Source organism: Danio aesculapii, chromosome 6, assembly GCF_903798145.1.
Source record: "Danio aesculapii chromosome 6, fDanAes4.1, whole genome shotgun sequence".
NCBI lineage: Eukaryota > Metazoa > Chordata > Actinopteri > Cypriniformes > Danionidae > Danio > Danio aesculapii.
In genome coordinates this window covers 5021987-5094075 of record NC_079440.1, presented here as the reverse complement: position 1 = coordinate 5094075, position 72089 = coordinate 5021987, and the positions used below count along the sequence as shown (strand labels likewise).

Genomic DNA, 72089 nt, shown 5'->3' with positions numbered 1-72089 from the left:
AAATATCCTGCAATACTATATACCATGTGTTCACAAAAACAAAACAAAACCTAATTTCACTGCCACTGAGGTGGTTTTCAGATAAGATGAAAGACTCAGACAAATCACAATTATTAAGTATAATTTTTAAAGATGCAGCAGAGATTAAGGGGTCGCTGCTTGGTGCAGGTTTAGTGGTATACGCAGATCTAGATGAGCTCAGATTAAGGACAGGTTTAGTGGTATTGGCATTTACAGTGGTATTTACAGGTTAGTATGCAAGCAAGTTCATTTATATAGCACATCTGACTGCAATCAGATGTCAACAATGGTTTTTCAGATGATGAATGGTCAAATGTTTTTTTGTTGTGTACATACTACTATCTGTGCTCGTCATTCGCTGATACAGTTTAAACTACTACACAGAATTTATTGGACAAAAGTTAAATTGGGCTTAGCCGATAAACGATATTATATTGAATCATGTTAAAATTGATGTTAATAACTATGATAAGCTCTGGACTTTTTTACTCTATATTGACCTAAAAGCCAATCACACAGCAGAAATGTGCAACAATGGGAATCAAAAATTGTGTTGATATTAGAGATGTGCCGAATTTTCAGTCACAGAAAATTCATCAGCTGAAAATATGTTATGCCATTTAGGGTTGGGCAATGTCGATCAATTTGGCATCGTACGATGTCTAATTAGAAACATCGCGATGGATGATAGCATCCTCGTCGTAGGTGGCTTATGAATAATTAATTAATTTATTATGAATTAACTATTTGTAGTCTGCCGTTTCAACTACCTGACCAGCACAGTCTTTGTTTAACCCAAAACCAAATCATAAACAAATAAAGATAAGTTATGGGTAGGCCCACACAGGATCTGCGCGCGCAGAATTCCGCAGATTTTTAGCCCATCGTTAATTCTGTTTATTTACTTGAGTAAATGTGTGTAATATCTATAATTATTAAGTTTAATTTATTTCAGTAATATTATTGACTAATATGAAAATGTTCATCTGATTTATTTACAGTACAGTTTGTACAGTAATATTTTCGGTCTTTTAGTAGAGATATTATATGAGAGACTTGCTTTGGTTACCAAATAATGTGAATCTAATTGGATTTGCATTTTAAACATTAAATAAAAGTTAAAAAGATATTATTTTTATTTTATATATTAAGGTTTTAGTTATGATACTCCCAGAATAATTCCGCAGAAATCCACAGATTTTTACCAAAATTCTGCTCAGAAATAGCAAAAAATGTCCACAGATTCCGTCTGGCCCTAGTTATGGGCAGAATGATCTGTGTCGTTATAATGGCGTCGACAAACTTGCCAGATAAAAATAGGTGCACAACCAACAGGAAGCAACCAACAATATCTGAGGTTATTATGAAGTACAAGTGTGAAAGCGAAAGATTAAAGCAGCGTACTGACACTGTGACACGTTATCTGATAGATTCAAAAGGACAGAATAGTTGTTAGATAGAGAGAAGATTCATTAAATATCACCTTTAACAACTATAGTGAGATGAAATCAAGTGGTACATCCTTGATAAACTGTCCAACGTGCACTGCCCTGGGGGGGTTTGTGCTCAAAGAATAGTAATGGTTTACTTGGGTGTCATTTGTTAATTTATTATTTCCTCATTTTCCTCTGAATATGGTTCAGAGGAAGATGATGATCTATTTGAATATCTAAAATCTGAGTTGCCTTTAAAGTTGTCTATCTGAAGTGATTAACAATGCTAGGAAAACACTAGGAAATTTACTAAACGTTTTCTAAATATGCAGTAGAGCTTAAGCGGTTGATGTTTGGAACAGGTTTAGTGATATGCACAGATTTAGATTCCTTCAGATTAAGGACAGGTTTGGTGGTATTGGTACAGGTTAGTATGCAAGCAAGGTTACTAATATAGCACATTTGTGACCTTAGACCACAAAACCAGCATCAACTGATGGAAAATTACATTTAAGAAGCGCACAAAAGCTTTCTAAAGAAGCTTTCCATGTGTAAATGTATATTTTGTTAAAACAATATTTAGTCGAGATGAATATCTTGTTAAATATCTACTGTATTATCCGAGTTGCCTTTAAAGTTGTCGAACTGAAGTGCAACAATGCTACATGAAACATTATCGTTTATTAATATTCTAATGATTTTCGGCATAAAAGCAAAATCACTAATTTTGACCCGTTGAGTGTATTTTTAGATAAAGCCAAAATATACCAGTGCAGCATAAGAGATTTTGTGGGTCACATTTATCAGAGAAAAGATGGCCAAAGTGCTGTGATATGAGCACTTTAAAATTTAGCTAAGGTTAGGGAGAGGTTTATCCATATGGATGTGTAATAATTTGATTAGTGAGAGGTTAAGTGTTAACTGTTGGTTAGGGATATTATCAAGATTAGATGTATGGATAGGGGCAAGGCTGAGTTAATTATGTAGAATAGTTAAATATTAACTCAGGGTTTCTGCAGGTTAAATTTAAGACTTTTCAAGACATTTTAGGACCATTATGAATTAAATTTTAGACTTATACAGGGATAAATGCTAAGGATTTGTTTTGAATATCCTAGTTGGAAAAGATTTTCACTTGCCCTATTAAAATGATTAAAATGTAATACAATAATAATTTAGTTTGAATTTTTTTTTTTTTTATATAATTTTTTTTATATAAATCCATTACCAAGAATAGAACAAAACATAGCAGTAAATTTATATATATATATATATATATATATATATATATATATATATATATATATATATATATATATATATATATATATATATATATATATATATATATATATATATTTATATATACATATATATATATATATATATATGTGTGTGTGTGTGTGTGTAAGAGGAAATGTTACTATAAGTAAAGTATTTAAATGCTATTTTAAATAAAAAGTAAGTTTTATTGACATTAGGATTGTTGGTGATTGTATGGGTATTAATGGCCAGATTGGGTAGCTATACATGAACAAAGGAAAATTAAGACCTGCTAATAAAGATTTAGGACCTACAACTCAACATTTCAGTGAATTTAAGACTTTTTAAGGCCTAAAATTTAGCTTTTGAGATTTAACACTTTTTAAAGACCCTGTAACACCCTGGAATTTAACGAAAATGATTACATTTTAACAATGCAAAAAATATATTATTATACACAACCAAAAAAGAATAAATTTAACAAAAACTACATGTGTTATAGATTATAATGCAACGCATGCAATTTTAATAACAATGATACACCAATATATCATTAATTTACTTTTCAGCACAATTTAATAACATAAAACCACGAGAAAATAAGACACCTAGTACTAACAGAATAAAATATATTTACAATATAATTATTTATTTTTATGCCTTTTTATATCTTTTCTGCGACATTCTGAGTCAAATTCGACTGTAAACCACGACACACACATTGAACTAGTGTTCATATTCGCACATTCGTTCAGTGACAACTTGCGACACTCACAATATTGTTTACCACGTTACCTTGAATATTCAGTCTGAAATCAAATGCAAGTATGACTTGAAAACAACATTAGCACTATTTTTTGACTGTGAACAATGTACTTTGATAGTCTTTTTTATACTGAGGTAAAGTTATAAGTAATATTCGCACATTTGTTCATTTAACAGTCCCTATATTGTTCACCATGCTACTTTGAATATTCAGTCTTAACTAGCATGAAATTGTGACTTCGAAACAACATCACTACTATTTATTTAACTGTAAACAATGTTGTACTTAGATAATCATTGGCTGCTACTATGATTTCCCCATTTAGAATTCGCAAACAAAGCTTTTCTGAAACTACATTATTAAGGAGAAAGTGCCTATGTGTGAATATAAAACCAACTTAACCTCAATCCATTTTATTATTGCTTTTATTTTTTTATTGATTAAACAGTGGATTACAGGATTATACATAAAACAGTACACAAGGAATTAAAAGCAAAAATAAATTTGTAATATAATATACATTAAGTATTTTTCTCAGCAGTTGGGATGTCTTAAGCGCTTTGGGATTACTCTGTATAGGAATCAGGAAATCATAAAACATTTTTAGATCAATGAAAACTAGTTTACAAATTTGGTACAGTTAGCATATATTGTACTTTGTCATTTGTAGCTAATATGATTTCACTAATTAGATTTTGCCAATAATATTTCCTGAAATTACATTATTAAGGAAAAAGTCTGCATATAAAAGCAACCTTACCTTGATGACACACACCAGGTGATCATTCACAAACACATGTGGTCTGTTATCATACATTTCTAAATATATTGGTTACTACGAACCTAAATGTCTTTAAAAAAGCATTAACATATCCCGTTTTTACAGATTACTTTGTCAATGTTTCAAAGAACTCCCTAAAAACTTCTTTAATACCTAGTTGTGAAAATACAACACCGTTTTAACAATTCAGTAACCAAAGGTCGACCCTTCGCTCTTGTGCCCGTCCGCTGTAACGGTAACAGACACATCCGGTTAGCGATGTAGCGTTTCAGCTAACATTAACCACCAACCCAATATAGCCCCTGTTAAACACAAGTGAATTACAAAGTCACACGGTGCAAATGAGACACACCCGACCCGACAGCCGTGAGATGAAACAAAATGTCAACACACAGATTTAGGGAGCGCGCGCGTGTGCGTGTGAATGTGCGTGTGAATGTGTGTGTGTCTGTGAGAGAGAGAGACTGGCTACCTGTCTTACCTCACAGAAACGCAGCCATAATGATAATAAATCCATAAATACACGACGGACTCACTCGTCGGTTTCTACAGCCCCTCTAGGGAACGGGTAAAAACATTACTGTTATCTCCGCGCTCCGCTTATCGGCTGTTTCCAGCTCAGTCAACTGAAGTGTTAGGAGTTCATGCTGTAAAGGGTGAGCGGGAGGGGGAGGGGCAAGAGAAGGAAGGGGGAGGGGCTTTGCGACCTGAACTGCTATTTATTTTTTAACATATAGTCATTTTTATTTATTACAGGCCCGTTGCCAGCCTGGTTAAAGGGGTTCTTCTTTTTTTCTCAAGAAGTGGACATTTTTCATGTTATTCGCCTAATTTTCTATTTATTTATGAGATTTAAAAACTGCATTTTTGTGACATTTTAAGCACTACTCATAGCTGGATTAGCTTGTCTTGATAAACCAAAAACATTTCCTAAAGATTTAGAACGAAGAAATATGAATACTTAATTTTAAAATAAAATTTATATTATATCATTAGACAAAAATAGGAATCTGTTAAAGTTCTGAATAAAAACTGTGGCCTATTGTCATTTGTTAGGCAAATAACAAACTGGCCAGAACATTCAACTTTCTTCTGTCAGAATTTGGCTATCTAAATATTAAAAATCAAAACATAATAATAGTAATAGTAATAATAATGTAGAGCTTCACGATTTTTCTAACCTCTCTTGAAATAAAAAGTATATTTGAATATTCACGGATAACAGCATTAGCCAAAATAGTATTTAAATTAATTTTAATATGGGCCGCTTTTAGTGCGTCACATCTTTTTATTGGTCCTTTTTGTTTCAGGAATTAGGTCCAAGACTTAAAATTAAAGTTACTTGTGAAATGTTCTCTCTATTTAAAACAACACAGCAGCGAAAGACGATGTCACTTATGTCAGATTGTGTTTTCTAACACAGCTGGATGTTGGAAATATTGTTTGCATTGATCAAAACTGATTAGCTGAAGCCACACCGAAGCGACAGCCAACAGAGGACTTTTCGAAGGGCTATTTTCACAATTAATGATGGCATTGCAGCCAAAATAAGACAAATGAGCTCATGTATGGTGCAAATTTTGGACCTTTGTCAGTGAGGGGTGGGTCTTTCGTCTTTTGATATATATATATATATATAGCCTGTGTGAATTGTAGCCTCAGTTTCCTGTTCTTAGCTGACAGAAGCGGCACCCGCTGTGGTCTTCTGCTACTGTAGCCCATCCGCCTCAAGGTTGGACGTGTTGTGTGTTCAGAGATGCTCTTCTGCAGACCTTGGTTGTAATGAGTGCTTATTTGAGTTACTGTTGCCTTTCTATCAGCTGGAACTGTCAGGCCATTCTCCTCTGACCTCTGGCATCAACAAGGCATTTGCACCCACATAACTGGGTGGGTTTCCTCCGGGTGCTCCGGTTTCCCCCACAGTCCAAACACATGCGCTATAGATGAATTGGATGAACTAAATTGGCAGTAGTGTATGAGTGTGTGTTTGAATGCAAGAGTGTATGGGTGTTTCCCAGTACTGTGTTACGGCTGGAAGGGCATCCGCTGTGTAAAACATATGCTGGAATAGTTGGCAGTTCATTCCGCTGTTTCGGTGGACTAAAGACATCTTGTTTTGCCTAAAATAATATGTATGCATCAGTGGGTAGCATGTTCACCTCACAGCAAGAAGGTCACTGGTTCAAGCCTCGGCTGGGTCAGTTGGCGTTTCTGTGTGGAGTTTGCATGTTCTCCCTGTGTTCGCGTGGGTTTTCCTCCGGGTGCTCCGGTTTCCACCACAAGTCCAAAAACATGCAGTATAGGGGAATTGGGAGGGCTAAATTGTCCGTAGTGTATGAGTGTGAATGAGTGTGTATAGATGTTTTCCAGTGATGGGTTGCAGCTGGAAGGGCATCCGCTGCGTAAAACATATGCTGGATAAGTTGGCGGTTCATTCCGCTGTGGTGACCCCAGATTAATAGAGGGACTAAGCCGAAAAAAAAAATGAATGAATGAATATGTATGCATAATGATTACTGTAGACAGTCAAAAACAATAACAGATGAGACTAGTATCACCTAGAAGGTAGATACCATGGTAAATCTGTGGTAATCTTTAAAATATCTCCTTTGTATCACTATGACATACAGTATAGGGTAATAATCCTTCATTATAAGAGTATTCATTTAAAAGCATATGATTTTGTTGGAGCGAATCGTTTGTCTTATCAGTCTTGTTGTGCGTCTGTCATGTTGTCATCTGTGTTTGCTTTCTCCATTGTGTGAACACAATGCTGGATAAACAAAGAATCAATCATTTAATGCTTTGATTTTTCCTATGTCCATGTCTAAAAATGAAACTAAATCTATTAATCCTAAGCTCAAATACTGGGTTGAAACAAATCGTTTAAAAAAAAAAGATTTGATTTTAAAATGATATTTTATTATTATTATTTATTTATTTTATTTATTATTTAATGTTATGTTTAATGTTTTTTTGAATGTCATTTTTATTTTATTTCATTTTATTTTATAATCATTTAATCCTTTGATTTTTCATATGTCCATGTCTAAAAATGAAACTAAATCTATTTATCCTTAACTAACTATTTATCCTTTATCCTTACAAATCGTTTAAATAAAAACATTTAATTTTATTTTTAATTTTATTTAATTTTTATTTTATTTTGAAATAATTTTTTATTGCATTTTATTTCATAAATAATCAATCATTAAATCTTATGATTTTTATGATGTCCATGTCTAAAAATGAAGCTAAATCTCTTTAACCTTAACTCCAAATACTTGCTTAAAACAAATCACTTGATAAAAAAACAATATTTTATTTATTTTAGTTAAATTTAAATATTGTTTTTAATTTAATTTATTTACATTTTTATTTTATTATGTTTTTTATTTAATTTTGTTTTTAATTAAAATGTTTTTATTTAATTTGATATATTTTTAATTATATTTTATCAATCATTTAATTCTTAGTTTCCCATGTCCATGTCTAAAAAATTTCATTATTTATAATTTTTTATATTATTTTATCATTATATTATTTTCTATTTATGCTTAGCTCCAAGAAACAAATCACTTGATTAAAAACAATGTTTTATAATTTAAATATAATTTTTCATAAAAATTTTAAAAATATTTTGTTTAATATTTTATTTTTAATTTAATAAAAAAAAATGTAATGTAATATATACATACATACACACACACACACATATATACATACACACTTTTGTAAGGTAAAAAATAATTTATAGGGGGGCCCTTGGATTTGCTATAGATGTGCTCTTAATCCAACCCTGTATATGTATATTTATGTATATGTACATATATATATATATATATATATATATATATATATAAAAAAAAAAAAAAAAAAAAATATATATATATATATATATATATATATATATATATATATATATATATATATATATATATATAAATATATACGTATCCATAGCTTGGTTAGCCTACCTTTTGACTGGTCGGTTCTCGCGGTAGTGCCAAAATAAGTGACTGTCCTGGGAAAATTGGGACATCTGATCATCGATGTTCTGATTGGGCTACAGCCACTCGAGCCCCAGTTTAGGGCATTACTGTTTTTAAACAGCAGCGAAAGGAAACCTGTATATATATAAATATCTCTACATATATAAATATCTATCTATATCTATATATATATATATATATATATATATATATATATATATATATATATATATATATATATATATATATATATATATAAATAAATATAAATATATGTAAATATAAATATAAATAAATAATATATATATATACACACATTTGAGGTCAGAATTATTAGCCCCCTTGTTTATTTTTCTAATAACTGATTTATTTTATCTTTGCCATGATGACAGTAGATAATATTAGACTAGATATTCTTCAGGACACTTCTATACAGCTTAAAGTGACATATAAAGGCTTAACTAGGTTAATTAGGTTAACTAGGTAGGTTAGGGTAATTAGGCAAGTTATTGTATAACAGTGGTTTGTTCTGTAGACAGTCGAAAAAAATTAGCTTAAAGGGGCTAATAACATTGACCTTAAAATGGTTCATAAAAAAATAAAAACTGCTTTTATTTTAGCCGAAATAAAACAAATAAGACTTTCTCCAGAAAAAATATTATCAGACATACTGTGAAAATTTCCTTGCTTTGCTAAACATCATATGGTAAATATTTAAAAAAGAAAAAAAAATCAAAGAGGCGTTAATAATTCAACTGTATATATATATATATACAATCTATTTATCCTTGGCTCAAAATACTTGTTTAAGACAAATCATTTGATAAAAAACTATTTTATTTTATTACATTTTTTTATTATTTTGTATTTTCAATATTTTTAAATATATTTAATTTTTTATTTAATACTTTTTTATTTTTGTCATTTAATTTAACCAAATTTGATTTGATTTAATTTGGGATGAGACACTATGAGTAGTCTCACACGTGCACCACCATCTTTGCTGGATCATTATTGTTGACTTTAATTCTTCTCTAAGGAAAGTTTTGAAAAAGAGCACAGGGAAATTACCACGGTTAAAAATACCTTCACAATGACTCACATACAAGTGGAGAACAAAACTGGAACAGTTGAAGACAAAACTATTACTCAGAAATATTTCTCAAATATTTTCTAAATGATGTTTAACAGAGCAAGGAATTCCTATAATGTTTTCCTTCTGAAGAAAGTCTTAATTCTTTAAGTCTGGCTGGAATAAAAAATATAATCCAGAGATATTATAGAATTTTAGTATATAATTATTCATTTATTCATTTTACTTCGGCTTAGTCTCTGATTTATCAGGAGTCGCCACAGTGGAATGAACCACCAACTACTTCAATATGTTTTTACGCAGCGGATGCCCTTCCAGCCACAACCCAGTACTGAGAAACATTCATACACACACATTCACACACACACGCACACACACACGCACACACACACAGACACACTACGTCTAATTTAGTTTCCCCTATCGCACATGTCTTTGGACTGTGGCGGAAACCGGAGCACTCGGAGGAAACCCATGCCAACAAGGGGAGAACATGCAAACTCCACACAGAAATGGTAGAGCCGGAACTCGAACCAGCGACCTTCTTGCTGTGAGATGACAGTGCTACCCACTGAGCCACCACGCATATAATTATTTACTCACTATTTATTAATTATACAGTACCTAAATAAATTCACATGCATAACTGAGATGCTTTGTTGCTTTCCAGAGAAATATATTATTATATTATTATTAATTATTGCTCTATTATTGCTCTGACAACAATTATGTGTTGCACTGCATGTGATGACTTTGTCAAGTACGATGCGATCCTGGTTTAACATCTGCGTTGATCCTGGAACATCATTTTTATTGGAAAATGTAATCCATACCTATTCCCTGTAATCCATACCCCTAAACCCAACAATAACTGTACATTATTCCTAAAATCAGAGGGGAATAATAGCTGGATAACAATCATGTAGACGTGTGTAAACATAACCGTAATCCTAAACTTAACAAACTGTAAACATATCCCTTAATTCTGATTGGCTGATTGGAATGTTGTTCCAGGATCAACATAGATGTTAATCCATCTCCTACTTGGTGAAATCAGGTTGGTGGTCTTGCACTACATGTGCACGCCTCTATTAAATGCATGTTTTCAAGTGTTTGATGCTGCAAAGTGTAGGGTTTCAGTCAGCATCATCTAGAAAGACTGGATGAGCTTGTAGTCTGCTGCAGGCTTCACTGTAAACCTGGAATTACAGTAAACTTCTAGTCTTATCTCAAGGAAATCAATTCATGTCTGTTCGGCTCACCTGAAAAGCTTTTTTTAGATTTTTCATGAGTGGATCGCTTTCATTTTAGTTTCATATTACAGGCTTTTGTTCCTTTGTATCACAGAAACGTGTCATCTAAACAAAAGGACAGAGTCTGCGTTTATAACTGTTTAGAGAGTCATTTTACAACAGAAACAACAGCATTTATCTTAAAATGGACCTGTTATGCCTTTTTGAGAAGATGTAAAATAAATCTTTGATGTCTCTAGAGTGTGTGTGTGAAGTTTCAGCTCAAAATAACACACAGATAATGCTTTACAACTCCTTGAAACTGACCCTTTTAGGCTTTGATCCTAATTGTGTCGTTTTGGTGACTGTCGCTTTAAATTCAAATGAGATAGTGCTCTTTTTAAAAGAGGGCGGAGCTACAAACACCTGTGTGTCAGCATAGCGGCAGATTCAAAAACAAGACTATTGTCCTATGCTAATGAGGGAGAGATCTTCACTAGTGGGCGGGGCTTTCCCCCTCTGATGACACGTACAAAGAGAGAATGCCAATCAAAGTGTTTCTGCAGACTGGTTTAATCAAGTGTGATTATAATAAATAGCATTAATTAATTTGACCGTTATAAGCTGGTTATATTCACACACTGTTGCCACACAACTGTGTTTAAACCTCTTATAAAAGTAGTTTCTGCATAATAGGTCCGCTTTAAGACAGCATTGACAAGCTTCCTCTTTCCCAATAATTCATGTTTCATAATCATAACTATAAATATGAATAACTGATTACCACAACATTGTTGGTAACACTTTACAATAAGGTTGTATTAGTTCATGTACTTATTAACATGATCAAACAATGAACAACACATTTATTACAGTGTTTAATCATGTTAGTTAATGAAAATAACGTCATTCATTGTCTGTTCATGTTAACTCACACTCTCAGAAAAAAGGTACACAGTGGTACAAATGTTTCTTGAGGAACAGTTTTGTACCTTTGTAAAAGTTGTACCTTATATAGTACAAAAAAAGACCTCTAATGATACTGTTCTGTACCTTTTATGGTACAACTGTAAAAAAATGGCTGTGATTTCAACCGTAAAAAACCTGTAAAAATGGTACGGTAAAAATCTGTAACCTGGTTAACGGTATGTTTCCCTAATATATATGGCGAATAACTGTAAATTGACTTTCCCAGAATTCCCTGTTTGGCACATCAGTTTTTATGCTTTTTGTTGACATTACTATGGATCTATTTAGTTGTTTCTCCATCAGTGATGTACATTAGAGATTTATGTTACATTTAATGTTGATAAACAATGTTTTTTTTATGACTTTAATGTTATGCGTGTTACCATACTGGTGTTTAGTAGCTTCTATGAGCGCCTTCTATACACTGGTACCCTTTTCTGCTAGTGGGAAAAGTTGTTTGTGATGAGCATTGGTTTAATATGTAGCTTACTCATCACCACCTGCATATGGTTGTGTTAATGTGTCTAACTGTGTAACAAAAGATGTGTAGATGTTGGTAATTTAAAATACAGACTTATTACATCTATAAATTAATGAAATACGGTAGTTTACTGTAAAAATGAAAAATTACTTTAACGGTTTTTACTGTATTTTTAACGGTGAAATACTGACAACCACAGCTGCTGTTTTTTTAACGTAAATTTTACGGATTTATTTTTTACAGTGTACACAATTCATAAAAAGGTACATAAGTGTTGGACAACTTCTATATTACAATATCTATGAAAATAAATATGACTGGAAAGGCAAAGTGATTTTATGGATAATTTCCATATTAAAACATGAATTTAAAAGCATACGGTTAAAGAAACTCATAAACATTCATTATTAAGTTCTATAATACAAAACAACTGGTAAAACAAATCTATCAGTATTGTAAACTAATCATTTAAAGCATTTTAATAAACATTTGATAAGCTTTTTCTGATGAATACAGTTTCATTATTGATATCTGCACCTTTTGGCGTTTGCTTTCCACTACACACGTGAGCTGGCAAAAGTGTTCATGCAGACATTTTACTATTGTAAAACTAATCAAACATTGCACATATCTCGTTTCAATACTTTTGCATAATTCTGTTTTAAATAATGAAGTAAATTAAATGAACTTTTAAGTGATTACAAAAGTATTGTGTGAAAACTAGAGAAAACAAATGTTTTATATTGTACATAGGGGATTGTATTGGTGTAACATTTCTGTGGAAAAAAAAAGTGTTGTGAAATGTTTAGCAAAAATAGATCTTTTGATTTATATTAAAGTATTTTCTATTCTTTATTGATAAGGTGCATTTATAAAACATTGTTTAGAAATTAATTTGATGTTTTATATTTACTGGAAATATATCGCATGTTGGATAAAGCAAGATGCCTTTAAATAGTTCTTGAAGGAACACATGACACTGTTAAGGTACAAAGTGTCTTGTCACTGTAGTGGCTCCTTCATGGATCAGGTTTGCACCTTTGCTGAAGCTACAATATTATACTGCAGGTTTTAAAAACCAAAGGGACATTTTGATTTCCCATGGTACAAATCATGTCCTTAAAGTTACAAACTTGGTACAAATTTGCTTCTTTGTCTTAAGGTACAATTCTGTTCTATAAAAAGGTACTGCCCCAGTGACAAGGGTTTGCACCTTCTTTGGTACAACATTGTACCATTTTTTTCTGAGAGTGCACAGTGCATTGGCTAATGTTAACAAGCATTGATTTGTATTTTAATAACGCATTATTGAATATTAAACTATGACTAATAAAGGCTGTACATGTTTTGTTGATTATTAGTTGATGTTAGGGAACTTGTGTTAATTTAAAGGTGCAGTATGTAAGTTTGACACCCAGTGGTTGATCTAGGTATAGCATTCATGGTTTAAAACACACGCAAGCGCAGGTTGCTAGATTGACTAAATCAACAGGAGTGTGCCTGACTATCGAGCCTAAAGGTTGATTTAAATTGTGCTCTAAATAAAAGCAATGGCACGCGATAGAAGTAATATTTCCCATATTAAATGGAGTTTTTGTTCTAACCGACACCTCAAATTGATATATTAGAAACGGCTTCTGTTTCTTGCAGCTAAACATCAGGATAAACGGACAATGATCACCTCAGGTAAACCTTATGTGGTTTATTCAGTGTTAAATGCTAACAATGTGAGTTTGAATTCCATTTTACATGACATTTATTGCCATATACTGAAAGCAGCAGCAGATAGTTCAGCTCAGATCTGGAAAATAAAATAAACTATCAGAAATTGAACTTTAGAACTGTTAAATAATGAAAACCAACACATATCTGTGATTCAACATTTACATTTAATAATGTTAAAGAGGTTTAATTTGCATTACTAGATTATAAATCTTACCATTTTGTTGGAGTGCAGCGAGTGCACGTATATTCTGTGCTTCTAATTGGCTGTATTTAAATTTCGGTCGTGTTTTGTCTGGTACAAACAACCAAATTGCAAATCTCGTAACGTAGCGTGTAGTCAGGACACTGGGTTACAATGTAACCTGCTCAGCTAATGTTTACATTCATAATACTTATATTTTTGGCTAATTAATAACCTCATGTGGAACTCTGAATCTGTGTCTAATTTAGTCTAAATTAGTCTGCTACTGTCAACCGGAGGTTGCATTTGAATGCTTTGCATTTGATGTCACAGATGAATGCTTTGAGAGCCTTTCTGAATGAATGAATGGATGAAATAGATGGTTTTCCAGCAAGGCAACTCGGGGTGCTGAAATTTAATTCGCTAAACTTGCAGTGGGTGAGTTAAAAGAACCAAAACAAAGACAGCACGTAACGCACATTTTCAAAGCAGAATATCTGACTTCAGCTTTGTTTTTCAGATAAACAAGTATGTGCACTTAGCATGTTTCTGAAATATCTGCAAACATATTTTAGCATTTTTATGCTTTAGAAGAGTCAAAAACGTCCATACAGCACCTTTAACAGCTAAAAGTGGTAGTAGAGTAATTTAAAGTGTGCTAAAGAGTAGTAGTAGAGTTGTAAATGAAAGGTCATTTTATGAGGATTCTACACAAATCAGTGGCTACAACTCATCTGTTTATGTGTCGCTTTTATGAAGGTCACAGCTCCAGTTTTGAGTTTCAGAAATGAGCTTGAGACGTGAAATCCATGAAACAGAAGTGTGTTGTGGAAACTTACAGAGAACACTAAACATGCTGACAGTGTTCTTGTGGTAAAAAGCAAACAGTATTTCCTATGATATTTTTTCTTCTGGAGAAAGTCTTATTTGATTTATTTCAGCTAGAATAAAAGCAGTTTTAAATTTTTTAAAACCATTTTAAGGTCAATATTATTAGCCCCCTTAAGGGTCAATATTAGGGCCCCCTTAAGCAATATTTGTTTTCAGTTGTCTACAGAACAAACCACTGTTATACAATGACTAGCCTAATTACCCTAACTTTAGATGCCTTTAAATGTCACTTTAAGCTGAATACTAGTGTCTTGAATAATATCTAGTCATGTGCTGTCATCATGGCAAATATAAAAGAAATCAGTTATAAGGAATAAGTTATTAAAACTATTATGCTTAATAAATTTACAGGGAGGCTAATAATTTAGGAGGGCTAATAATTCTGACTTCCACAGTTTATGTCAATAAACAAGTAGGCTATATAGACTAAATATACCAAAACCTTTCTGTCAGTGTAAGTTGAGTATACTTAAGTGCAATATCAAGTATAATTCTGAGAAGTACAGCAAAAGCCAGCTGAAAATGACTAATAGTGAAAGTCTACCAAACTTTTTTTCTTAAAGGATTAGTGAAGCCGAATCAAAGAAAGCAGTTAAATCTTCTGTTTGTAATGCAACACTGTGGGGTTTTCCCTCTTGGTGGGTGTTTGGAGATTCCCTAAGAGAGCTTCCTCTGGCCTGACCAGTTTTACTACTGATCATCACACAACCACGCTTCACACGATCTGATTGACATTCGCAGCTTTTGATTAGTCATGATTGTGCTTTCTTTTTGATAAATCATCCAAGTAATAATTACATTATTTAGGCAAATGCAACATTCTTGTAAAAAATCAAATCAAATAATTTGTTTTAACCAAGTATTTGGAGCTAAATAAATACACTCACTGGCCACTTTATTAGGTACACCTGTCTAGCAAATTTCTAATCAGCCTAACACATGGCAGCAACTCAATGCATTTAGGCATGTAGACATGGTCAAGACGATCTGCTGCAGTAGAAACCGAGCATCAGAATGGGAAAGAAAGGTGACATGGTTGTTGGTGCCAGGCGGGCTGGTCTGAGTATTTCAGAAACTGCTGATCTACTGGGATTTTCACGCACAATCATCTCTAGGTTTTACAGAGAATGGTCAGAGAAAGAGGAAATATCCAGCGAGCGGCAGTTTTGTGGGCACAAATGCTTTGTTGATGCCAGAGGTCACAGGAGAATGGCCAGACTGGTTCCAGCTGATAGAAAGGCAACAGTAACTCAAATAAGCACTCATTACAACCGAGAAGAGCATCTCTGAACACACAACACGTCCAACCTTGAGGCGGATGGGCTACAGCAGCAGAAGACCACACCGCGTGCCACTCCTATCAGCTAAGAACAGGAAACTGAGGCTACAGTTACTGACCATGTCCATCCCTTTAAGCTCACAGTGTACCCATCTTCTGATGGCTACTTCCAGCAGGATAAAGCTCCATGTCATAAAGCGTTAATCATCTCAGACTGGTTTCTTGAATATGACAATGAGTTCACTGTACTCAAATGGCCTCCACAGTCACCAGATCTCAATCTAATAGAGCACCTTTGGGATGAGGTGGAACAGGAGATTCGCATCATGGATGTGCAGCCGACAAATCTGCAGCAACTGCGTGATGCTATCATGTCAATATGGAGCAAAATCTCTGAGGAATATTTACAGTACCTTGTTGAATCTATGCCAAGAATGATTAAGGCAATTCTCAAGGCAAAAGGGGGTCCAAACCGGTACTAATAAGGTGCACCTAATAAAGTGGCCGGTAAGTGTAGCTGTGCTTAGACTCTGCTATTCTTCTAAATATATTTTTTATCATAACACCTATCATTTATGTGTGTTTAGAAAACGGCGTGTTTTGCAATGCAAGTAAAAATGAGCCATTGATAAAAGAAAAAAAAAGAGAAGAGAATTAGAAACAAGTAAACTCACATCTTTTACTGATGCACATTAATGGTTTTTACAAAAGACATGTATGGAAGTCTTAGAGCCTCAGCATTCAGAAGTGCGGTAAGAACGAGACTCGTGTTTGAAAGCAAAATAACAAGAGGCAGAAGAAACGTGCCAGATTTCTTAAATTAACTACATACAACTATATCTCACAGTATATGAACATTAAACGTATTATAAAACAAAGCAATAAAATAGGCTTCTTGATAGAAAAACATCTTTTATACTTTTCTTTTTTTTGTAATATATATATATATATATTTATAGTGAAGATTAGCCCTGTCTATTGAACAACAGACAAACTGCAACAACCTTACTTTCTCCAAATGCTGTCGGCTAGAAAAGTCCAAAACAGGCAAAACGACGGCCTCCTCAGCTTTCAGAAGAGCATTTCTGTCTCTAGAGCTCAGCTACTGCAAGGACAAAGATGACAGTTCATAAAAGAACAGCTGAGAAGTGCAAAAATAGCTTATTAAAACCACGGGGCTTTTGATCAAATATGGACAGCAGTGAGAGCTACATTAATGGAAACCTGGAAATGAGATTGTGTGGATCCAGAGTAAGCAAGGCAGGGTTCTGAACAAGCTGTGAAAACCCAGATTCTTGGCATTTTGCTGTGAACTCTTTCCAGGAAACAGAACACACCCATGAACTCCCTCATTATGAACCATAACTCCGACAGCACTGGAACTCATATTGCAGAAGGTATTTAGAAAGCACCAGGTAATAAATAGGCTTGTAAAAAATGACACGCTGAATTCATTATGTTCCAAATAATGTACAATATTCGAGATCTGAAGGTATAGAATGCAATGGCACGTCCTTTCGGTAAAATGCGGGTAGAAACAGCACCCTCAATTAAAGGGGTAGTTCACACAAAAATTTTAATTCATTTACACACCCTCTGCTTAATCCAAACCTGAGTTTCTTTCTTCCATTGAACACAAAGCTAGATAGTTTAAAGAATATCAGAAACCTGTAACCATTGACTTCCATACAATATCAGAAATAAAGGTACGGGAAGCTGTCACTGGTACAAAAGGTCCATAATAGTACATCAAATGTACATTTTGGGCACATCAGGGTACTAAAATGCACCTTTGAGGTACCAATATGGACTGTTTGTATGGAAGTCAATGGTTACAGGTTTCTGATATTCTTTAGCCACTTTTAGAAATAAAGGTACGGGAAAGCTGTCACTGGTACATAAGGTCCATAGGGGTATATCACATGCACATTTTGGGCACATCAGGGTAGAAAAAAAAACACCTTTGAGGTACCGATATGGACTGTTTGGCTAAAGAATTTCAGAAACCTGTAACCATCGACTCCCATACACTCTCAAAAATAAAGGTACTGGAAGATGTCACTGGTACTATAGGTCAATAATGATACATCAAATGCACATTTTGGGTACATCAGGGTGCTAAAATGGACATTTGAGGTACCGATATGGACTGCTTGGCTGAAGAATGTCAGAAACCTGTAACCATTGACTTCCTGACAATCTGAGAAATAAAGATACGGGAAGCCGTCACTGGTACAAAAGGTCAATAATGGTACATCAAATGTACATTTTGGGCACATCAGGGTGCTAACATGCACGTTTGGGGTGCCATTATGGACTGTAAGGCTAAAGAATATCAGAAAAAAGTAACCATTGACTCCCATACACTCCCAGAAATAAAGGTACTGGAAGATGTCACTGGTACTAAAGGTCCATAATGGTACAACAAATGTACATTTTGGGCACATCAGGGTGCTAAAATGGACATTTGAGGTACCGATATGGACTGCTTGGCTAAAGAATATCAGAAACCTGTAACCATCGACTCCCATACACTCTCAAAAATAAAGGTACTGGAAGATGTCACTGGTACTATAGGTCAATAATGATACATCAAATGCACATTTTGGGTAGATCAGGGTGCTAAAATGGACATTTGAGGTACCGATATGGACTGCTTGGCTAAAGAATATCAGAAACAAGTAACCATTGACTCCCATCCACTCCCAGAAATAAAGGTACTGGAAGATGTCACTGGTACTAAAGGTCCGTAATGGTACATCAAATGTACATTTTGGGTACATCAGGGTGCTAAAATGGACCTTTGAGGTACCAATATAGACTGTTTGGCTAAAGAATATAAGAAACCTGTAACCATTGACTTCCATACACTTCAGAAATAAAGGTACAGGAAGCTGTCACTGGTACAAAAAAGGGGCATAATGATACATAAGATTTGTATGGAAGTCAATGGTTACAGGTTTCTGATATTCGATAGCCACTCTCAGAAATAAAAGTATGGGAAGCTGACACTGGTACGAAAGGTCCAGAATGGTTTATCAAATGTGCATTTTGAGTACATCAGGGTACTAAAAACACCTTTGACGTACCAATATGGACTGTTTGGTTAAAGAATATCAGAAACCTGTAACCATTGATTGCCATACACTCTCAGAAATAAGGGTATGGGAAGCTTTGACTGGTACAAAAGGTCCATAATGGTACATCAAATGTACATTGAGTACTACAGGGTACTATTTGGTTCCAAATGTGTACCTTTTGAAAAGGTACCACCCCACTGACAGCTCCCATACCTTTAATTCTGAGAGTGCAGTGTTTGTTTCCTACTATGAAAGACAATGGTTGAATCGTTTTCCAACATTCTACAAAATATCCTATTTTGTGAATTCAGCAGAAAAAAGAACTCATAAAGGATTAAAACAACTTGATGATGAGCAAATACTGATCATATATTAAATTTCTGAGTGAACTATCCCTCTAAGTCGAATAAATTAACGTGTAAAGTGATGAAACTATATTACAAATATTTTGTATTAAACGCTCAGCTGTGTTTCCTCGAGTGTGTGTGGGACAGTTTCACAGCACTGAGGTTAAAGGGTGTCAAACACACCCCTAGAAAAAGCTGCATTGTGTGTAAAAGCCGCTGTGAAACGCCCTGCCTCGCCTGAAGACTCAGATCAGATCAGACAAGAGGTCAAACCCATCCAGACGTCTGCCTCCTGCCAGATGAACGCTACTGACGCTGGCAGGGGCTGCTGGAAGAGTGCTGGTGGTTTCGGGTGAAGGCCGTGTCTGTCGCTGCTGGTTACTCCATGATGGCTCTGTAGATGACGGGCTCGATGTAGTCTCCTCTGTACCTGGAGTTGATCACTCTCTGCCGCTTGCTCTCCTGGACCTTCTTCTCTCCAAACATCCCGTCAAAGCGCATGTCTGAGGCCTTAGACTGAATAGCACACACACACAAATCAATAGAGTGCATTAGAATGCATTAGTGCCTACTTATGTTCAGCAGCACTTATTTATTTTCAGCAGCAACTACTTATTTAAAATGAGCTGAATCAACACAATTCTTGTGATTTTTTTGGGGCAACTTAATTGTTTTACATTCATTCCACTTAAATTTGTAAAAACTAACTTAATTCCTTTATGTTGTCCAAAGATAAATCGATTGTGTGGATCACAGGATTTTTTACAGTGCTGAAGACATTCTTCCATTCATTTTATCCATATACTTTCTGTTTATTAAAAATTATTCAATAATAAAGCACTGTAGGGATGCATCGAAATGACAATTCTGGGCAGAAACCGAAAATTATGTTCACAAATAATACAGCCAAAATAAAATATAACATTAATCTAATTAAATATAATAAATAAAATAATAATATAATAAAATATATAAATATAAATAATTTTGTAAGACTTTTAAAATTTTACTTGATAACTATCAATAAAGCTATCACAATAAAAATAAATAAATAAATAAATAAATAAATAAATAAATAAATAAATAAAATAAGCACATTTTATTGATAGTAAAATCTGAATGAGTTGAGAGGTGCCATTTAGCCTAGTGCTATTATAAGCAGCAGGAATACAAGTATACTTCGTAGAAATGTCCTTTTGAGCAGACTTTGCATTTCTGGTGAACGTGCGCTTCACGCACACACAGCATGCACACAAACTAGTTGACGGTGCACTTTGCTGTTTTTTCTATTTGATAGGTACAGCAACAAATCGCCATTGTATGTCGCAAGCCATTGATTAATACATTTCATAACTCATTTATTCATTTTCCTTCGATTTAGTCCCTGATGATTAGGGGTCACCACAGTGGAATGAACCGCCAACTGTTCCAGCATATGTTTTATACAGCGGATGCTTTTCCAGCCGCAACCCAGTACTGGGAAACACCCATACACTCTCACATTCACACACACTTTATTCAATTCACCTATAGTGCATGTGTTTGGACTGTGGGGGAAACACTAGCACCCGGAGGACACCCACGCCAACACGGGGAGAACATGCAAACTACACACAGAAATGCCAACTGGCACAGCCGGGACTCGAACCAGCGACCTTCTTGCTGTGAGGTGATATTGCGAACCACTGAGCCACTTTGCCACCCCTGAGTTTTATAATGCAGCAGTTTATTTTTTGTATCTTTGATAAACTAGGAAGAATGAGAAATAAATCCATATGAAACAGTCCCTTAAAAGTGACATTATAAATTCAGTTTTGGCAACTGGCCAATCGAATGTCAAATGAATATGGATATGGGGGTCAAAAGCCCACAGGCACGGTTTGAATATCCTAGTGTGATTACATCCTTAGTATGGACAGAAACAACCATTGAAATGTGGTCAAATCTGCACAAGGAACGTTTTCATTTTAAAATGCTGTTTTAAAACACACAAGTGTAAACTATACACTATGGTGTACTGTCAGCATTTTTAAACATTATTTTATTAGTATAACTTGCAATATCTCTACTTTATAGATCTCACCAGACGTGATTTGACCCTTTTGGGGAGCTCTTCATCAAGTGTGTAGACGTCATCTCTCTTAGCAGTCAGCTGCGATCCGTCCTCAAACTCCACCTGAAGAACAGCAGAGGTTTACTAATCAGCTCAACTCAGACAGAGAATGGTTCACTCTTTCTCTTTGATATTTACCTGATACATCTGAATAACATGAGCTGCCACGAATTTGGCTCCATAAACGAGACCGTCTGTCCACCTGACCTGAACCACTTCACCCTGGGGTGGCGGACCCAGCTGAGCACAGTCCCGGTTCTACACGAAAACATGACAATGCACATATATTGACCTGATTCTGCGATGTGGAGGTGCGCTCGTTTAGAACTTCAGATTCAGTCGCCTATGGGGGAAATTACTAGGAATAACAAACAGCAGAAAATAGTTAAACTACTTACTCTACAAACAAGAGTGTTCATGACTAAACATAAAAGGAAGGTATATAATAGGAAAATGTCACTTTGCAACATCAAGCACCAGAACGAGCTGTTTTTAGCGCCTAAAAACAATGGAAGTGAAAGAGATCAGAAGTCTTGAGGCAGAAAGATTTCAATGGTTGCGCCCGCTCATACGTGTAGAATAAGGTAAATATTCACAATGTATACAATGTATAACAGCTTAAAATAATAATAATAAAAAACAAAACTACCATTCAAAAGTTCAGGTTCAGGAAGATTCATTCATTAATTTTCCTTCGGCTTAGTCCCTTTACTGCACTTCATTGCATTGTACTTGTACATGTGTAATGACAATAAAGTTGAATCTAATCTAATTAAAAGAAAAATCTTTCAATTTAGTCCCTGATTATTAAGGGTCACCACTGCGGAATGAATCGCCAACTTATCCAGCATATGTTTTACACAATGGATGGCCTTCCAGCTGCAACCCAGTACTGGGAAACATCTATACACTCTCACATTCACACTCATACATTGTGGCCGATTTAGTTTATTCAATTCACCTACAGTGCATGTGTTTGGACTGTGGGGGAAACCGGAAAACCCGGAGGAAGCCCACGCCAACACGGGGAGAACATGCAAACTCCACACAGAAACACCAACTGACACAGCTGGGACTCAAACCAGAGACCTTCTTGCTGTGAGGTGACAGTGCTAACCATTTAGCCACCGTTTCGCCCGGCTCAGGAAGATGTTCGAAATGTATCACCACTTCCATCAAAATATTCGGCAGCAATTATTTTAATGTTTAAAATAATAAGAGACCTTTCTTGATGATCAAATCTGTCTAATAACATAATTTCTGAACGATTGTGTGACACTGAAGTCTGGAGAAATAATTCTAACAATTCAGCTTTGCATTTTGGATTTTTCATTTACATATTCAGATCTAAAACTGTTAATTTTAATGCTAATTTGATAGTATTTTGGAACAAAATGATTTAGACTATAGTCGTAGTGAGTATAAGAGATTTGTTTTAAAACCATAAAAAATGTACTGACCTTTAAGCACTAGTGTGTTCTCATTACAGACATTTGAAAGATTGTTTTCTAAGAATTGTTGATTTCTTCATTTTTCACTTAATTCCTAATGAGTAAATCTGCTGTTAAATGCACATTTTATATCATAAACGGCTGTAGAGAACATACAAAATGCACCATGACATCATAACTTAATACCTTACCACAATATCCTCTGGGAAAAGGTTATCGCTGAAGGAGCCATCATCAAAGTTGACCTCATAAAAAGTCTCTTTTGTCAGCTGTATGACTTCACACTGGTAGTAGCGTCCGTTTTTGTGCTTGCAGATGACCCTCTGGCCCACGCTGAGCTCTCTCATGGCGGATTTATTACGCTGCACAGGAAAAACACACCGATCACAATTAAAGCTCTATAAAGTCTGTTTTATTCTGAAAACGTACCTCCACGGATGTTTCTGGAGACTGCGAAATATGGCCCCGTGGCACGTTTTTCTGCAGTTTTTGTTTTCACGAATCCGCCAGAGGTCGCCGTGTATGATTTTCGAGATCTCAAATTTCCCTCGCGAGTGCCATTCGCGCCTGCTGTTCTCGCGTAAACCCACCAGAGGCCGCTGTCGACTCACTTTTTGACAGTCACTTTTATGACTGACTCAGCGAACAATCAGCTGACCCACCCTCCCCCTCCCCTAAACCCAACCAATTTTATCGATTGACCCGCCCACACACTTCCCTAAACCCAACCAACACGTTTCAAAAGCGATCCAAAAAAATAAAAGCCCTCATCTGATTTTTGTTTTTTTACCACGTTTTCAGATTCGACCACATCCTCACCCTGCTATTCACTTGTTTGTTTTATATTTTGGATTCTGTTTTTGTCTTACCCGCTTTCTGGAACCGCTCTTCACCAGACTTGAACCCCGGTCTTCGTGGTCAACTCCTCTCTGCATCTCAAATCCACCGACGGACGTGGCGCGCTAACGGGACAAACTGGTTGCAGCCAGAATGCCGTCCCTACGGAGGAAAGCGGCAGCGCCCCATAGCGTTCGTTTTCACCATTCATACCTCTGCCTACGTAATTCGCTGTCTCCAGAAACGTCCGCGGAGGTACGTTTTCACAATGAGCCTGTGTTGGTTTTATACATGAGATTTTATATTTCCCATCTGAAGTTTTTGAAATCTCTTTTACTGATTATAAATGATGGTCACTGAATGGAAAAAAAGATAGATGCTTCTTCAGTTAAAGTCATGCACCTATAATAATATATTTTTAACAGAGGACAATTTTCACTATTTGTTTGTACTTTATATTATGCAAATACACATAGTGAAGACGCAGCAGAATCTGGTCATAAAATTGTGGATGAATAATTCAAAAGTAGTGCTATACACCTTACTAAATGGGGATATGGACTGCTGTGAATATTAAACAGCAAGAGACTATTTAAATGTGAGATTTGCACGTTCTGCTTGTGAAAGAATGATGCAGTTTGGTTTACTACAAGCAATCTGACGTGCATGTGATGGTTTCTGAAAAAACAAACTCATGAACGTTATTCCCAGAGCTGATCTGAGAGTCAAGGTCAAGGTCAACTTTGTTTGTATAGCACTTTAAAACAACATGAATGTTGACCAAAGTGCTTCACAAACATGGCGAAAATAATAAGAGAGACAGGACAATATATGCTACAATAAAATTTTAAAACTAAAATAAATTTGATAACAGAGGAAGAAGTTGATGAATAATTTTTTGATGGACAATGCAGTTCCAGCTTTATAGTTCAGTATTGATACATTCTTCAATATATGTTTGCTGTACTTAGTACTCAGTATGATTATAATTGTCATGTTTGAATAGATTACCATTAACAACAAAAGAGGAGCAGTTTTACATTTATTTATTTATTTTTTGTTTGTTTGTTTGCTTTGTCTTAAATATAAATATATATATATACTTATTTTTTGTATAATTTGTAAATGCAACACGGTTATTGTTGGAAAAAATGTTTGAAAAATGTTGTATATCAATGTGTTCAAACTGAAAACGAAAAATAAAAATATTATGGACGAAAAAAAATAAAAATAAAATAAATTTGAAAACATCTGGACAATCATGAGTCCCTTAAAAATAAAACTATATCAGTAGGCTAAAGAGAAGAGGTAGGTTTTGGCTGATTTCTAAAAAACACTTAATGTAGAGTCACGTTTTCATTACTAAAATTAGTGAAACACTTTCGCTTGGGTCACGATTCATGGTATTAAACCATTGACTAGCAGTAGTAGCTTAATAAACTAGTAATTAGCTGTTTACTAATAGTTAGTATGGTAAAAGTTGGGTTTAGGTAATGGGTAGAATTAGGGATGCAGAATAAGATCATACTCAAGATCAACTACTAATGAACAGTTAATATCTTAATAATAGGCAAGTAAAAAGCCAGTTTTTAATAGCATAAATTGTGACCTAAACTAAAGTGTTACCAAATTAGTTTTAACTATTGAAATGGAGTCAAGAAATATTTAAAATATAAATTTTAAATTAAAACAAAACTGAATTTAATGTATTTTTTTCTTACTGAAAAAAATTCTAGATTTATTCTGCTCAATACCAGCCCTAAAATGATTTGAACACTACTGGGCAATAGGGATGTGCACATCGATGCTTGAATATCGATATATCGATATTTTGTTTAAGTATCGGTATTTTAACTATATTTTTAACTATAATTTCTGCATAACTTAATGTTTTAGCGTTGTGTACAGGATTGTCAGTGATGCTTTGTATACAAGACAGTACACCAATCAATCTGCGGTGGAATGTGATGTGAGCGATCATGTGCCTTTCAGATGACTTACGTACTCAACACATGCAATACAAGCAGCCTTTATAAACACTACAGACAACACACCCTGAAACTTATAAAGAAGTGGAACAAAAACAAGCTGCCCAGTGTTCCTCTGCTCAGTCTCCCTCTGTCCGACAAAAGACATATAAGAGTTTAAAAGGAGGAAACCCTCTCTCTCTCTCTCTCTCTCTCTCTCTCTCTCTCTCTCTCTCGCTCTCTCTTAAATTCTTGCTTTATTGGCATGACAAATGTTACAAATGTATTGCCAAAGCATTTATAGTTTACATAAAAAGTAACATACATATATAATAAAAAATAACAGTACACACAATAGATAGTAGTATAATATATATTTATATTATAATTTTTTTACTACTATCTATTGTGTGTACTGTTTTTTATTATATATGTATTTTACTTTTAATGTAAACATGTATATATAAATATATATTATAATTAAATAAAAATATAAATAGTGCATCATATTATACAATTTATCATTTTTATGGAGGCTTGAGAAAATCAGAACTTTCCGCAGGACTGTCATACAGACTTAAGGTTACGCTCATTTAACTCAGACTACCAATCTGCCAATCACTATAAGTGATATATAATATACTTACATGTAATGATTTTTTTTAATTAACATTATTTTGAAAAATTACATTAACATTTTAAATAATAAGTGGTATTGGTATTGCGATCGGTATCTTAAAAATTAACAAAAAGTATCGGTATCGTATCGCATTAAAAAATTGGCAAACTGCTTGGCAAACTGCTGAATTTAATGTAGTTTTTAACTTACGGAAGGAGCAAAAAAAAAATCTAAATTTATTCTGCTCTACACTGGCTACTGAACAATTTGAACACTTGTGCCAAATGTTTAAAAAGGAAACAGGAAACAGGATAAAGGAAGAGACTGCTGGGCAAACTTCGACTACCACCTGTTTCAGTCCCATCCCATTATATACAGTTAAAGCCAGAATTATTAGCCCTCCTGAATTATTAGCCCCCCTGAATTTTTTCCCCCAGTTTCTGTTTAACGAAGGGGATATTTTTTTGCAACACATTTCTAAAAATAATAGTTTTAATAACTCATTTCTAATAACTGATTTCATTTATCTTTGCCATGATGACAGTAAATAATATTTGACTAGATATTTTTTAAGACACTAGGAGAGTTAGGGTAATTAGGCAAGCCATTGTATAATGATGGTTTGTTCTGTAGACAATCAAAAAATATAGCTTAAAGGGGCTAATAATATTGACCTTAAAATGGTTTTAAAAAATTAAAACTGCTTTTATTCTAGCTGAAATAAAGCAAATAAGACTTTCTCCAGAAGATATAATATAATAGGAAATACTGTGAAAAATTCTGCTCTGTTAAATATCATTTGGGAAATAATATTTAAAAAATAAAAAATAAAAAAAAAAAATCACAGGAGGGCTCATAATTTTGGCTTCAACTATAACAGTCAGATGTACCTCAGACTGTACTGGTCCTTTGTGGCGGCAGCAGGTGACGTAGACGACGAAAGGCCAGTCGTCTGGGTGCATGATGACGCCGGCGGCCTGCGCGCAGGTCGGGTGATATGAGGTGGGACAGCGGCCGTGAGAACACTGCACACAACACCCCAGCGTTTTCTTCATTCGCCGCTTGCAGTAGTAGCATTTCTAAAAGCACATACAGCAGATAAGATCAGAGGAAGTCATTGCACAGGAACCGAGACTCAACGGCAGTGCTGATATAAATAACAGCAAAGCACTTCCAGTAAATGTCAACACCCTGAAGGAAGTTACAAACTGTGCCACAATATGTCATTGACTTGTGGATTTATTTCATAAGAACAATGTTAGAAGTCAATGGCATGTTTTGGCACAGTTTGTATATAATTATAGAATATACACACAATATAGCATTTAATTTTTGATATTAGAATTATATATTAAAAATTAATTCATAAACAATCTCACAAAAATGGAACAGTAAAAGGTGTAATATTCACTGTTTGAAATAAATACAGGTCTGGAAACATTATCTCCAGACTGGCCACCAAGAGGTACATGTTTTAATGAACTACTCTGGTCTGTTTTATTGAAAAATTCATAGAAGTCTTCCTAAAATGTATTTATTAATGATTGTGGCTGGCGATGTGGTGGCGCAGTGGGTAGCACATTCGCCTCACAGCAAGAAGGTCGCTGGTTCAAGCTGGGTCAGTTGGCATTTCTGTGTGGAGTTTGCATGTTCTCCACGTGTTCGTGTGGGTTTCCACCGGGTGCTCCGGTTTCCCCCACAGTCCAAAGACATGCGGTACAGGTGAACTGGGCAAACTAAAACGGACCGTAGTGTATGAGTGTGTATGGATGTTTCCCAGTGATGTGTTGCGGCTGGATAGGTATCTGCTACGTAAAACATATGCTGGATAAGTTGGCGGTTCATTCTGCTGTGGAGACCCCAGATTAATAAAGGGACTAAGCCAAAAAGAAAATGAATGAATGATTGTGGCTTATATAACGATTTAAAAATGCACCTATTATGCCCCCTTTTGATGTAAAATAAGTCTTTGATGTCCCTAGAGTGTGTATGGGAAGTTTCAGCTCAAAATACCACACAAATAATGTTCTAAACTGAGGTTTTGATCCAAATTGTGTTGTTTTGGTGACTGTCGCTTTAAATTCAAATGAGATTGTGCTCTTTTCAAAAGGGGGCGGAGCTACAAATGCCTGTGTGTCAGCATAGTGGCAGATTCAAAAACAAGACTGAAGTCCTATGCTAATGAGGAAGAGATGGTCACCAATGGGCGGGGCTTTCCACCTCTGATGACACGTACAAAGGGAGAATGTCAATCAAAGTGTTTCTATTGTTTTTAATCTCTGCACAAAACGTTTGGCCAGTGGAGAAATGGTCGTGCCCATCTGAGCCTAGTTCTCTCTAGGTTTTTTTTCTTCACTTTCGCCAATTGGTAAAGTTTTTACCTCGCCGCTGTCGCCACTAGCTTGCATGGTTCGGGATCGGTAGAGCTGTGCATCGATGAATTTACTCTTCAGTGTCTGGACTCTCAGTAGTGATTATTAAACCACACTGAACTGAGCTAAACTTTAAAAAATGAACTACACTGTTTCAATTTACTATGACCTTTTATGTGAAGCTGCTTTGACACAATCTACATTGTAAAAGCGCAATACAAATAATGGTGAATTGAATTGAATAATTAAGTGTGATCATAAAAAATAACGGTCATAAAAGTTTATCATTATAAGCTGGCTATATTGACACTGTTGCCACACAACTGTTTGAACCACTTATAAAAGTGATTTTTGCATAATAGATGCCCATTAAAGTGGTTCAATTAAGTCAATATTTAAGTTAAATATGTTTACTTAGAGTTTACTTACAGCTGATCACAATCTCCAGACTCCGTTTGTTTTTTATAGATCACAATTTTTGAGTGGGAAATGGCATGCGCACATTTATTTAGTGTTGTGAAAAGGAATGGTAACAATACAAAGTGGTAAATGCTTTACTGTTCCAACTGATCATTCTGATACTGATAATAACACTGATGATGAAATTTAAACCTCAATATTATGGGGGCTTCTTTTCCGATAAAGGTCCTGTGAAATTAGAATAAAGTTTTTTTTAGATGTTAGAATTAGTATGTTAGTTTTAAGGATATCTATAATCTAGTGTGCTCCGAAACAGTGACAAAATTGCCATTTAGAAGATATAAAACTGATATAAACATCCAAAGCTGTTTGTCACTTGCTAAATCAGGAATGGGTAAACTCAGTCCTGGAGAGCTGCTGTACTGCAGAGTTTAGCTACAACCCTTATCAAACACACCTTCCTATAGCTTCCATGTTATCTTGAAGACACCGATTAGCATGTTCAGGTGTGTTTGACTAGTGTTGGAGCAAAACTCAGCAGGGACACCGGCCCTCCAAGACCGAGTTTGCCCATATCTGGCCTAAATAAGTCAATGATTTCTTTGATACTTCAGTTTCTCATCAAATCCTCTGACCCCCTTCAAGACATTTGTCATTTACAAGTCAAAATAAATTTAGAAATCACGACTTTCTTTTTTATTTGCGTTTTCCATACTGTTTTTTCTGATTTGTGGCTGTATATATACACAACTGGCCCATCCGGGACTTGAACCAGCGAACTTCTTGCTGAGAGGCAACAGTGCTAACCACTAAGCCACCGTGGCACTCATTCGCATAGCAGTAAAAAACTTGACATATCCAGTTGTAGATTAATGTAATATAGGAACAGAAAGTCACCAGTTTGAATCTCTGTAAGGGAATGCCGCTGAGATCCACTGGTGATCGTTCGGTGATGTTCACAAAGCGAGCCTCCTGCACCGCCACTGCACACAGCACATGAACCCATCTGCACACAGAAACAGCATTTACAGATCCTGAAGAAAACCCTTCACAAAATTTCATTTCACTGCAAAAGCATGCATGTAAATTCATGGTTTCAAACTATGAAGTCAAATTTTCAAGCATAGTAGGACTGCACGATATTGGAAAAGTCGAACATTGAGATATTTAGTCTTTCTGTGATATATATTTCATGATATGAATACAAATTCATCAGATGACTTGACTATATCTATTTGGAAAGAATTGAATATTTTAGATTGATTGGGATGATTCTGTAAGGGAGTGCGTCTGCATAAAATCTAATAAACAATCTGCAAGCACAGATAAATACAATAAGGAAAAAGGATACACTGGAAATGAAAGTGTTTTATTTTTTGAATCTTACAGTATTCAGGTACAGTAATTGAATAACACAAATAATACAATAAAATTCATTGTTTTTAAAGTCACAAATGGTATGATTTCTTATGCATGAATGCTTTTAAATCATCATACAGTCACTGGCCTCAAAAACACATGCAAATGCTAAAATATTATTTAGATTCCACATTGCGTATCCCACCATGGGACTATTGATCACATTGATTGTGCAGCCCTAATGCATAGTACTTAAAAACCATACTATAAAATGGATCTAAATCATGTTTAAATGAAATGTTGTACACAAAACATATGTATATACTGACATATTAATACTCCAACACTTGCATTAGCATTGCCAATCAGATTCTGATAAATGAATAAGTAATGACATATGACATATGAATAACATATGACATATGAATAAATAAAAAATAAAACAGGAAGCATAACAACACTAACAATAGCTTCTGAGATCAGATTAAACCGGGCATTCTTTGAGGGTTCTGTGAAAATAACTTGGCACAACACAAGGAGTCTCAGAATTGTGCAATAGGTGAGACTACATGTAAACAAAAGATTCTTTGTCTAAAATCTGAGGTAATAGCTAGGCCAGGGTTCACTGCTGTGTTTTATGATACATTAAGTCATGCCTTCCTGCAGACTTTCATTTGTCTTTACTTACTTGCCGTTATTGGCTCTGTGCAACGCTCCGCCTCTCAACGAACATAAACAGCAACTCTGTTGAGAATCAGATTCAAACATCATTGACTTTCAATACATCCAACTGTGTCAGAGAAAGAAGGGATTAAAGATCATTATGTGCTCTATGCAAGTTTATAGACGCCCCAAAACTACTTGGGACACTTAAAAATAATACAGTTGAAGTCAGAACTTTTAGCCCCCCTGTATATTTTTCCCCAATAGACTGATTTCACGTGGCCGCCATTTTAAACAGCGAAATCGAGGCTGCGGTGGGAAGAAACTTGGAAGTATCGCCTGAGTCACACAGGAATCTTGTGTATCTAGCTGTATATCTTATCAGCGAAGAGAAAGTGACACAAACTTATACTTTCATCGCCTTCTGAGTGACCCGAAAGTCCGTTCTGAATGAATAGTGAAAATGAAAAGGGATATCAGACATCCTTTTTTAAGTTAAGGGAAATGGCACTAGTTAGCTAACGTTTTCTTTCCCCAACACACATTTTAGATGCCATTTATCAAACTCAAGTTAATGAACTGATTCTTTCACTGTATTATACTTATCACAATACAAAATATCTGTACTGAAATTTTAAAAATGTCCATTTCCCGTTTACATTTAAGGCACTGTTGATGGCGTTCTTAAACACCGATGATTTGCCTTTGTGTTCACATGCTCATCAGAAATGATTGTGATTGGCCGTGAAGGTCATCAGTTCACCGCACTTCACTGATGTTTACAGAGTGCAAACACAGACGAGCGATCCGCTTGATAAATCGACTGATCTTCATGGCTTTAAAATGCTCCAATGTCCATGTACCTGTGTTTGTAATCTGTGAAGAGCAGTGAACTGATGACCTTCACGGCCAATCACAGTCATTTCTGTGGAGAACTGGTAAATACTATGGCAAATCAGTTGTTTAAGAACGTGCTCAGCGGTGCTTAAATGTTGAACGGATGCTTTTAAAATTGAGACAACATTATTACAGACAACACGAGGGTTGTTTTATTGCTCACTGGGTTACATAGGCTGAAGCAGAGAAGAGTCCTCACAGTGTTTACCTGGTGCCAAGAACTGAAGCCTAGGAGGACACTTAAGCGTATTACTCTTAAAGAGATTGTGATTTTGCTTGTTTGACGTCTAATATGATTTTAATTGTTTAAATTAAACTGAACTGAATGTATTAAAGTGATGTTTACACCATATCTGCATTTTGAAATCGCAGCAACAGCTGGAGGTTTGTAGTCCACAGCATGTTGTTGCAATGTTTACAGTGCTGATCCTATACTTTTGGGTTTCTTCCCACCGTGGCCTTGCTTTTCTTCTTTAAAATGGCGGCCACATGAAATAAGCGGGTTTTGGTTTAACGGAAAGAAGATTTCTAAACATAACAGTTTTAGTAACCAATTTCTTTAGTTATTTTTTATCCTTGCCGTGATGACAGCACATAATATTTGACTAGATATTATTCAAGATACTAGTATTCAGCTTAAAGTGACATTTAAAGGCTTAACTAGGTAAATTAGGCAAGTTAGGGTAATTAGGCAAGTCAGTGTATAACAGTGGATTGTTCTTTAGACTATCAAAAAAATAGCTTAAAGGGGCTAATAATATTGACCTTAAAATGGTTTTAAAAAAATTAAAAACTGCTTTCATTCTAGCCGAAATAAAACAAACGGGACTAAAAATATTATAGGAAATACTGTGAAAAATCCCTCGCTTTTTATTTTTTTGTAATATTTAAAAAGGAAAAAAAGACTAATTTAAGTAGGCATAATGAGTTTAGTCTATTTTTGTCTATTTTCTCACTTACAGGAAAAAAAAATTACAGTTACACAGGCTTTAAATGACAACGAGAACAGCATTTTGGAGTGACCGAATTTTTCTTTGGTTCCCTATATAAGAAGAGGTTTTTGCGTACCTCAGCAAAGGCGTTGGCTTTACAGCGGGCACATTTCCAGTCTTTAGAGACTCGTCCTGAGGCCACACCGTAACAACCTAAAACAAACACAGCAGGTTAAACACACCATTCCCTGATGAGGGCACTGAATTCAGAAAGTCGTTTTCTCCTCTGAGTGCTCAAAGATATTATATTATAATCAGTGGTAATCTATAATTAAGTAAATACTTTCACATAAACAAACTACCCTACTACTAGGGGTGCACGACACTGATAATGATCATTCTGATACTGATAATAACACTGATGATGAAATTTAATCCTCAATATTTTGGGGGCTTCCTTTCAGATAAAGGTCCTGTGAAATTAGAATTAAGTTTTTTTTAGATGTTAGTATCAGTATGTTAGTTTTAAGGATATCTATAATCTAGTGTGCTCCGAAACAGTGACAAAATTGGCATTTAGAAGATATAAAACTGATATAAACATCCAAAGCTGTTTGTCACTTGCTAAATCAGGAATGGGTAAACTCAGTCCTGGACAGCTGCTGTACTGCAGAGTTTAGCTACAACCCTTATCAAACACACCTTCCTATAGCTTCCATGTTATCTTGAAGACACCGATTAGCATGTTCAGGTGTGTTTGACTAGTGTTGGAGCAAAACTCAGCAGGGACACCGGCCCTCCAGGACCGAGTTTGCCCATATTTGGCCTAAATAAAGCTGCGGTCACACTGGGCGTTTCCTCCCATAGACTTTCATTCATACGCACGCGAATGTGTCAGACCGGAAACACAAGGTCATGCGTCAAGTTTCGCATGTTGCTGCGGTGCAAAGTTCAAGCTTAGTGAACTCTGACCTGCAAAATCGCATCACTTGACTGCGTGAGACCAATCGAGGATCAAAACAGGACCTCACTGGACAGAAATTTAAAACATGGACCGATCGCTTGCTTTTTTTTATTGTCTAATAATCTTGTTTAATCCCGCCCCTTTTCGCAGCGACGCACAACAGAATTTCGCACACACAAAGCCTGGTGTGACCGTAGCTTAAGTCAATGATTTTTTTGATACTTCAGTTTCTCATCAAATCCTCTGACCAATCAAATGCTCTCTAGTATCTGACATGCCCCGCCCCCTTCAAGACATTTCTCATTTGCTATTTATTTGGTGCACATGAGCTCAACCACTCTCACTGGCAGAGGTGTGATTAAAAAAACTAAATGCTATTGGCTATGTTTATTAAGGAAAGGAGCTACTATATGTCATGCCCTGTTCTCGTGTTTGAGTTGAGATTACATCAAATTTCGAATAAAAAATGCACATTTCAATGCACTTCATTGGACATATAATGATCCATATTTTGAATTGCTTTTACTGAGTGTGTTTTTGTAGTACCATGGCCACTTTAGATCTATCATGATACATATATATACCACAAAAACTGATAGCAAGTCCCTGTTTTGATGAATGATTCAGTAAAACCTTCCTTTAATGATCTGTTTAAAACAGCTGATAGTAAGTCACTGAATTTGGACACCCTTGATTAAAGGCATACTTGAGAAAAATAATAGTCCAAACTACACTAACAATTTTAGTTCCTACTCTATCCTGATGAGCACAGGAACTAACCAGCACTGTGATGAATATGGACATGTCGATACTAGGAATGCCGATACTCAATATAATACATAGATATATACACTAGATATCGCATACGGGCCCTGAGCATGCGTCAATACCGCCACCATATTTGTACAGTGCTCCCAGGACAGAGGCCATTCAACCGCACTAGTCAAGACTAAAGGCAATCTGACGATGCTGTACTTTTGTGCTGCATATGGCTATAGCAATGAACAAACAAAGAAAACAAAGTATAAAGGCATAACATTAGGTTTTAAGTTTTTGTATGTTATGAACTTTTGTGCTAAACAAGTAATGTTATTGATGATAATACAGTCACCTCTGCACTGACCACAAGGCAAAGTAGCAGCAACTCGCACTTAAGTCTAGGCTTATGCTAGTTTTGTTGAATAAAATCAGCAAACAATGTAAATAAAATATGACAACGAGATGCTGTGGTTTCAGAAACTTGTATTATTGTCGGCTAAGTGAGGTAATGGCTAGTTTTTGAAGTGATTTATAAGAGTGCCTGATAACATAACACTACCTGTGCCTCAACGTGCAGCATACTGAGCTCCGCCAGCTGAAATCATGTGACACGCACCCAAAGTGAACGTCCGCAAACACAGCGATGACATCACATTCGCCGCGTGCACTGAGTTCAATAACAGAAAGCTGATTGGCTATTGCATGTTGGCCTCACTTGTAGTTGTAATACCGCAAATTACATTTGGACTAATGAAATCAAGAACTACAACACCACGAAAACCAAGCAACAACAACAAAAAAAGAATTTAAATGAGCATTAGATGTAGCGTTACATTGACATCGGAAAAATAAGACCTGTGCAAAAAATATTTAAGACTTAGAACAGCGAATTTAAGACTTTTTAAGGCCTAAAATTTCCATTTAAAAATTTGAGACTTTTTAAGACCCCGCAGAAACACTGTTTAAGTGCTCTCTGAATTGGCTCTGTGCATGTTAGAATGCATGTCCATGCGCTGAAACACAGCTCCCCATGAGTAAATGGCCTGTCAGTGAAATTAGGGATGCTTTTCCATGTGAAAAATAAAAATGTCATGTGCCGCATGTCACCGTGACCCAAAATTCGAACCAAACCGTGAGAATCTGGATTGTTGCACCCCTAGTGTATACTCACTGGTGTGCACTCGGACACTGCAGAGGGAGCAGCTGATGAGCAGACTGGTCCCGTCCTCCTCCAGGTGAGCTGTGGATGGCTGGACGTCTGCGCTCTCCTCAGTGGTGATGGTGAAGCATCTCTCAGGAATCAGAGGTTTGGTTCTCATCTGACCTCCACGCAGCACTACAGCCGGCTCGCTCTCGGCTCCTTCAGACTAAATACAAATACAGGAAATTACACAGGAAAGCACAGAAATAAAACACTAATCAGTGTTTCCCACAGACCTAGGCTGGTGTCACTGTGTAAGCACGAGTGGCATGTGGGCAGCGCATGTTTTTTTTCCTGTGTGGATTTTAACTACTTAGAGCAGGGGTGTCCAAACTCGGACCTGGAGGGCCGGTGTCCTGCAGATTTTAGCTCCAACTTGCCTCAACACACCTGCACGGATGTTTCTAGAAAGCCTAGTAAGTGCTTGATTAGCTAGCCCAGGTGTGTCTGATTGGGGTTGGAACTAAACTTTGCAGGACACCGGCCCTCCAGGACCGAGCTAGGACATGCCTGACTTAGAGCATTTATACCGAGAGCAAGCGTGGGCAACGCTGAGGCGATGGTTTTGACTCTGATTTTTGTTGCATTGCTGACACTCAATTAAAGTGGCAGCACACTTTTGATGGCCAAAATAAATATGATTTCACATAAAACTTCTACAAATGTGCAAAGCAAGCACAAAATGCACGCATGCCTACTGTGTTTAATAGGAAAATTGATCATTCAAAATATGTAGGCTACAGAAGGTATAAACGTGTTTTTAATTATTCACTTTGAGTGCAAGGTGGCTAGGTGGAGCAGTGGTTAGCACTGTCGCCTCACAGCAAGAAGGTCGCTGGTTCAAGTCCCAACTGGGTCAGCATGTTCTCGCCGTGTTGGCGTGGGTTTCCTCCGGGTGCTCCGGTTTCCCCCACAAAATCAGCATAAACTAAATTATCTTTAGTATATGTGTGTGAATGAGTGTGTATGGGTGTTTTCCAGTGATGGGTTGCAGCTGGAAGGCCATCCGCTGCGTAAAACACATGCTGGATAAGTTGGTGGTTCATTCCTCTGTGTCGACCACTGATTAATAAATGGACTATATGAAAATTAATGAATAAATCAGTTTTTAAGAGTTCACACTTAGCTGATGAGCCCTGAGCTTATGAGATCTTCGAGCCCTGGGCTCCCTCCCGTTTGCAGAGTGAGAGGGGAGTTTGAGGTCAGGTAGATATCGATGAACTCCCCCCTGCTTATTTTTAGCTAAATGACAGATATGGATGACTGAGGAGAGGTAAGAGCTTGACTATGGTATCAATTTTGTGTGTTCAATTCACTTAGGTTGTGTGTTTTTGGACAGTGGGAGGAAACTGGAGATCCCAGGGAAAACCCATGCGAGCACGGGGAGAACAAGCAAACTCCACACAGAAATGTCATCTGCTTTAGTAGGGACTTTAAGCAGAGACATTCTTGCTGTGAGGCAACAGTGCTAATTACCGGGCCTCCGTGTCGGCCATCTGGAAAGGTGGGGGAACAGGGATGGGTAGGGGGTCCTTCAAGACGAAGATATTGAAATAAGAAGAACTCTGGATATTTATAGTGAGTTAGGAATCATCTGATAGGAGAATCAATCATGAGCTGAGAACAATCATAAGCACGTGATCCTCTAGAAATAAGTTTATAAATAAACTTCACTGAGTGCAAACATGGTGCATTAAAAAGATTATGAGGCATAAATTGCTTCACGGCAAAATTTTATGAAGCCACTAAAAATATGTGGTGGCGAAAAACAATACAGGAGGGGGAAGAAAAATATTTTTCTAGAGCTGTGGGCCAATCAGAAGAGCTTTAAAGCAGGGCAAGCACTGCAGGCTTTGTTTACTGTAGCAAGTTGACATGAAAACTTTTCCTGAGAGCTGCGTTTGAGGTGCAAAGATGCATTCTGTGTGAATGTCTCCTAAAACATTTTGCGGTAAAAACCAGTCAACAATATCATGCACTCGCACAAATGCTCCCAAGTATATTTTGAGGTTGCATACATACGATAATGGCTGCATTTTCTAGCCCTGACATAGTAAGTCCTCAAGTTGACGTCAACAGAAGGACCACCACTCCAAATGCGGAAGCAAATGAAAAGACTTTGATTGAACATTAACAAAACACAAAAGAAATCAGTGGACTAACTTGCACTGATTAACTGTTCACCTTAAGAATATCAATGTGTGCTAGCAAAATAAACATTGTACGTTCTTATTTTCCACAAACTTTAAAAAAAAATTCGAACATATCCCAAACTCTTGACCGGTGGTGTAAATGTAGTGTAAGATCTGTGAAAGCGTCTGTACCCTGTGATGTGCCTGGAAGAGCATGCAGATGGAGCAGTATGGAGGCCGCAGACCCATCTCTCGGTTGTACTCTCTCTCTCGATCTGGATTGTATGGTCTGTTCTGCCACAGCTGGGTCAGAGGTCGAGCCCAGGCTTCTCCGTCCAGCCCGTCCTCCTCTGATGCCGCCTGATCCTGCAGCTCTGCACATTTACAGAACATCATTTAATGATACAAGACTTAATGTACATTAGTAACTTTATCCCTTGTTAAAACACTTCCATGGTGACTATTTGAAAAGCCCACAGTGACTTGTATTTTTCACTTATAATGAACTTTTCAATATTGCTGTTGAGGCACAAGCATAACTCAACCAGTAGCCTGAATTTAGTGAAGAGGGATTTTGTTCTTGAATTTAGTGGTGTTAGTGCACAGAAATGACATCTTTCTGAGGTATTTCAGATGAAAAGGATGTTCAGTGGTGTGCAACAAATTCTGCTTTAAACCACAGTGGTGATTACTTCATCATTACACCACCACCACCAGCCTGAACCGTTGATACATGGCAGGATGCCAAATTTTGACCCTACCATCCAAATGTTGCAGGAGAAATGGAGACTCATCAGACCAGGCAACTTTTCTCCAATCTTCTATTGTCCAATTTTGGTGAGCCTGTGTGAATTGTAGCCTCAGTTTCCTGTTCTTAGCTGACAGGAGTGGCACCTGGTGTGGTCTTCTGCTGCTGTAGCCCATCTGCTTCAAGGTTGGACGTGTTGTGTGTTCAGAGTTGCTCTTCTGCAGACCTCGGTTGTAACAAGTGGTTATTTGAGTTACTGTTGCCTTTCTATCAACTGGAACCAGTCTGGCCATTCTCCTCTGACCTCTGGCATCAGCAATGCATTTGCGCCCACAAAACTGCAGCTCGCTATTTTCCCTTTTTTTTTCTCGAACCATTCTCTGTAAACCCTAGAGATGGTTGTGCGTGAAAATCCCAGTAGATCAGTACTTTCTGAAATTCTCAGACCAGCCCGTCTGGCACCAATAACCATGTTTAAAGTCACTTAAATCACCTTTCTTCCCCATTCTGATGCTCAGTTTAAACTGCAGCAGATTGTCTTGACCATCGTCTTGAGTTGCTGCCATGTGATTGGCCGATTAGAAATCTGCGTTAATGAGCAGTTGGACAGGTGTACCTAATAAAGTGTTCAGTGAGTGTATTAGGCTGCACAATGTATAGTTTCAGACATCGCAATGTGATCATTCTCAATATGGGAGTCTGGATTGTAGTTTCTCATTTGCATGTTTTTAAAGCCTGTGACTGTATGATGAAGATAAAAGCATTCAGGTATAAGAAATTGTAAAATTTGTATCCTTAATAACAATTAATTTTATAGAACTATTTATACACTGAGGACTGCGCAGTATTATTTAACATTTGATTATTCAGTTACTGAATACTAAGTGTTTATTTCATCTGTGTGTTTTTCTTTCTTTACTTGAGCTTGTAGATTTGATTTTTATTACTGTATTTTATGCAGATGCACTCCCCTACAGAATCATGCCAATTGATCTAAATTCTTTCCAAATGGAGATATTACTGTTATATAGTGAAATTGTATTTACAATCGCAATATATATATATATATATATATATATATATATATATATATATATATATATATATATATATATATATATATATATATATATCAGAAAAACTAAATTTCAGAAAATATTAGATTATTTCTGGATATCATTAATATTTTATCCTATATTTATTTTATAAACTATATATATATATATATATATATATATATATATATATATATATATATATATATATATATTATAAAATTTATCCATATTTATTAGTGTGTATGAGTTAAGTGTAAATATTTGTTCAATATGCCAGAAAGAGTCACTTCAGTATGACAGAAGGCTCACGTAGCACCATGATTTTAGTTGTATTATCATTTATTTAATTATGTTTTTATTGTATTACCATTTATTTAATTATATTTAAAATTTTAGATGAATTTAAATGTTTTTAATATTAGTCTTTTTTTAATGTTATGTTTGTAGTTTTCATTTTACTTTCAACTTTCAACACGTTTAAGATTCAGACTTTTTGAAAATCTACATTTATTTCAGGTATACATTTTTAATTCTTCAAGTTTTCAGACTATATTCGAGGTTGAACTGAAAAAAATAGTTTTATGAGTTATTTTTAATCTTAATCAGTATTAAACACAGCCACACACGCTGACCTTCATCACTGATGCTGTCCTTCATCAGAGGGTGGTGTCTGGGCAGTCTGGGTAGTCTGTACTGAGCTTCAGCTGGACGCTCAGCTTCTTTCTGCAGGAATACACAAAGCCACACACTCATTATTCACAGTAGAGCTCTAAACCCTCTAGTGGTTCATTATGGAAGTGCAGGAGTTGTGACATGACATAAAACTGTCTATAATGTTTGAAATAATACTGTAAAACAAATAACCACAGTGAATCCAGAACAGCACATACATCTACATCATCTTCAGAGCTAAATGCACTTATTGCAGAGCATTAAAATAAATTATTATCATTTTTTTCCAGCACAATCCTTCTTTTCCATGTAAATTAGGCTTATTTTGTTGTAATATTGCCAGGAAAAATTAACATCACATTACTACTGCTCCTGGAAAGCTGGTGGTACACAGACTTCTGTATTAAAATATATGTTTGTGCTGGTTTTTAATAGATGACAGCAGTTATTTATCACAGGATGCAGAGCACTGCAAGCAGGGCAAATCCAGAGTCAGATATTGTAATGAAGAGCAATTTCATGATTTTAAATATCCATGATTATGGTAATGGAGTGAAGCTGTATATGCAATGTAATGTAATGTGTATTTATATAGTGCATGTATGGTGTGTGGCCATACACCCAAAGTGCTTCATGAGGGCAGTCTCTCCACACCGCCACCAGTGTGCAGCATCCACTTGGATGATGTGATGGCAGCCACAGGACATTAAGTGGATGGGGATGATTGGGAGGCCATGATAATTAAGGGCAGAGAGGGAATTTGGCAAGGGCACCAGAGTTACACCCCTACTCTTTACGAGAAGTGCCATGGGATTTTTAATGACCACAGACAGTCAGGACCTCGGTTTAACGTCTCATCTGAAAGAGTGTAGTACAGTGTAGTATCCCTTATCACTTTTACTCGGGCATTAGGACTCACTCAGACTACAGGCCAGCCCCCTGCTGGCCACACTAACACCACTTCCAGCAGCAACCTAGTTTTCCCATGTGGTCTCCCATCCAGGTACTGACCAGGCTCAGCCCTGCTTAGCTTCAGTGAGTAACCAGTCTTGGGCTGCAGGGTAATATGGCTGTGGCTGTGGTATAGTACTAGCACAGTTTGCTAGCATTAAGTGCTTCAACCATAATCTAGCTCTCATGCAATCGACAATGCAAATTACATTCAGAAATCGTTTTGTGAGAATGTTTTACCTGTGATTGATTTATATTCTCAAAGAACATGGAATGAGGAGCAGTTCTGGATCCAAACACAATGCAATTTTTGCTAAAGTATTTTTTATTAAAAGTCAATTTAATCTAATGGACTAATGTGATCTTTATAGACCTCTGTGTTTTGAAATGGTTGTTGCTGTTGAATGGTTGAATGGTTGAACTGTTGAAATGGTACTCTATTGAAGACATTAAAACCAACCACCAAAGAGGTAAACATCTACTTACTAGTTTTCTTTACTGCATTTTTGCAAACTATAGTGGCGAACTTAAAGTTACGGAAATGTGATGTAATTTTACACCCTGTATTTTTTTTTTTTTACTTCTGCTGACTGCATGATGCAGTTTTCATATGACGCACTAAAGCAGGGGAAACATGCATAAAAAGACCCTTTAAAGTGTATTTAAATTTGTTAATAAAAACGTTATTAGCCTATGATTTACTTTCCCTCAAGGCATTTTATCCTAGGTGTACGATCGAATAAAGTCAAAGTTATTTGAAAAAATATCTTTGCCTTTTCCATCTTTACAATGGACCCTTTTCACAAGACTGTAATGACACATTTAACGGTCATCAGCATCTTAAATCCTTGGTATTATTTAGATTTTTTTTTTTAAACATATGAACATTTATATGTATTCATGTATGTATTATATAAAGAGTTCAGATGCAAAACCCTCTAAATCCATCAGACCTCTTTTCTTGTAAATGAGCATTTTCTATCAGGCTCCTCTGATTAGGTTCAGAAGTTTCATTTTATTTAGTAAATAAATTAACTTTTTTTCAGAAATGTCACTTTAGACAATTCTTTGGTTTTTAACAAGGTATATTTTATTTTGCATTAAAACCAGCTAAATCCACTTGTGCTTTTTATGCAAAAACCTCTAAATCCACCTACTGGGACAAGACAGTGTATTTAGTTGAAAATCACTACAGATGCAATTAGAAATTATTTTACCAAACATAAAACACATACACAAACCACCTGAAATTAAAAATAGATTCATCTGTCAAGTAAGTGGCGGTTCCAGGAAAATGAATGAAATCTGTCAAGTAAGTGCATTAATCAATAACATTAAAACTGATATTAATTAAATCTTAACAATCTGTTGTCATTTCTGATATTTGGGATTTAGATTTAATGTAAGTAGAGCAATGTAAACATTGCAAACATTTTAAACTAAGATTGGTAGATGTAAATAATGTAGTGTAAAACATTTTGAAACATCAATATCTGTGCATTGTCCATTAATATAAAAAGCTTATCAGATATAGGCCTATAGGTAGTATGAAGTTAAATAAATAATGTATAGTTTTATACATTATATTTATCTTTAAAAAATAGCTTAAATTAGCAAATAAAACACAAGGTGGGGCTACTGGGCAAAAAAGGGATGCCTCTCAGACAATTTTAGAAGCTGTCATTCATTAATTCTTACCATATTTAAGGACTTGGTCTGTTGTTTATCGTCATGGCATCCACGTGGGATAAAAGAACGGCATCTTAACTCTGTCTTTCGTAAAAAGCAGTTGCCGTTTAGTTTATAGTAAATCGGACTCACTCAAAGTAGCGTCACTGCGCAAAAAACGTTATGAATGTATGCTACACTTCCGAGTGTACAGTGTGTTTTCTTATTCTTATATAAAGTTTTGAGGTAAGGGACGTTTTCATTTAACATTCCCTGACAGTCGGACAGGCTCATCCAGTTGATCAAACTTTTTTTTTTAAAAGATTTATTTTTGGCCTTAATTAGATAGGACAGTATTGAGACAGGAAGCAAAGTTGGAGAGAGAGAGAGAGACGGGGGTAGGGTAGGGAAATGTCCTCGAGCCGGGATTCAAACTCGGGACGCCCTGATGCGCTACTGCACCATATGTCGGTGCGTTAACCACTAGGCTATTTCACCGACCATGTTTTAAAATCTAAATCAAAAGCGGAATGAAACAGTCTCCTCATAAAAGTCAGCGTATCAGAGCGCTGCTACATTGAAATTATGATTCGATTCAGGGTTTCTGATTGGTTCTCGGGATGTAGCAATTTTTGCTGTCAAAGGCAAGTGGCATTTAGCGGCTTTTGCCAACAAACTGTTATTTCTGAATGCGCTGACGCTGGGATTTGGATGATTAGAAGCAAATCTATATGGTGAACATGTAGTACCAGCCTAAAGCATTCACTCAATGTCATTAGCTCATTTTTGGCGGAAGTGGCGTTTCTGATTGGACATCATCAATTTGGGCGGAGTTAATACTGGTCTCCTGTTTAGAGCTAATGGAGATGTTGCAGGGTTCTGATTGGACATCATCAATTTGGGCGGAGTTCATGCTGGTCTCCTGTTTAGAGCTAATGGAGATGTTGCAGGGTTCTGATTGGACATCATCAATTTGGGTGGAGTTAATGCTAGTTTCCTGTTTAGATTTGATGGAGATGTCACTGGGTTCTGATTGGACATCATCAATTTGGGTGGAGTTAATGCTAGGCTCCTGTTTAGAGCAGATGGAGATGTCGCTGGGTTCTGATTGGGTATAATAATTTGGGTGGAGTTAATGCTAGTGTCCTGTTGGGAGCTGATGGAAATGTCGCTGGGTTCTGATTGGGTATAATAAATTTGGGTGGAGTTAATGCTAGTCTCCTGTTTAGAGCAGATGGAGATGTCGCTGGGTGCTGATTGGACCTCATAGATCGGGGCAGAGTTAATAGGAAGCTTGTGTTTAGGGCTGTTGTTGGCTTCTGATTGGACATCACAGGTGTGGGTGATGAAAGTCAGCGTATCAGAGCGCTGCTACATTGAAAACATGATTCGATTCAGGGTTTCTGATTGGTTCTCGGGATGTAGCGGTTTTTGCTGTCAAAGGCAAGTGGCGTTTAGCGGCTTTTGCCAACAAACTATTATTTCTGAATGCGCTGACGCTGGGATTTGGATGATTAGAAGCAAATCTATATGGTGAACATGTAGTACCAGCCTAAAGCATTCACTCAATGTCATTACCTCATGTTTGGCGGAAGTGACGTTTAGCGGCTTTTGCATCTGAACTCTTCATTTCACCTTTGTATAAAATTACAAAAAATGAATGACCACTTGCCTGAGGTGTTTGTAATGCAGTGTATATGGGGCAAGACAATAAATTTGACATTGTTCTCTCTTCTGGCTGTCGTTATCAGTCTCACACTATTGTTTTCCTTTTTCTGAAAGTCTTGAGGACGCCATCGTGGAGTTTTTCTTTTAATATTTCAGCAAATAGTATAGCAAAAAAATTATTTGTTATACTCTCCCATTGTGAAAAGGGTCCATAGCAATGTCATCCATTCAAAAATATCGAATCTCTGCTATAGTCTAATACAGGGATGGGCAAACTCGATCCTGGAGGGCCGGTGTCCCTGCATAGTTTTGCACCAACCCTAATCAAACACACCTGCTTGTAGCTTTCTAGAGATCTTGAAGACACTAATTAGGGTGTTCAGGTGTGTTTGATTAGTGTTGGAGCAAAACTCTGCAGGGACACCGGCCCTCGAGGATCGAGTTTGCCCATGCCTGGTCTAATACTTTAGTGCTTAAACATCGAGAAAGCAGGCATTGTACGCACCTTGTTGTCCTCTTGAGACTCGCTATCAGAATCACTGTCTCTCTCATGCTGAATGCGTGGCTCAATATCGCTGTAATCTCCTTTAGCGTAGCTGTGGACGTGCAGCACCTCGGCAGGACTCAGTGTCCTCTGGAAGATGTGTTGAACTGAGCCCTGACTGACGCTCGCTAACACAGAGCTCAAGCCTGACTCTGACACATTTACACTCACACTGCTGCTGGGCTCTGGGATGATCTTATAGGTGGGTTCGGGAGTTCGGCGGACCATGAAGTTACTGGATTTCATCTGGACATCATCATACATGTGAATGGAGTCAATACTGGGCTTGTGTTTAGAGCTGACAGAAAAGTCGCTGGGTTCTGATTGGACCTCATACATTTGGGCGGAGTTAATGCTGGTCTTCTGTTTATAGCTGATGGTGAGTCCGCTGGGCGCTGATTGGACATCATACATTTGGGTGGAGTCAATGCTGGGCTTGTGTCTTGAGCTGATAGAGAAATCGCTGGGTTCTGATTGGACATTAGAAATTTGGGCGGAGTTAATACTGGGCTTGTGTTCAAAGCTGATAGAGATGTTGCAGGGTTCTGATTGGATATCATCAATTTGGGCGGAGTTAATGCTGGGCTCCTGTTTAGAGCTGATGGAGATGTCGCAGGGTTCTGATTGGACATCATCAATTTGGGTGGAGTTAATGCTGGTCTCCTGTTTATTGCTGATGGAGATGTCGCAGGGTTCTGATTGGACATCATCAATTTGGGTGGAGTTAATGCTGGTCTCCTGTTTATTGCTGATGGAGATGTCGCAGGGTTCTGATTGGGCATCATCAATTTGAGTGGAGTTAATGCTGGGCTTGTTTTTAGAGCTGATGGAGATGTCACTGGGTTTTGATTGGACATCATCAATTTGGGCGGAGTTAATGCTGGTCAACTGTTTAGAGCCGATGGAGATGTCGCTGGGATCTGATTGGACATCATCAATTTGGGTGGAGTTAATGCTGATCTCCTGGTTAGAGCTGATGAAGATGTTGCAAGGTTCTGATTGGACATCGAACATTTGGGCGGAGTTAATGCTGGTCTCCTGTTTAGAGCTAATGGAGATGTCGCTGGGTTCTAATTGGGCATCATAAATTAGGGCGGAGTTAATGCTGGTCTCCTGGTTAGAGCTAATGGAGATGTTGCAGGGTTCTGATTGGACATCATCAATTTGGGTGGAGTTAATGCTAGTTTCCTGTTTAGAGTTGATGGAGATGTCGCTGGTTTCTGATTGGACATCATCAATTTGGGCAGAGTCCATGCTGGTCTCCTGTTTATTGCTGATGGAGATGTCGCAGGGTTCTGATTGGACATCATCAATTTGGGCGGAGTTTATGCTAGTTTCCTGTTTAGAGCTAATGGAGATGTTGCAGGGTTCTGATTGGACATCATCAATTTGGGCGGAGTTAATGCTAGTTTCCTGTTTAGAGTTGATGGAGATGTCACTGGGTTCTGACTGGGCATCATCAATTTGGGTGGAGTTAATGCTAGTCTCCTGTTTAGAGCAGATGGAGATGTCACTGGGTTCTGACTGGGCATCATCAATTTGGGTAGAGTTAATGCTAGTCTCCTGTTTAGAGCAGATGGAGATGTCGCTGGGTTCTGATTGGGTATAATAAATTTGGGTGGAGTTTATGCTAGTCTCCTGTTTATTGCTGCTGGAGATGTCGCTGGGTTCTGACTGGGCATCATCAATTTGGGTGAAGTTAATGCTAGTCTCCTGTTTAGAGCAGATGGAGATGTCGCTGGGTTCTGATTGGGTATAATAAATTTGGGTGGAGTTAATGCTAGTCTCCTGTTTAGAGCAGATGGAGATGTCGCTGGGTTCTGATTGGGTATAATAAATTTGGGTGGAGTTAATGCTAGTCTCCTGTTTAGAGCAGATGGAGATGTCGATGGGTGCTGATTGGACCTCATAGATCTGGGCAGAGTTAATAGGAAGCTTGTGTTTAGGGCTGTTGTTGGCTTCTGATTGGACATCACAGGTGTGGGTGGAGTTAAAATCAGGGTCATATATATGGCTGTCGGTGATGTTGCCGGGTCCTGATTGGACATTAGAAGCACTGGTGGAGCTGATATCAGGTTTATGTGTAAGGCTGATGGTGTTGTCACTGGGCTCTGGTTGGACATTAAAGGAGAGTGCAAAGTTGATGCTGGGCTCATCTTTAGAGTTGATGGTGATGTCATTGACTTCTGATTGGACATCACAGATGTGGTCTGAGTTTGTGCTGGACTCACATTCGCTGGGTTCTGGTTGGATATCAGATGTGTGAGCGGAGTTAATGCCAGGCTTATTTACTGGGCTCACAGTTATGTCACTGTGTTTGACATCACAAACATTGTTATTGCCAGGCTCATATTTAGAGCTGGTTTCTGATTGGACATCACTCATAGGAGTGGAACTAGTGCTTGGCTTGTGTTCCGAGCTGATGGTGATGTTACTGGTTTCTGATTGGACATTGATGATGTGGGTGGAGTTAATGCTGGGCTTGTGTTCAGGGTCGACGGTGATGTTGCTTAGATCTGACTGAATGTCACAGGTATAGGTGGAGCTAGCACTGAAATTCTGTTTAAGGCTAACGATGATGTCACTAGGTTCTGGCTGGACATCAGAAATATGGGCAACATTAATGCTAGGCACACATGGACTAAGGTTGATGCTGTCGCTGGGTTTTGTGGTGCCATCACAAGTGTAGGCAGAGCTAACGCTGTGTTTAGAGGAGTAACTGCTGCTTACAGACACAAGGGAAGTCATGTCAGTAGCAGTGATGTCACTGGAGCACAGATGGGACGTGACGTCACTCGGTTGAGCATCAGTGCGATCAGTTGGAGTGATGTCCTCAGGCTTGATTTGAACGTCACAGCTTTGAGTGACGTCTTCAGGCTGAGAGGCAACATCACCGCCCAGAGTCACGCTGTTTGTGGACTGTGTGGAAGAGGTGACGTCGCTGGGTTCTTCTTCTCTTTGCTGTGTTGTGATGTCACTGCTGGAGGTGGGGTCTGACGCAGAGAGCTCCGCCTCCATGCACTCTTGATGTTCTTGTTGTTGTGGTGGGGGCGTGTCTGTCTCCATGGTCTCCTCAGATTTCTCGTCAACTGTAGAAATACACACATTGTCTGTTTTATTATTGCCTAAAAAAGCATTACACAAGCATTATATGTTGTACATGAAGCTCTACCTGGGTCAGCAGAGACGGACTGTTCTTTGTTGTTGTCTGTTTCATTCTGGCTGAGTTTGGCTTTCTTCTTTTCAACCTCCTCCACTTCTACCTTTACTTGATTGTCGTCTTTTGCTTCATTGTCAGTGCTGGATCTGAGCCTCTTCTGCCCCACGTTCTGCTTTGGACTACTGCTGTTTGAAGAGAAGGAACATCACGGAAAGTCATTAAAGGTGCAGTATGTAGGATCAACACTAGTGGATGAACAAGGTATTGCAGGTGAATATTAAAACATTGCAGAAGGATTTGCAAACATTGCAGGTTGCCAGATTGATGACTCCAACAGAAACGAGCCTTAGGGGTGGTTCATACAGAACATGTTTTCTCTTTCCAATGTGCTACTTTTATATTGTTCATCATATTGTTTATTTGCATCTCAAGTCCTTTGAAGCATCGCAAACGTGAAGGCTGTGTTTTTTAGATGCCGTGTGAAGTTAAAAGATCTTCAAATTTCACACGCAGTGCAGCTTATCAGTAGTGGACCAGTCAGGAGAACGTGGAGGCAGGACAACTGTTGCAAGTTTCTTGTTTACGAGCACTCAGTGGCCGTGTCCAAATGCCCTCTTGGTTTGTGCTGATTCTGTGTGCTTAGAAACTAAGACATGTTCAGTGTGAATGAGCCTTTACACTTTAAGCTTCAAAGCTAATGTTTACATTTGTGATGTTTTTATTATTTGCTATTGGTGTAACGAATCTCACAAATCTCATGGTTCGGATCATGTTTTTTTAGTCCCGGATTGAACCATTTTTCAGATCAGCTAAAAAGGGAGGGGACAAATGTAATTTGCTTTCCATTTATTACAAGAACAGCACCGTAAGACACTTTTGGTTTTAACAAACAGAAATTTGAAACTGTAATTTTAATAGAAGTAAAATGAAGAAATAATCAGCTGAATAAAAATAATTTGTAAAATATTGTAAAAAAAAAAAATCACTGTTACTACTACTGTTGCTGTTAACACTACATGTATAAATCTAACATTATAATTTGTACAACTCATATTTATTTTAGTCTTATTTTCAATAAATGATTCAGTGATGGAGTTTGCATGTTCTCCCTGCGTTCGTGTGGGTTTCCTCTGGGTGCTCCGGTTTCCCCCCACAGTCCAAAGACATGTGGTACAGGCGAATTGGGTAAGCTAAATTGTCCGTAGTGTATGTGTGTGAATGAATGTGAATGGATGTTTCCCAGTGATGGGTTGCGGCTGGAAGGGCATTCGCTGCGTAAAAATGTGCTGGATAAGTTGGCAGTTCATTCCGCTGTGGCGACCCCAGATAATAAAGAGACTAAGCCAAAAAAGAAAATGAATGAATGAATGATTCAATGATTCACTCAGAAAACTTTGTTTCATTGCTAGATGATCATTTTTGAAGAATTATTCAGTGGCATAATTTTGATGGCTGGTTGTCGCCCCCTATTGGTTAAATAATGTAATTACTGCCTACAACTTTCATTTTTAAGTGTCAAGTTAAATGCATATGATGGTGATTTTAAACTTCACCATAAAAATATGTGCTTTTATCTAAACTATAAACTGTTTTTCCAGTACTTCTGTCTTATTTGACTGTTTGTAACTCCATAACTAACTCAAAAGACTAAAGACTGTTCAAACACAGATTTGAATGCAGTGATTCGGAGGATTAATAATCATATGCAAATCAGCATCATTCATAATTTATGTAGGGGGGGGGGGGGGGTATTGAGATCCCGATCTTTTAATGATTAAACGTGCAGCTTACTTTGACATCATTAATGCAGGCTAAACAAGTAGTGACAGAAAACACCTTTAATAACCTAAGAAACCCACCACATCCCCAATAACCCACCACAACTTTTTCCGTCATCATTATATTTTTGACGCAAGAGGCGATCTCTCTGCGATCGTTACAAATGATGGATAAATTAAAAACTAACATTAGGTTATGATTCGTACAAATCACGGATCAACTGTGATCAGTTACACCTTTATTATTTGCTAATTAAAAACCACCTCATGTAACTCTGAATCAGCATGCCATTTCAGTGGCTGCCACTGTCCCCTGAGCTCACATCCGTACATTAACACAGCCTTCATGACTGAAATAAAACACGCTTTTTCCCACCACACGGCAAACTGGGGGCGCCAGTATATAACTTACAGATATTCCAGCACAGAACGCACATTTTCAAAGGAGAATGACTGGCTTTAACATTGTTTTTCAGATAAACAATGTGTTCTCTTAGCATGTTTCTTTAAATATCTGCAAACATATCATTGCTATGATTTAGCAGAGTCAAAAACATAAAAATAATACACCTAAGAACAAAAAAAGTTGCTATTACATCACAGAAACAATCGTGAAAACATCAAATTAAATGTTGTTCTACAAACCTGCTGATCTGTTCTGACGTGCTGCTGGGCTCTTCATCCTTCACAGTCTTCTCTACCTCTGCGTCTGCTTTCTCCTCTCCAGCATCGCTTTCTCTCTTCACCACCTTCTCAGAGACCACTTCAGCTTTGTCCTCTTCTCTGTCATCTGTGTTCGCCTTCTGCTGGTCTCCTGCCTCTGCTTCTCCTCCCTCTTCCAGCGTTTCTGCTCTGCTGCTATTGCTGATCTCTCCTTTCTCATTCTCTTTCTGGATTTCAGCCACTTCTGGTGTGGGCTTCGAGTGGTCAATGGGGACGTTATCCTTTCCTGCTTTCCAAAGTTTGTATCGTTCTGGCTGGAACTTGTGCACAAACACATCCATGGAAATCTTTACCATGTCCTTCCGGCAGGAACACTGAGAAGGAGATGCACGTCATTAAACAAAAATACTTGAAAAGGTCGTAACAACTCAGTTGAAAATAAATTTAAAGGGATATCTCATCCAAAAATTTAAATTCAGCCTTTACTTTACTTTTACCAATAGCCGCATTTCCACTATCGGGCCAGTGCGAGTCAGGGCTTTAATCGGGCCAGGCCGGGCCAATAGCCCGGGAGGTTGAGAAATGAGGCCGAAATCATGTCGCGTTTCCACTGTCGGGCTAGTTGCTTGCAGCGTGTCACGCAAACACCGCCCCCAGAACGTCCCCCGAATCAAACGTCACACAACCCGTCACACAACCCGCCCACTTCAGCGGGAACAAAAAACTCAAATTATAACCACAAACACAACCTGGCATCACTACGAGAGCTGGAAGATGGAGAACACCGAAGCGAAGCTTTTTTACTGTTTGTGGTCTGTTGGTGTAAGGCCAGACAGCGATCCCTGGATAAGGACATTCGAGTTCGGCAGCATTTACTTCGAACACAGATTTTGGCTGCATATACCATCATATATGCCGTGTTGTTGTTAATGCCATCGATTGTAAGGATGTAATCGGATGATAAGTATTTCATTTCTTGCTCTTAAAGTAGCATATATGCATAAAAACGTACTGACCAGTACTGTCTGCTATCCATTTTTTCTTCTTCTTAGTGAGTTGATCAAGCGCGATAGCAAAACAAATGTAAGGGAAGAAAGCATCTTGTCTCCTCTTTACCTGACAGGAAAACTCCGCCTTGTACGTAACCCCGCCCCGAAGCCCCAGTTGGCCCTCCTTGGCCCAAGGTATTCGGCGGGCCGAAAAAGGCCGGACGCTGGCCCCAAGGAAACCCCGCTTTGGCCCGATTACGCCCCGGAAGTGATAGTGGAAATGCGACTGGCCTTGGCTCGCCCTGGCTCACTCGCTTTAGGCACGATAGTGGAAACGCGGCTATTGACTTTTTCCTACTATGGAAGTCAATGGTTACAGGTTTTCAGCATTCTTCAAAATATCTTCCTTTGTGTAAAAAAACTCATAAATGTTTTGTAATAACATGAGGGTGAGTAAAAAGTGAGCAAATTGTCATTTTAGGGTGAACTATCCCTTTAAACTGTGTACAGAAACATAACATACTAATGTTGCCAGCTTTCCATAATCGATCCAGCGCTGAGTGGCGAAGTTGGTGGATTCTGCGCAGTTGAAGCCGTGGTTAAAGCCAGCATGATATCCATACGGGAATGTGACAATGAACTGGCCTGCTTCCTGTGTGACCTGATGAATCAAGAAGAAAGAGGTCAAACCACGAGATGAAACTAGGTATGACATTAAATGATAAGTATGAAGTAACTAACCTTCTCAAACGGTATTCCATACTTCCTCAGAATTGACGGTGATATTAAAGTCATTTTGTGTCGCAAGAAAGCTTCACAACTTTGGGCGCTTCCAGGGAAAAATCCTGCATGGATGAAAATAAGATGATGAGTAGCTGAAGAGGAGAAACTAATAATGTGCTTTCAGAAGATCACTGTACCTTTAGCAAGACGCTCCAATCTCTTCCCGTGCTCTGGAGGCACAGCATACCTGCAGAGGAACTCATTTTCAATTCAAGATCAAGTAATAATGCTTTTGAAATCTGACTGTATAAATAGTCATTCATTAATCAACTTTCCTTTGGGTTAGTCTGTGATTTATTAGGGGTCGAGCATAATTCCAGCATAATGTTATAAGCAGTGGATGCCCTTCCAGCCGCAACCAAGTACTAGGAAACACCCATACACTTAGTTCATCCAATTCACCTATAGTGCATGTCTTTGGACTGTGGGGAAAATCGGAGCACCTAGAGGAAACCCACGCCAACATGGGGAGAACATGCAAACTCCACACGGAAATGCCAAATGGCCCAGCTGGGACTCGAACCAGCGACCTTCTTGCTGTGAGGCGACAGTGCTAACCACTGAGCCACCGTGCCACCCCACTGTATAAATATTATTTATGTTATTGTTTTTTTCAGTCTGTCTTTATCACCAAGGTTGCATTTATTTGTTTAAAAATACAGTATAATCAAATATGACTTTTAAACAAGGTTATGGGGACCCCGAGAAGACTGCAAAGGAGTGCTAGAGGGTCCGTGAAGATGTTTGGAGAAAGAGCCTTAAATTATAATTTTTTTAACCAATTAATAAATAATTACATTAATAAAATAAAACATTAAATACAAATAAAGAGACAAACTAAAATAAATAAAGATAAGTTAGTATAAAAGAAACATTTTAATTATTAATACAAAACCATGAAAAATTAATTAATAATAATATTTATTTATGTTTATCATAATAAATTATTTTTAAGTACAAACTAGATTAATATAAATAATACTTTCATTAAAATCAATAACTTTTACATTTTATAGACTTTAATGAAAATAATAAAAATAATTCCATTCATAAATCAAAAATAAATTCAAATCAATAGATAAACAAAAATAAATAAAGACAAGTTAGTAAAAAAAATGTAATTAATTAATGATTATAAATAGGGTTAAAACTATTTAATTATTAATAACAAAACCACGATAAATGAATGAATTAATTTTAAGTACTACCTAGATTAATATAAATAATATTACTTTTATTAAAATATATAACTTTTACATTTTATAGACTTTTATGAAATTAATAATTTCATTAATAAAATAAAAAAATTATTTCAAATAAAAAAGACAAACTAAAATAACTAAAGACAAGTTAGTATAAAAGAAAATAAATAAATAAGTAAATAATTATACATTGGGCTAAAGATATTTAATTATTAAAACAAAAAATATTTAATTATACAATACAAAAAAATAAAGAAAGAAAAGTTAGTATAAAAGAAACAAAAAAGGGGCAAATTTATTAAAAAGCAATAGAATTATTAATACAAAACCATGATAAATCAATTATTTAAAAGTACAAACAAGATTAATATAAATAATTGCATTTTTATTCAAATAAATAACATACATTTTATAGACTTTTATGAAATAATAAATAATTTATTAATAAAATCAAAATTTAATTTAAATAAACAGACAAACTAAAATTGAAAAGTTAGTATAAAACAATAAATAAATAAATAAATACATAAATAAATAAAAATGGGACTAAATTAAACTATGATAACCTATGATAACTATGATAAATAAGTGATTTAATTTTAAGTATTTACTGGATTAATATAAATAATAGTACAATTATTCAAATAAATAACATATATTTTAAGTACTTTCATGAAATGATTAAATAATTTCATTAATAAAATCAAAAATGAATTAAAATAAACAGACAAACTAAAATAAATAAAGAGAGGTATAAAAGAAACAACAAATAAATTAATTAATAAAAAAATTGGAATAAAGTCAATTAATTATTAACACAAAACCATGATAAATAAATTAAATAAGTACTAATCCCTGTAAATCCAGTCCTTGGTGTCACATAATCATACTTGATAATCCTAATATGCTGAACTTCTGCTAAAGAAACGTATTTCAAATTTTTGTTGTTGTTTAATCTCACTTAAAAATACAAACAAACAAACAAACAAACAAACAAACAAACAAACAAACACTTAATGACCCCAAACTTTGAATGATAGTGTTTTTGAAAAAATTATTCTTATGGGCAGTTTCTTTTTAAAGAATCTGGCAAAAAGTCTCCTGGTTTAAATAAAACACGTATTTAAAAAAATGTAATTTTTTTTGTAATGTTCCTCACTATTATGCATGAACACACACATATTAGACACAAGCAATGACAGTACCAGGACTTGGGTTCTCCAAAGTGCAGGTAGTTGATGCTGTAGAGATCCATGTCCTCCGTGTGCCAGGCGAATGTGCTCTTCCACATCCCGAAATACAGATACGGAGTGTTCACCCCTTTGATTGTGATTCCACTCTCTCTCTCCACCATGTCCAATATAGTGTTCAGGCGGCCAATATTCCACTCCGTCACATCCTGTCACACATATGCTTGTAATCATCATACAGTCCTATTATGACCTCGTGAACTCACTTTCCAACTCAAACATATTTCGTTCCCAAAAATGGCAGATTACTCACAGGATCATAGAGAGTTCCATTGACATCTGCCCCATATAATGGTGGATTGAATGTTAAATTCTTCCAAAATTTTCTCTCCAGTTCTTCAAAGTCAGCATATCTGGGATTAGAGAACCTAAAGTTGTGTAAGAGAAATGTTACATTACACATTGACAAAGTCAACACATTAACAGTTCAACAAATGCAAAAGTAGGGCTGGATATCATAAGAATTTCTGGTTTCAGCTCTGCCTAATTAGTCCAGATCATTTTATATTGATCAAAGAACCATGAGTGAAATCCTGAAAAAGCCTTCTGTTCTTCACAGGCTACCTCTTAATGTCATACAGAACCCATTTTTAGACATTAAATTTGGAGAGCATTTGTTATTATTGTGCATCAGTATTTTTAAAAGTAGTCAATTGTATTAGTTACTGATATTATTTTGACCTGTTCAGTCGGATTTACACTGCTGTTTAAGTTTTGGGTCATTACTTAACCCTTGTGTTTTGTTTAAATTTACTACCCTTTCATTATGTTCAGGATGAAAACATTCACTAAATTAATCTGCTGTAGCAAATGTATATATATTTTTCATTTTGTTTGTGTATATATATATATATATATATATATATATATATATATATATATATATATATATACACAAACAAAATGATTTAATTTTAATATAAAAGGTAATAAGGGGCGGCACGGTGGCGCAGTGGTTAGCACTGTTGCCTCACAGCAAGAAGGTCGCTGGTTCGAGTCCAGGCTGGGCCAGATTGGCATTTCTGTGTGGAGTTTGCATGCTCTCCCCGTGTTGGCGTTGGTTTCCTCCGGGAGCTCCGGTTTACCCCACAGCCCAAACACATGTGCCATAAGTTAATTGGATGAACTAAATTGGCTGTAGTGTTTGAGTGCATGTGTGAATGTGAGAGTGTATGGGTGTTTCCCAGTACTGGGTTGTGGCTGGAAGTGCATCTGCTGCGTAAAACATAAGCTGGAATAGTTAGTGGTTCATGCTGCTGTGGCGACCCCTGATAAATAAGGAACTAGGCCAAAGAAAAATGAATGAATGAATAAAAGGTAATTGTGAACAGTCGCAGTAGTCTTGGACAGATTAGTAACACCATTGGCTTTGATGCATTGGCTTTTTCCAGCATCAGATAAAATGTATTTTCCTTAGTTACTGTTTGTGGCTGTTTTTGCCCTCTGACTTCCATTATAAACACACCACCAACAATCAAGAATGCATAATTAAATGGTGTTATGGTTTTGCAATCAAAAAGTGTCATTATAATGGTGGTAAATGGGGAAAAACAGCCAAGAACATAATAAAAAAAGTTGCCCACAGTTTATTGAGGTTTTGAAATTTTTTTTTAAAGTATTTTCCAAAATATGTGTCAAAATATGATTTGTCACCAAAAATCCCTCCATTTGCTGCTGCAACAGAAAGTTGTGGGCAAATTAAGACTCAACAGCTCCTCATGGTGGATGAAAACACCCAAAACACAACATAAGAGATAAAAAGAATAAATTAACTGGAAACACGTTTATAATATCACATAAGATTTCTAAATAAACGCTGTTCTTTAATTGAACCAAAGAATTCTGAAAAATGTATCCATTTCTACAACATTCTTAGCTGATTTGAACTTAATAATAATAATAATAATAATAATAATAATAATAATAATAAGAAGAAGAAGAAGAAGAAGAAGAAGAAGAAGAAAAAGAAGTATTTATAATATCTAAGAACTAGATTGTTTGCAGACTTTTAAATTACAGTGTAGTTAAATAAGCAAGAGGTCTCTTTATTGGTGGAGAATTTCTTTATATTTTGATTAAAGATTGAAGAGACAAACACTTTTTTTTAATTTAAAATATTGCACAATAGTTAACCCTGCATGATGACTGCAAGAACATTTATTAAAAGGATAGTTCACTCGATTTTTTTTTTCACCATTTACTCACAATTATATGGTTCCAAATTTAAATTGAAAACAAGATAAGATATTCTGAAGAATGTTGGTAAAAAAGCAGCCATTGACATCCACAGTGTTCAGCACAGCAAAGAAAGTCATACAGGTTTGGAACAAGTAGAGGATGAGTACATTTTTTTTAGAGTGAACTATCGCTTTAAGAAGCTAATTTAAGAGTCTGCATATGGTTCAGTGTTTTCTGCTCACTTGTCTGTGTTGGCGGTTTTGCGGAACTCGCGGACTGTCATTGGCTTCTTCTGGATGTTGTACTGAGTGAAGAGACCCGATTGGCCAGTCACCACTTGTTGAATAGGGGTTGGAATCACCAGATCATCAATGTCATCATATGTGCGCCGGGGCTTCCAGTCCTTCGGTGGCACAACCTGACAGACAGACACAACAATGAGATGATCCCACTTCCAGTGATCATACACTATTTTATTGAGATAAATATTGCGATATGAATACATTCAAAATATAATTTGAATAGCACTATTTGATGGTTTTCTGGGGAGTCTAATGCCGAGTTCAGACTGCATGATTTTCAAAGTAGTCGCAGATGTTTTCACACTGCATGACTATCTGGGCTGCTTTGTCGCTGCTTTGTTTACACTGCAAGATGGATCGGCGACAGGGGGGTTCACATTGCATGACTTTAAAATACGAAGATTCGCCGGCAACGTTGTCCAAACTACGTCCCACAACCAAAAACAAGTAGTATTTCATTTGTTATTAACTACATAAGGAGAAAGAAGCCTTTAATGGGATAGAATATGTACATATTTGCTCACCTGGGTTTGAAGGCAATTAGCTAATTCTCCTTCATATTTCTCCTAACTATTTCTTTTTTGACCCTCTTGTTATATTGCTCACATGACACGTCAAACAGACACGAGTGCTCCTGCCAAATTTCCACTAGTTTTTCTTCCATTTCTTGGTCCAAATAAACTGAAAATAAGCGCTGTTAACTTCTCCAACAACCTCCCGCTGGCCTGCAGGTACCTATGCAAGTGGATGCTGCTCTCTCATTGGCTGAAGGTAATTGCTGATTGCTGTTATTTTCAATCAGAACACATTTCACACAGCATGATTTGATCGTCGACAGCTCCAGATATTTAGCATGCCAAACATCTCACAGACATCGGCGACTGATCTGAAATTCTCTCAGATTGCGTCTTTGATAATTCACACTGTGTGACTGTTACTCACGTGAACGAGCACTGATTTGCCTGTGTATTCAGGCATTTGTCGGCGATTTCTGGTAACGCAATTGAATAATCACTATTAAAATATGCTTTTCTTACTTTTTTTGTCCCGTTTCTAGTCCACATATCAAAAAAATTCTTAGTGCAAGTAAAATATTGTTTCGTTTTCACCATCAGGAGAAATAAGTGAAAATTTTGGGTTTTTCCTTAAAACAAGCTAAATTATCATACATGAAATAATCTTGTTTTTGCTTTGAAATGTAGAAATTTGGAATAAAATCCTGACAAAAATTGTATTAAGACTTTTTTTTTGCATAAATCATATAAATTCCATATAAATACAGTGATTGAATACAATTCTGTAGCTCCTGGTCAACTATAATTCACTCAACATTGAATATCTTTGCAATGTGACTTTTGTGTGACAATATCGAGGCTGAAATTAAATATATTGTTTAACCCTACTACAAATGTTTCTCACAGTAATCTGAGCTGAATGAATTTATACGGTTCAACAAATAGCGGGCTCACCCTTGCCATCCCGGCCCTGTGCGCCCCCTGCGACTCCATATATGCAATGTATCTGTTGAAGTCTTTGAACTCCTCTTTTGTGGGATAAAAGGTCATGATCCTGATGGCAGGACTCTGGGAGCTTTGAGAGACCGAGTCCGAAGCCATTCTGACACTTGGACTGTAAGAGAAATACAAAAAATAAATATGAAAGAAACACAATGAAAGAAACAAAGGAAATTCATATGCAACAATCACACACACAGCTGAGATAAACTGGTGGATAGAAAACTACTTTAAAGCTAATTAGGCATAGGCATGGGATGATAACCGGTTTCAAGGTTTATCGCGGTTTGGAAAAGTCAAGGATTTAAAACCGCTAGAATTTTCTGATATACCGTTCCTATGATATATGTTTGTTTTTTTCAACTATTTTATTTAGTTTATTAGGGCAACAGTATCTCCAGCAGAAAAGGACCCTTCACATCAAAAGCTACTGTTCCAAAATATATTAAATGCGTCTTAAAATAAAATATACTGTGTTTACCTAGACATTTAAAAATAACATATTTTAGAGTCGTACAATTTCGTGAAACCGTGATATTTTTATCCAAGGTTATCATACCATAACAATCTTATACTGGCCCATGCCTTGGGTTGGTATAAGTTTCTGACGGTATGATAACCTTGGATAAAAATATCATGGTTTCATGATATTGTGATTACTGTAATTAGCTATCACTACTAATATATGCTATTTTTAAAATGTCTGGGTAAAAAACTAAAACTTTTGAGAAACATTTATAATATTTTGGATCGGTAAACATATCAGGCTGACAAATTTAAATGAATCATTGACTTCTGCTGTCTTCATTAGTTTCAAAAACACTGATTTCTTTACAATTTAAAACAGCATCTTTGGGCGGTTCATTTCGCTGTGGCGACCACAGATTAAGGGATAAGCCGAAAAGAAAATGAATGATGAATGAACAGCCTCTTTGGAGATCTTTTCTGCTGGAGATACTGTGTTGTGTTAAAAATCTGAAAAAAAAGTCAATAAAAAATCTTACACATAACTTAGAAATGTTATAGGAGTAAATGTTGGTGGTTTTAAAACCTTAACTTTTCCAAACCACGGTATACCTTGAAAACGGTTATCATACCTATGGCCAATTTGCACATAACAGCTGCACATATAACGTTGTATATAGTAATAAACATGTACATACACTTGTCAATCTGTATATTTGCACTCACTACTTACTTCTATTTTTAAAAAAATATATTTATTATCTGTTTTTTGTCCTGTCTCTGTAATCCTGTTGCACTGTAGAAGCTCTGTCACGAAAACAAATTCCTCGTATGTGTGAACATACCTGGCAATAAAGCTCTTTCTAATATATAACTAATGATTAATTCTAAACAAATATAAATTTTAATACAATAATTGAATGTCATTATTTGTGTAATTAGACTTGCAATTAAAACGATATAAAATTTTATTAACTAAAAAAATGTGACAATTGACAACATACTGTACTCATAATCTTTACTGGCAGAAATAAACTTAAAATAAAATAAGTTTTATTCAAAATAACATTATGCAATAAATAAAAATGACATTTGCAAAAATATACCCTCGACCCATTCAAGCTCACAGTCTATACAAATAATATTAATGAACTGTGGTAATTAATAACAGTTATTATTATAAACGTTGGAGCACCTGTAAACTCATATTAGCATGCTAGCTGACGTTAGCCTTTAAACATATAATATCTGATCGTTTAGAGTGTTTAACCAGTCACCATCTTATATACGAATCTGTCATGATCTCAAAATAAGGTTTTGCTTAGGAACATTTTAATTTCTGACATCGAAATATGTCAAAGTGACAGCTAAAAAAACAACAACAAACACACACTGACGGCTAAAGCCACTCAAATGAACACAAAGTTACTCCTGTCAGACAAACACGCCTCTTTAGCGCGACACACACACGCTTGTATCTTTCCACATAGTGTAATTACACTTTTTATGGAGTGTATAACTGTGTTATTACATGAATTATTGATCCGCTCCAAACTTTGACGAGCCTATTGGCTAACTACTGTAAACACAGACGTTCAAACACTAAAACACACACGAAATCTGTCCGTACACTTAAATACCCGATCGTATGTGTCAGGAGAGGAGCAGAGGAGTTTACTCACGGCTGTCTCGGACTCAGCTGAGTGATGTTGAGGGCGCAAACTCAGAAAAACGGCGCAGAAAAAGACGATAGCAGATCAGACATGTCCTCCATTAGAGTGCAGCGCATGAGACGGCGCATGCGCACTCACTGTTTACAAAGATGGAAGAAGGCGTTCCCCTGCGCGCGCCCCCTAATCAACACACTCCACATGAGGCCGTACAGATAATACGGAAAATTTGTATATAACTTCCTCCATATGAACCAGAGATACCCTCCATATGGGTCAGAGAATATAATGAAATATGTAGTAGATAATATAGATAAGGATTACTGTATACTATAACGATATAATTCATCGACACATTACGTCTCAAATAATAGCATATGTGTATGGGTATTTTATGTATTATTTATATGTTGGTAAAAAGAGACGTATTTCTATGTAATTTAATTCACTCACATATGATATGAGCCATAAAACATATATGACCCAAGGGAAATATAGATATAAAATGAAATAAATAAATAAAATGGATTATTGCACTTCATTTGTCATAAGATCTTTTTACATCGCACATAGAACTGAAGATGATCTTTCAAACATTTGATAAATAAATAACTCTGTATATTCACCTGTTTAGTCATATAGGCTAGTTATACTAAGAAATGATTATACATACTTATAAATTTAAGTGATATATATACTTATAGAAATGAAAACCTTTAGATCGTCAATCTAATTCATAAACAGCTAAAATATGTATGTACAGTGCATCCGGAAAGTATTCATAGTGCTTCACTTTTTCCACATTTTTTTTATGTTAAAGCCTTATTCCAAAATGAATTAAATTAATTTATTTCCTCAAACTTCCACACACAATACCCCATAATGACAATGTGGAAAAAAAGTTTCTTTGAAATTGTAGAAACTTATTAAAAAAAAACAAAAAAAAAAACTGAAAAATCACATGTACATCAGTATTGACAGCCTTTGCTCAATACTTTGTTGATGCACCTTTGGCAGCAATTTCAGCCTCAAGTCTTTTTGAATATGATGCCACAAACTTGGCACACCTGTCTTTGGGAATGTTTGCCCATTCCTCTTTGCAGTACCTATCAAGCTCTATCAGGTTGGATGGGAAGCGACGGTGTACAGCCATTTTCAAATCTCTCCAGAGACGTTCAATAGGATTTAGGTCTGGGCTCTGGCTAGGCCACTCAAGGACATTCACAGAGTTGTTGTGAAGATACTCCATTGATATTTTGGTGGTGTGCTTTGGGTCATTGTCCTGCTGGAAGATGAACCGTCGCCCCAGTCTGAGGTCAAGAGCACTCTGAAGCAGGTTTTCATTCAGGATGTCTCTGTGCATTGCTGCATTCATCTTTCCCTCTATCCTGACTAGTCTTCCAGTTCCTGCTGCTTAAAAACATCCCCACAGCATGATGCTGCCACCACCATGCTTCACTGTAGGGATGGTGTTAGCCTGATGATGAGCGGGTGCCTGGTTTTCTCCAAACGTAATGCCTGGCATTCACTCTAAAGAGTTCAATTTTAGTCTCATCAGACCAGAGAGTTTAGTTTCTTATGGTCTGAGAGTCTTTCAGATGCCTTTTGGCAAATTCCAGGCAGGGAGTGGCTTCTGTCTGGCCACTCTACCATACAGGCCTGATTGGTGGATTGCTGCACAGATGGTTGTCCTTCTGTAAGGTTCATCTCTCTCCACAGAAGAATGCTGGAGCTCAGACAGAGTGACCATCGGGTTATTGATCACCTCCCTGACTAAGGCCCTTTTCCCCTGATCACTCAGCTTAGATGGCCGGCCAGCTCTAGGAAGAGTCCTGGTGGTTCCAAACATCTTCCACTTATGGATGATGGAGGCCACTGTGCTCATTGGAAGCAGCAGAAATTTTTCTGTAACCCTCCCCAGCCTTGTGCCTCGAGACAATCCTGTCTCGGAGGTCTACAGACAATTCCTTTGTCTTCATGCTTGGTTTGTGCTTTGACATGCACTGTCAACCCTGGGACCTTATATAGACAAGTGTATGCCTTTACAAATCATGTCCTATCAGCTGAATTTACCACAGGTGAACTCCAATCAAGCTTCTGAAACATCTCAAGAATGATCAGTGAAAACAGAATGCATCTGAGCTCAAGATAGAGCTTCACGGCAAAGGCTGTGGATACTGATGTACATGTGATTTTACAGCTTTTTTATTTTTAATAAATTTGCAACTATTTAAAAAAAACTATTCTACACATTATCATTATGGGGTACTCTGTGTAGAATTTTGAGGAAATAAATAAATTTAATCCATTTTGGAATAAGGCTGTAACATAAAAAAATGTGGAAAAAGTGAAGCGCTATCAATACTTTCCGGATGCACTGTATGAGGTCTTTTTACATCCCACATAGAACTGTAGATAATGGTTATGATACATAAATAACTCAGTATATATGCTAGTTATACCTATTAAAATAGAAATGAAAAACCTTTAGATTGTAAATCTAATTCATAAACAACTAAAATATGTATGTATACAAATATCTTACATATAGTCATATGGATGCAAGAATAAAGAAAAACTAAATGAATTGAGGTCCAATTTACTGAATGATGCTTATTTTTAATCCCAGCCTCTGGACAATTATCGGCGGTAAGACCACCCGTTAAAAAAATATGCAATTAAATGAGTCGTGTCTGTCCAGTGATAAACAGAGACATCGATTATATTCGACCAACTGGTAATAGGGCTTAATTATTTGTTAATTACTATCTACTATGGGAAACAACAACTCTGACCCAAGACCAAAGCAACAATTTGTATCTAATTACTGAGATAATTAGCTTTCAATACAATTAGTAAACTTTCCTGAGGGGTTGTTGGGATTTTGGGCGGATGCCTAATGTCTCCAGGTGTTGAAGAACTAATGAATCATGCAGAAGAGGCAGAATCCAGTCCGCATGCCTTCACATGAATCTGCAATGGCCGCTAGGCTGACTAGCTTTGGCCACAGAGCTCTGGCTAACGTTCTGGCAAAGAAACACTGAAGAGAAACCAGCCATCTGCTCCCTGGAAATGCGCTGAAGAAACGGCAACACGGCAGCAAAGTCCCACAGTAAACGTGTACAAAACTCAATTAAGCATTTTATTAACACATATTCCTCTCCTGTTTTATTAACAAATAGAAAACAGACTGCCTGTACAACAGATTGAATGGCGGTATTTTTGTGAACACAAAGTGAAATGAATTCTTCCCATGTCCGCGTTTCTCATCTTACTTTGTGCTCGGGCCATAGGAGGAGAGAAACACTTGAGTATGCACATATTTTCAGTCCAGAGATGCTGTTTTGGGAGATTTGTCATCACGAGCCACAGTGAGAAATGATTGGATGGCTGTTGACACCACATGGGAGAGATTTCTTGGATCCTCTGCCGGTGAAGTGAGTTGTCTGTTATTTTTTTATTTCCATTTCCCATTTGACGGATGGAGAGGGTCTGCCGGAGGTACGGGACGGCTGTACATGTGAATGCAGGTCGAGGCCTGAGCTGACCTTTGACCTCAGCTGAACCTGCATGGAATAAAGACTCTGCTGCGGCAGCAGGAATGCATTTCTCTAGTCTTTATTTCCCTCCAGAATGGAGAGTTTCCAGAAAACCACTGCTATTCAGAGCAGAACGGCTCTGCGCTCTCTCGTTTCATTGGTTTATTCAGTGTCCTTAATGACAGCAGGTTCATTAAGGTCACCAACTCAGGTATAAGCTTTTCCCCTCTTTTTAATCACGATTATACTGTTTTATAAAGTACCAGGAGGTGAAAAGGTTGTTTATTTATGTGTGTTATTTATCTATAAAAGTTCCCCTTTCCCACCAAATAAAAGTAGATCATTAAAATATAATAATGATACAAAGTAAGAAATCATCAGCAGCTCTTAGTACACCTCTTACAGTATTAGTAACCTGGGTCATGTGAAAATACATGTCCACATGTATGTGCTAAAAATAATGTACCAAAAATGATAATAAGAATAATAATAATATAAGAAAAAAATAAGAACCCCTTAGATACGCAATGATCAGCATAAATGATACAAATATTGTATTTTCTGACAAATATACCAATCATAATGATGATACAATAAAAATAATAATGATGATAATAATGATAATAATAAAAACAAGGATCGATATGGAAGAAATGATCAGATGATGAAGCGGTAATAGAGAGCTGTGCATTAGAGAGCAGAATGAAGCTGCTATTGTGGCTGTATGTTTTCAGAGAGAGGACTGACAGGATTGCAGTGAAGTTCCAGTGAAGATGTCCTGTGATGTCTCCTCTCCTCTGATATATTCTCATTCTGTCTGTCTCTCTATCTCTTTCTCTCTCCAGCAGTGTGAACGAACAGGTACAATGACTATGGCTCAGAAATAAGCGACGGCTCTCCGGAAGTGACGTACTGAGGCATTCTGGGAGTGGTTACGTTGCATAGTGATCGAAGCTGCCCAGGTACTCCAGAGCTGCTCTGTAGCACAGCTGGTACTGGTCCTGTACACACACAAGACACACAACGGTCAGCTTGAACTAAAGGCCCCCATATACTTTAAGAGTTATTGAGGAACAAACTGCTGGAATGCAATCTGTAACACATTTGAAATAACATTGGTCTGCAGCGATGATGCAATAGGTGGGTGTGGCTTATTTTATATGGAAATCCAAAATGGTTTATTTAATATTTTTTAGCTAAAGCATGAAGGCGCTAACACTTTTTTAATTTTGAAGGTGCTCTAGGCTAGTTTAGGCTAGTTTTTAACAGCAGATGGCACTTTTGGCTAGTTTTTAACAAAAGATGGTGCTTTAGGCTAATTTTTAATAGTAGAGAGGGTGCTCTAGGCTAGTTTTTAACACTAGAGATGGCGCTCTAGGCTAGTTTTTAACAGCAGATGGCGCTTTAGGATAGTGATCTAGGCTAGGTTTTAACAGTAGATGGTGCTCTAGGCTAGTTTTTAACAGCAGATGGCGCTCTAGGATAGTGATCTAGGCTAGTTTTTGACAGTAGATTGTGCTCTAGGCTAGTTTTTAACACTAGAGATGGCGCTCTAGGCTAGTTTTTAACAGCAGATGGCGCTTTAGGATAGTGATCTAGGCTAGGTTTTAACAGTAGATGGTGCTCTAGGCTAGTTTTTAACAGCAGATGGCGCTCTAGGATAGTGATCTAGGCTAGTTTTTGACAGTAGATTGTGCTCTAGGCTAGTTTTTAACACTTGAGATGGTGCTCTAGGCTAGTTTTTAACAGCAGATGGCACTTTAGGATAGTGATCTAGGCTAGGTTTTAACAGTAGATGGTGCTCTAGGATAGTTTTTAACAGCAGATGGCGCTCGAGGATAGTGATCTAGGCTAGTTTTTGACAGTAGATTGTGCTCTAGGCTAGTTTTTAACACTAGAGATGGCACTCTAGGCTAGATTTTAACAGCAGATGGCGCTTTGGGCTAGTTTTTTTTAACAGTAGACAGTGCTCTAGGCTCAATTTTTTTAACAGTATATGGCGCTCTAGGATAGTAATCTAGGCTAGTTTTTAACAGCAGATGGCAATCTAGGCTAGTTTTTAAAAGCAGATGCCGCTGTAGGCTAGTTTTTAACAGTAGCAATGGCACTCTAAGCTAGTTTTTAACAGGAGATGGCATTGTAGGCTAGTTGTTAACAGCTAATTTTTAATAGAGATGGTGCTCTAGGCTAGTTTTTAACAGTAGATGGTGCTCTAGGATAGTGATCTAGGCTAGTTTTTAACAGCAGATGCGATCTAGGCTAGGTTTTAACAGTAGATGACGCTCTAGGCTATTTTTTTAACAGTAGATGGCGCTCTAGGATAGTGATCTAGGCTAGTTTTTAACAGCAGATGCCGCTGTAGGCTAGTTTTTAACAGTAGCTATTGCACTCTAAGCTAGTTTTAACAGCAGATGATGCTCTAGGCTAGGCTAGTTTTAACAGCAGATGGTGCTCTAGGCTAGACTAGTTTTTAATAGTAGAGATGGCACTCTAGGCTAGTTTTTTTACCAGTAGATGGTACTCTAGGCTAGTTTTTAATAGCAGATGGCACTCTATGCTAGGTTTTAACAGCAGATGGTGCTCTAGGCTAGTTTTTTAACAGTAGATGGTACTCTAGGCTAGTTTTTAATAGCAGATGGCACTCTATGCTAGGTTTTAACAGCAGATGGTGCTCTAGGCTAGTTTTTTTTACAATAGATGGTGCTCTAGGCTAGTTTTTAACAACAGACGGCTCTCTAGGCAGATTTTTAACAGCAGATGGCGCTCTCAAAGCACTCTTAGGGGCTGTTCACATATCGCATCAAAAAGTGTGAGGTAAGCGCGAGGCGAATCAATTCGTTCACCAATTTCAACCCAATTTGTGCTCATGCTCCCATTGCATATTTCGGTTCTAGGCAACCATCAACCGCTTTCTCAGTGGATGACAAACTGACAAACCATTGCTGCAGCTCTGATACAAGTTTTACTTATGGAGAAAACGTGTTTGTCTGAGGTAATTAGTCTACCGTTATTATTGAAATGTGTATATTCAATACAAAGCTTGAAGCTGATTGGTCAGTTCTTGTCACGTGACTTGCAGTGCGCTTGTGGCATTCTGAAAATCTGAGATGTTTTCAACTAGGTGCACCTTGAAGCACGCCAAATGTGGACAGCCCCTTAGAGTAAATTCTGTAAATTTGAGTTATATAAATTGGATTTCATGTTATGAGATTAATACAAGCACAGCTCATATAACTTTGGGTTCATTTTAACATCACTATAATCAGATGTGTTTAAACTGCTGTTTTCTAACTGCTATCATTGTTATATTGTGATTATTCTGATATTTACATATTCAACTAAATGTCGCTTTCAGCAGCATCTAACAGTATATTGCTGAAAAGTCTTTCTAAACTCACTTTTACATCTTAATACAACTTAGTTCTCAAATACAACTTTGTTCTCAGTATACTTCATGCTTTAGCTAAAAAAGAATAGTCTTCCATCATGTTGCCGCTCTCATTATTTACTGATTTGCTGCAGCATGCGGCTGAGTAAATAATGGCAAAGCTGCACATTTCAGGTTGAGAGAGTATCAGGTTTACCTCAGTCTGTACCATGGCAGGTCTCTGCGTGCGGAGTGTTTTTATGGTCTGGAACATGTCCACCACTCCTTCATACCTCATCCGCTCCAGAACAATACTTAAAGTGATGAAGACGCCTGTTCTGCCCACCCCGGCACTGAGACGGAGAGAGAAAGAGCAGTTCAGCACATATTCACTAAAGCAACATTTGGAGTAGGATTTCTGCAGTCTCTTACAATCAGCAAACTGCATTTATATGGTCAGAAATATGACGTGAAAGCTGTGAAAGAATTTGTTAAGCTGTTTTTTATGCAAACATATTGTGAAATGTCATTTATGCCAGTGAATTTTTAGCATCATTATTCAGAAATCGTTGGTGTATGCTGATTTGATGCTCTGTAAACATTTAACATGATTGTTTAACTGTTAAAAACAAAACAGTGCTTCATACTATTTTAGTGAAAACTGCGATGCAGCTTATTTTTTAGGATACTTTGATAAACAGACAGTTACAAAATACAGCATTTATTTAAAGCAACACATTAAACACGTTTACTTTATGGCAATTTAATACAACCTTGACTAAAAAAAACATATTTCTTTTAAAAAAATAATCATATTTACTACACAGACAAGGTAATGTTGACATCTGAACAGATATAAAGCGAGCTCGTGGATTCAAGGAAAACATTTGTATTTATTTAATAAAAATATGGTGACACTTTATTTTGATGGTCCATTTGAGTATTAGTAGACTGTCTGCTTAATATCCCTATCGAAAAAAAACAGCCTAAACCAGCCTAAGCGGGTTGGCTGGTTTTAGCTGGTCAACCAGTGTAGCGTCCTGGTTAAAAGATGACTAAGTCTTTCACTGATGGTTCATGATTCATTTATTGGTCACACTCCATAGAATTAGTACACATTACTTCGTCATGAATCACCGTAAGAACTAGAGAGAAAATATGCTTTGTTTTCATTCATTACTATACGCAATATATATATCCGGTAGGCTCCGCAATTAATGTCATAATTAAAGCCCCCAAACAACTTAATTCATTCAACAAACCAAACCATATATCAAATACAACAAAATAACAAAAAGAAATTCTAAATCATAAAGTAACACATTATTTCAAGTTTCTTTACAACTAGGCTGGTTTTAGAGGGGTTTTGGCCACTTCCAGGCTGGTTTCCAGACATTTCCAGCCTGGTCTTAGTTGGTCAGGTTGGAACATGACCAGCTAAAACCAGCGAAAACCAGCTTGACCAGCCTGGTTTAAGCTGGACATAGCTGGTTTTGGCTGGGCTCCCAGCTGGTTGGGCTGGACAAACTGGTTTTAGCTGGTCATCTCCCAGCCTGACCAGCTAAGACCAGGCTGGAAATGGCTGGAAACCAGCCTGGAAGTGGCCAAAACCCCTCTAAAACCAGCCTGGTTGACCAGCTAAAACCAGCTAACCAGCCTAGGCTGGTTTAAGCTGTTTTTTTTAGTAGGAATCTGTTGATACTGCTGCTAAACAGACATTTAACTGACTATAAGAATCTTTCTTAACTTACACTAACTCTAACCCTAACCCCAATCTAACGGTCTACTTATAATCTAATGAGAATTAGTTTGCATGTAGATGCAATGTAACTTAAATTTAACAAACGGACCATCAAAATAAAGTGTGACCAAAAATCTGAATATTTAATATATACAGTGCTGCTGCAAACCCACACACTGAATGCTATAATGCGCTCCTTCATTCTTCTTCTCACCTGCAGTGAACAGTAATTGGTCCGTCCTGTCCGAACTGCTCCTTGGTTTTGTGGACTTGGCCAATGAAATCAATAAAGCCCTCTCCTGTCTTTGGCACACCTTGTTCCGGCCAATCGGTGAACTGAAACTGTCGGATCGTCCTAGACTGGCCGTCCTGAGAGAAAGACAGAGTGTTTTAAGTGTGCAATTAAAAGGCAAAGCACAATTAAAAACACATGTTCACATCTGATCAACTCACTCTGGCGTCTGTGACTTTAAACTCCCGTAAGATGTACTGCGGCATGTTATATTCAGCCATAGGATCCACAACGAAATACTGGTAGCGCGCAGATCTCTCTGCAGGCCAGTACTGATGACATTTCTCCTGTGGAGAGCAACACACAAGGTTATAAAAGCAGTTTCTTTTTGTTGTTTTAATTTCTTGCCTTCACACTTTGGTGTTTTAGTGCAGCCTAAGGCCAGTATACAATTGGCTGATTTTCAGCATCATTAACATTTCACTATTTATTTGGAATTAGAGTCTAAAATTTCTTTCCTAATAATTGAATCGAGTATTCTGACTGTGTTTATTCAACAAAAATGAACATGGACTTTGCATGCAAGTGTGTTGTAAGAAATAATGCATATGCTGTATAACCAATTTCTATCATTTTTGTATCTTGCATAATTGCATATTTCCACTTTTACTTACTGCTGACCTTGGGTGTGTTTCCGAAAACCATTGTTAGCCTACTCAGGTTGCAAGTTCTGTTATTACAAACATAGTTTGTTGATTTGTCGTTTCCCAAATGCATCGTTCCAACGAACATTCGCAAACTTGTCCGCTTGCAACTACACCTATAGAGCTGTAGTTAGAAGCATAGTTCCTGGTTGTGTTCTATTCCCAGTTATCCCCCCTAAGCCCTATTCAGTTAGAACGTTCCAACATTTAAACTCAGAATGATTAAATAAACATTAAAGTCATCTCTCTTATGTGTAATTTGCTTTCAAAGTAGTTTTTACAGTTCAGTTTGAGCAATCTTCATATTGACAATTGCGCTCCCTTCGTAGTGCACTTTAACGCAGCCGTGGCTCATGACGAAAGCTGTTGGTGACCTTTGGAATGCAGAATCTACATTAAGTCTACAAAGCTTGTGAAAACAAAAAATATAGTTTACGTTAATGGTTTTCATTTATAGTAGCCTAGGCTATTTATTAAGATAGTATATGTACTGACATGGGCCTATAGGCCAGAACATTTCTGCAGTGGTTTGAATGGGTCAAAATTATAAAAGTATACATTTATATATATAAATATATAGTATAACATATAGTTTAAAGGGGCTAATTTTGACCTTAAAATGGTTTGTAAAAAATTAAAAACTTTTATTCTAGCAGAAATAAAGCAAATAAGACTTTCTCTAGAAGAAAATATATTATCAGAAATACTGTGAAAATTTCCTTGCTCTGTTAAACATCATTTGGGAAATATTTAAAAAAGAAAAAAAAAATTCAAAGAGGGTTTAATAATTATGATTTCAACTGTATATATAGTAAGGATATTGTTTTTTCATTATATATTGCCATTCCCATATATTTAAATTAATATGGAAAATGAGTGCATGCTTAAACTAAAACTAATATGGATTTTTTTAAAATGCGTGTAAAACAAAAAAATTTCACAAAATTAATAATAAAAAAAAAGATTTTGGGATTTTTTCTAAAGGAGTTGCTACTCAACCCCGTTTATAGCATCATTATGAAT

At 36.7% G+C, this 72089-nt stretch overlaps 3 protein-coding genes across 11 annotated transcripts in view; all 3 read right to left on the bottom strand.

The window, feature by feature from the left end:
* Positions 1 to 4925, bottom strand: part of st3gal3a (ST3 beta-galactoside alpha-2,3-sialyltransferase 3a) — an 82600-nt gene extending 77675 nt beyond the window's left edge. For 2 of the 4 annotated variants that reach the window (XM_056459364.1, XM_056459366.1), the window contains exon 1: positions 4746 to 4925. The gene's annotated coding sequence lies outside the window, so the exon portion shown is untranslated. Of the gene's footprint in view, positions 1 to 4243; positions 4618 to 4745 lie in introns of those variants that run through there. The other 2 variants (XM_056459367.1, XM_056459365.1) reach the window with 2 other exon arrangements.
* Positions 4926 to 16761: 11836 nt separating this feature from the next.
* kdm4aa (lysine (K)-specific demethylase 4A, genome duplicate a) lies at positions 16762 to 61594 on the bottom strand. Of its 2 annotated transcripts, none has more exons than XM_056459361.1 (22): positions 61496 to 61594; positions 59304 to 59463; positions 57775 to 57950; positions 55608 to 55722; positions 55310 to 55503; positions 53040 to 53089; positions 52861 to 52964; positions 52643 to 52780; positions 51113 to 51504; positions 48702 to 48874; positions 45491 to 48618; positions 40659 to 40749; positions 38413 to 38594; positions 36059 to 36254; positions 33301 to 33377; positions 31361 to 31416; positions 30211 to 30319; positions 27412 to 27600; positions 23290 to 23460; positions 21786 to 21905; positions 21618 to 21710; positions 16762 to 20050 (listed from the first exon to the last, which is right to left on the bottom strand). In XM_056459361.1, the coding sequence occupies exons 2-22, from the start codon at positions 59448 to 59450 to the stop codon at positions 19913 to 19915; spliced, it is 6039 nt and encodes a 2012-aa protein (XP_056315336.1). In that variant the 5' UTR covers positions 59451 to 59463; positions 61496 to 61594; the 3' UTR covers positions 16762 to 19912. The 2 variants fall into 2 exon arrangements, with proteins under 2 accessions (XP_056315336.1, XP_056315337.1); XM_056459362.1 differs by having other exon boundaries at positions 48702 to 48871.
* A 3012-nt stretch (positions 61595 to 64606) lies between these two features.
* Positions 64607 to 72089, bottom strand: part of ptprfa (protein tyrosine phosphatase receptor type Fa) — a 444470-nt gene continuing 436987 nt past the window's right edge. For all 5 annotated transcript variants that reach the window (XM_056459356.1, XM_056459357.1, XM_056459358.1 and 2 more), the window contains 4 exons: positions 70584 to 70709; positions 70345 to 70499; positions 68607 to 68742; positions 64607 to 66023 (listed from right to left, as the gene is read on the bottom strand). In XM_056459356.1, coding sequence (XP_056315331.1) covers positions 65955 to 66023; positions 68607 to 68742; positions 70345 to 70499; positions 70584 to 70709 — 486 coding nt within the window. In that variant the 3' untranslated portion in view covers positions 64607 to 65954. The remainder of the gene's footprint in view (positions 66024 to 68606; positions 68743 to 70344; positions 70500 to 70583; positions 70710 to 72089) is intronic.

Bases quoted from the DNA above. Each gene is read 5' to 3' on its own strand.
- kdm4aa (XM_056459361.1), bottom strand. From the start codon at position 59,450: ATGGCTTCGGACTCGGTCTCTCAAAGCTCCCAGAGTCCTGCCATCAGG. The intron at 57,951-59,303 runs GTGAGCCCGCTA...TCTGTCTGTCAG, and splicing joins ACAGGGCCGGGATGGCAAGG to GTTGTGCCACCGAAGGACTG. The intron at 31,417-33,300 runs GTACGCAAAAAC...GATTCTCAACAG, and splicing joins AAGCCAACGCCTTTGCTGAG to AGTTGCTGTTTATGTTCGTT.